The sequence below is a fragment of the Delphinapterus leucas genome, chromosome 1, assembly GCF_059928025.1.
Source record: "Delphinapterus leucas isolate spDelLeu-1000000601 "Yukka" chromosome 1, BTC_Dleu_Yukka2, whole genome shotgun sequence".
Lineage (NCBI taxonomy): Eukaryota > Metazoa > Chordata > Mammalia > Artiodactyla > Monodontidae > Delphinapterus > Delphinapterus leucas.
This window is the reverse complement of record NC_143129.1, coordinates 77,054,384-77,112,346: the sequence shown is the minus strand read 5'-3', so window position 1 is coordinate 77,112,346 and position 57,963 is coordinate 77,054,384. Positions and strand designations below refer to the sequence as shown.

The 57,963-nt window shown below is 52.1% G+C and overlaps 5 protein-coding genes across 19 annotated transcripts; 1 reads left to right on the top strand and 4 right to left on the bottom strand.

Moving 5' to 3' along the window:
- Positions 1 to 2,494: 2,494 nt before the first annotated feature.
- Positions 2,495 to 7,675, bottom strand: CRABP2 (cellular retinoic acid binding protein 2). 4 transcript variants are annotated; one of them, XM_089913550.1, is made up of 4 exons: positions 7,348 to 7,650; positions 3,763 to 3,941; positions 3,432 to 3,548; positions 2,495 to 2,974 (listed from the first exon to the last, which is right to left on the bottom strand). In XM_089913550.1, exons 1-4 carry the CDS (start codon positions 7,472 to 7,474, stop codon positions 2,924 to 2,926), a joined length of 474 nt encoding a protein of 157 aa, XP_089769676.1. In that variant the 5' UTR covers positions 7,475 to 7,650; the 3' UTR covers positions 2,495 to 2,923. The 4 variants fall into 4 exon arrangements, with proteins under 4 accessions (XP_089769676.1, XP_022415335.1, XP_022415334.1 ...); XM_022559627.3 differs by having other exon boundaries at positions 7,405 to 7,646; XM_022559626.3 differs by lacking the exon at positions 7,348 to 7,650 and adding an exon at positions 4,188 to 4,325.
- A 12,466-nt stretch (positions 7,676 to 20,141) lies between these two features.
- ISG20L2 (interferon stimulated exonuclease gene 20 like 2) lies at positions 20,142 to 28,550 on the bottom strand. Of its 3 annotated transcripts, XM_022559399.2 has the most exons (4): positions 27,070 to 27,789; positions 25,603 to 26,448; positions 23,301 to 23,501; positions 20,142 to 22,589 (listed from the first exon to the last, which is right to left on the bottom strand). In XM_022559399.2, the coding sequence occupies exons 2-4, from the start codon at positions 26,332 to 26,334 to the stop codon at positions 22,476 to 22,478; spliced, it is 1,047 nt and encodes a 348-aa protein (XP_022415107.1). In that variant the 5' UTR covers positions 26,335 to 26,448; positions 27,070 to 27,789; the 3' UTR covers positions 20,142 to 22,475. The 3 variants fall into 3 exon arrangements, with proteins under 3 accessions (XP_022415107.1, XP_089769616.1, XP_089769626.1); XM_089913490.1 differs by having other exon boundaries at positions 25,603 to 27,789; XM_089913500.1 differs by lacking the exon at positions 23,301 to 23,501 and having other exon boundaries at positions 25,603 to 28,550.
- METTL25B (methyltransferase like 25B) lies at positions 27,154 to 34,025 on the top strand. 7 transcript variants are annotated; one of them, XM_022559394.2, is made up of 9 exons: positions 27,154 to 27,327; positions 27,678 to 27,884; positions 30,324 to 30,448; positions 30,602 to 30,794; positions 31,258 to 31,320; positions 31,555 to 31,698; positions 32,171 to 32,652; positions 33,068 to 33,252; positions 33,666 to 33,777. In XM_022559394.2, exons 2-9 carry the CDS (start codon positions 27,774 to 27,776, stop codon positions 33,680 to 33,682), a joined length of 1,320 nt encoding a protein of 439 aa, XP_022415102.1. In that variant the 5' UTR covers positions 27,154 to 27,327; positions 27,678 to 27,773; the 3' UTR covers positions 33,683 to 33,777. The 7 variants fall into 7 exon arrangements, with proteins under 7 accessions (XP_022415102.1, XP_089769562.1, XP_022415100.1 ...); XM_022559392.2 differs by having other exon boundaries at positions 27,158 to 27,327; positions 33,683 to 34,025; XM_089913443.1 differs by lacking the exon at positions 27,154 to 27,327 and adding an exon at positions 28,350 to 28,740 and having other exon boundaries at positions 27,776 to 27,884; positions 30,642 to 30,794; positions 33,683 to 34,025.
- Positions 34,026 to 34,360: 335 nt separating this feature from the next.
- Positions 34,361 to 38,028, bottom strand: MRPL24 (mitochondrial ribosomal protein L24). The gene is made up of 6 exons (XM_022559400.2): positions 37,897 to 38,028; positions 35,573 to 35,816; positions 35,397 to 35,492; positions 35,086 to 35,189; positions 34,693 to 34,823; positions 34,361 to 34,589 (listed from the first exon to the last, which is right to left on the bottom strand). The coding sequence occupies exons 2-6, from the start codon at positions 35,753 to 35,755 to the stop codon at positions 34,453 to 34,455; spliced, it is 651 nt and encodes a 216-aa protein (XP_022415108.1). The 5' UTR covers positions 35,756 to 35,816; positions 37,897 to 38,028; the 3' UTR covers positions 34,361 to 34,452.
- Positions 38,029 to 39,138: 1,110 nt separating this feature from the next.
- HDGF (heparin binding growth factor) lies at positions 39,139 to 49,051 on the bottom strand. 4 transcript variants are annotated; one of them, XM_089913506.1, is made up of 6 exons: positions 48,664 to 49,051; positions 42,319 to 42,395; positions 42,037 to 42,193; positions 41,189 to 41,368; positions 40,690 to 40,913; positions 39,139 to 40,494 (listed from the first exon to the last, which is right to left on the bottom strand). In XM_089913506.1, exons 1-6 carry the CDS (start codon positions 48,748 to 48,750, stop codon positions 40,488 to 40,490), a joined length of 732 nt encoding a protein of 243 aa, XP_089769632.1. In that variant the 5' UTR covers positions 48,751 to 49,051; the 3' UTR covers positions 39,139 to 40,487. The 4 variants fall into 4 exon arrangements, with proteins under 4 accessions (XP_089769632.1, XP_022415189.1, XP_089769643.1 ...); XM_022559481.3 differs by having other exon boundaries at positions 42,037 to 42,175; positions 48,664 to 49,048; XM_089913517.1 differs by lacking the exon at positions 48,664 to 49,051 and adding an exon at positions 45,247 to 45,644.
- Between the last annotated feature and the right edge of the window lie 8,912 nt (positions 49,052 to 57,963).

Here is a 57,963-nt window from a genome sequence, read left to right as displayed (position 1 = left end):
GGCAGCACTGTGGAGGATAGATCAGAGATGCTAAGAGCTTACTATTGCTAAGTGCTATGTACGTAATGAGATTTATTTTATTTAACTATTACAACACCCTTGTGAGGTAGATGTTATATATAATTGCTGTTTTCTAGATTAGAAGCCTGAGACTCATAGCAGCCCTCTTCATTGGAAAAGTGCTGCTTCCCATCCCATGGGATTCTGATGCGATTGTTAATCACCAAACCAGACCTGTTCCTTGGCCATGGGTGTGGCATGAGGTCCAGGCCTGGCCAATCAGTGGGCCCCTTGCTTTGCCAACAGCAACTAGACCAAGGGTCCAAGGGATGGTCATGTGATATAAGCAGAACCAGACTGAGTCCTTCTGGGATGTTGAAGATATAGACCCTGGGAGAGAGTCCCACTTGTTTTTGGATCTCAAGCGGTAACCATGTAAGCTTGGGGCATATGAAGCCAATTTCCTATGACTTAGAGAACATTTCTGTGTGATAGGATTGAAGGCGACCAATGCACAAAGAAACAGAGGTGAGCAAGATGGATGCAAAGGGAGAGGCTGATGTACTTGTTTGGGTCCCTGGACTTAGCCATACCTGAAGCTAGACCCAGCTGAAAATTCCCAGTACATAAGCTATTGAATTACATTATTTTGTGTTTAGTTCAAAACTATACATGTACTCCCCCACCATGTTCAGAGCAGCACTATTTACAATAGCCAAGACATGGAAAATAATCCAAGTACCCATCAACGGACGATTGGCCTAAGAAGATATGGCATGTATATATATATGTGTATATATATATATATATATATATATATATACACATATATATATACTATGGAATATTACTCAGCCATAAAAAAGAATAAAATATTGTCATTTGCAGCAACATGGATGGACGTAGTGATTATTATACTAAGTGAAGTAAGTCAGACAGAGAAAGACAAATATTATATATCACTTATATGTGAAATCTAAAAAATAATACAGGGAATTCCCTGGTGGTTCAGTGGTTAGGACTCCACACTTCCACTGCAGGGGGCCAGGGCTCACTCCCTGGTCAGGGAACTAAGATCCTGAAAGCCGGGCAGTGTGGCCAAAAAAATAATAATACAAATGAACTTGTTTACAAAACAGAAACAGACTCACAGACATAGAAAACAAATTTATGGTTACCAAAGGGGAAAGGGGATGGGGGAGGGATAACTTAGGAGTATGGGAATAACAGATACACACTAACATATATAAAATAGGTGAACAACAAGGATTTACTGTATAGCACAGGGAACTGTATTCAGTATTTTGTAATAGCCTAAAATGGAAAAGAATTGAAAAAATATATATATATATATCCGAATCACTTTGCTGTACACCTGAAACTAACACAATATTGTAAACCAACTATACTTCAATTAAAAACAAAAACAAGGGGCTTCCCTTGTGGCGCAGTGGTTGAGAGTCCGCCTGCGGATGCAGGGGACACGGGCTCGTGCCCCGGTCCAGGAAGATCCCACATGCCGCGGAGTGGCTGGGCCCGTGAGCCATGGCCGCTGAGCCTGCGCGTCCGGAGCCTGTGCTCCGCAACGGGAGAGGCCACAACAGTGAGAGGCCCGCGTACCGCAAAAACAAAACGAAAACAAAAACAAAAAATCCAGACAACTGAAGCTCAGAGACACTAAGTAACTTGTCTGAGGTCACACAACTAGCAAGTGGCAGAACCAGGATTTGAGCCTCTCTTATTCTAACACTTGTGCTCATTTCGCCCTATCACAGCATGATAATGTAAAGAGCAAACAGGCAAACCAGTTAGGAGGTGAGCAGTGAGAAAGCATGGTCTAGGGCATTGGCCTGGGGAAGGAGGGCAGGCATTTGAGAGAGATGATGATGGAATTTGGGAAGACACGGGACAGACCTGAGTGTGGAGGCTCAGTGAGGTGAGTGGGAGGAGGACCCAAGGGGCCTGGAAGACCCAGGAGACAGGGCAGATGGGGCAGAGTGAGGGATCTCAAGGCAGAGATGGGTTTGTCTCAGACACAGGGGATACCTGGGTAAGAGCAAGGCCAGCCTGTGGGCGGTGACGAGCTCGTCTGGAACCAGGTGGGAAGCCAAGGCCAGGCCCAGGGTCGCCCACAGATTGGGGTTGGAGGAGAGAGAAGGAACAATTGGAGGAGGAGGAAGCTGTGTCACCATCATGGGAGAAGGTGGGAATCAGTTCCCCAGCGTGCCAGCTCAGAGTCAGGGGGGCCCTGGTGGCCTTGGAAGCCAGAGCAGGAGACAAAGGAGGCTGGAGGAGGGGAAGTGAAGGTGATGCTCATGGATTCAGCAGCAAATGAGGGGGTGGTGATGAGAAAGGTGAAGGGAAGGTGGTTCCCTCCCAGGTGTGTAAGTCGCACCGGTGCTGCTGAAACATCGACTCTCTCACACTGCAGTTTAGAGGCAAAGTTGAACTCAGGTGACTTACCCAACCCCTTCCCAATGAGCCAGAGACAGGCTTTATTTTCTAAAACATTTTAATAAAATTAACCAATAAATATTCTACACTGTATGGGCTACAGGGACAAAGAGTGGAAGACAGAGGGCCGGTCTTCCCAGTCGGGCCCTCAGGTCCCCTTGCAGAAAAAGAGAGAGACGGTGCTCTGGGCTGGTTGGGGCTGGGACTGCTGACTTGGGATGGGGGGAGTGATTCTGGAACGGATGATCTGGGGTCCTGCCATCCATCCCACTTTGTTGGTGTATGGGAGGAGAGGAGGGGCCAAAAAAAGCAGAGCCCCTGCAGGAGGCATCCTAGCACCCCCAGAAGTGACTGGGGTGAGGGGAGAGCTAGCCTAGAAGGAAGGAATGGGGGAGGGGCAGCCCATGAGGCAGTGAAGCAGGGAGCATGGGCTGGTGGCAGGCTCTGGCGGCTCTTGGGCCACAGCCACTCACTCTCGGACGTAGACCCTGGTGCACACGATGTCGTCCGCCGTCATGGTCTGAAAGGGGAGAAGTCATTGTTAGCCTGGGTCCTGTGCTTGGTTGCAGGAGGGTTGAGCGGAGGTACTCTGCTTGACCTCCAGGTCCAAACCTACTTCTTGGCTCAGGACTGACAGGTAAGAGCTGGTCACAAAATGCCTGGGCATCATGGGATGGAGGACAATACAGCCCCAGGGGTCCATCCTAAGTCTTTCTCCCCAAGCCAGGAAGATCCCCGCGGAGAACTGTTGGGACCTCTCAGCGCATGTCCTTTGTTCCAAATGGAAGGGACACCCTTTTACGTTTGCACAAGGACACTGTATGGGACAGGAACAGCCTAGTCCTGCCCCAGCAGCCTCATAGGAGACGGGGAGACCAGCCACAGTTGTTCTTAAATCTCCTGCACCCTGGAATGTCCCGGAAAATCTCTGAAGGTAGCGCTGGGCTTGCTCTGAGCTGAGAGGAGGCAGGCCTTACCAGGATCAGCTCTCCATCATTGGTCAGTTCTCTGGTCCAGGAGGTCTTGGGACCCTCTCCCTTCAAAAGCCTCTGCTCGCAGACCATTTTGTTCTCACTCTCCCATTTTACCAGGCTCTGCATGAGAGGGTGGTCAAGTGAGGTGGGCCCACAGCAGGGACAATGCTGTGAGAGGTATAGGGGATGCACCCCCTTCCTACCCACCACCACTATCTAGGGACTTTCTCCACTGGAACTGGAGGAAAGACTCTAGGAAAAGACTGGAAAATGTCATGTTGAGAGGCAGGGCAATAGATGCCATGAGCCTGAGGGACCCCGTCCCGGCACGCACCTTACAGGGTCTCCCGTCCACAGTCTGCTCCTCAAACTCTTCTCCAATATTGAAGTTGATCTCTGTGGTACGCACGGTGGTAGAGGTTTTGATGTAGAAAGTGTCTCCCTCCTGTTTGATCTCCACTGCTGGCTTGGATGCTGCAGCCACGGCGATCTTCCTCAGCATCACGTTCACCCCTGGAGGGAGAGGAGAGGCTCGACTCTTACGGGTGCTCCAGGTGCCTGGCTCACACTCTCCCCAGGGACAGCAGGAGCAGGCTGAACTGTGAGCGGCTGGGAAGAGGGGCAAGCTGCCTGGGTGTCCAAGAAAGCACCTTGAAGGGAGGGCAGGTGGTACAGCCCTGATGGCTGGTGGGTTCAGGGAGGAGGGACAGAGAGGCAGTGCCCCGCCCTTGGGAGTTCTGCTTCTAGCTACGGCCCCACCTGGATGAGTCAGCAGCCCTGGATCGGGATCCCCAAGTCTCAGCTCTTCACTCGGTTCTTGGGGGCAGCTTCCCCCTATTCCTCTCATCCTGCGACAGCTCGCCTTGGCTCAATTCACCTCACTTTTGGTCCTTTGTCCATCCTGCTGGAGACCATCTGCTGGGGTGAGCTCATCAGAGTCACTGCGTCTGCTCCCCCGCCCACGTGCAGGGCAGGCCTTCCCCGGCCAGGCCTCACTACTCACGTCCTGGAGTAGGGGCCACTTCCCTCTCTGCCCACTCACCTCCCCTGTCTTGTGGCCTTTATTTGCTGAGCCTCTGTCCCTCCCCGGGATGAGAAGGAGCAGGGATTCTCAGCAGGGGAAGAGGTGGGACAGCTGTTTCCCCCTACAGAATGGTCAGCAGCCTGGGGACACCACCGGCTGTGAAATAAGATCCATTAGGCCATGATTTCCACCTGGCTCACCCTCCCTTGCAGGCTGGGTGACCCTGGGCAAATGGCTTAACCTCTCTGAGCCTTAGATTCCACAACTGTAAAATGGAGACAGTAACTTCTTCAAGAGCCTATCACATGGGATGATGTGTGTTTAGGCCCTAGCACACGCAGTGCCAGGCACATCTATATGTTTTCGGGAAACAATAGCTACTCTTATTGTTATTGTTATTTTCACTGATAAAAGGAAGGCAAAGAAAAAGCCAGACAAAGTTCCCTGCATCGGATTCCTGCCCACCTGCCCTCCTGGAACAAGAAAGGGACACTCCCCTCCCCTCCCCTGATGTGGGCCCGACTCCAGGAACACCCACCCCACTTCAGGGGTCAGGTCTTCTCATCCAGCCTCTGTGGATTCAGAGTCCCTGTGCCTGTCCCCCTATCCTTTCCCAGATTGGACCCCTTCTCTCTATTCCCTAGTTATTTAAAAGGAGTGGAGGAGCCGGAGAGAGCAGCCCTCTGGCAGGAAGTCAAGCAGGCAGGGAGGCACCTCTAGTCAGGGCCCAGGTCCAAGCTCTACACCTTTCACCTGGCCTGGCCTCCTGCCCTGAACTGGAGCAGAACGCTTCAGGGAAGCAATGGGTGGGATGAGGGGCCAAGCTGGGCTGGGCCAGGCAAGTGGGATTCCCTATCTCCCAATGCGGTCCAGACCCCCTGGCCCTCCTCCAGACCTGGGTCCCTAGAGAAACAAATCCCCTTTCCCCTCGGCACCAGAGCAGACCCACTCTATTCCAGACAGAAGGGAGTGGGAGGAAGCCCTCTCCCTCAGGAGCCCCAGGAGCCTACTTCTTGGCTGCCAATCTCTTGGGTCCAGGGAGAAATGACTGAGGTTCCCAGGACTAATTGACTTGGTAAAAGAGACATATCCCACTCCACCTCCTTGGACAAAAAGACTACTTCGCTCTCTGGTGCTACCCGGGAAGTCCATCCGTTATCCATCTTTCCCGTTATAGGAACAGGAGCTGCTAGCTATGTGTCGTAACCATAATACTGGATGGGACGGGTATCCCCCAAATACCTGAGCATCCCTCCCCAGGAGAGAGACTCTTGCATAGGACAAAGAGGGGTGAGAAGGGACTGAGATTCCTGCGGAAGCAAGGCTAGGTCCAGAGGAGACACCCCTCCAGCCAGCTTCTGGTACCTGTGGTGCTGGGGCCAGGCTCAGCCAACGTTGGCTGATTCAGGACTGTGTTTGTCTAACGGGTCTGTTTTCAATCTGCCCCACAGCAAGCCCTGAGGAGGGCACGTGGCTCTGAGAGACCCCACAGGGAGGACAAACAGACTGAAGACAGACAGACAACAGGGTTGGGTTTGGGATCTTATCCTCCAGCTGGGGCCTGGGGGTGTGCCAGGCCACTGCCTCCTCCACTGGGGAGAGGGGCCAGAATCCAGAGAAGTTGGGGGATGGAATGGCATCTAGGCTTTCTGAAGGGAAAATTGTTATCCTTTGGCAGGATCTTGGTGGCACGCGGGATCTTGGTTGCAGCATGAGGCATGCATGCGGGATCTAGTTCTCCGACCAGGAATCAAACCCAGGCCCCCTGCACTGGAAGTGCGGGGTCCCCATTGGACCACCAGGGAAGTCCTGGATCTTTAATTTCAACAAGGGTAGGGCAAGAAAGGCTGACATGATTACAAGAAATACTGTGGTCAGACTGCAAGCAGAACTAATGGTAAGGAAGGATGGAAATCCCTGCTTTCCTCACTGCATTCCAGCCCCTTCCTAGTTCCTGGCTCATTTCTACAGCCCCCGGCCCCACACAGGGTGCCCTCTGCTCATTCCAGCTGGGGTCTCTCTGTTCAGTTCAGAAATTGATGGCTCCAGGGTTTCCAGGTGGCTTCCCAGTGGCTGGGTCCTTGACTAACCTCCATCTCTTTGCAGAGCCCTCTCCCCAGCCGGCCCAGGCTTTCCCCACCCCTCCTCCCCAGACACCAGAGGGCACACTGGAGTTGGGAAGGGCAGTCTGGGTAGATTCAACTTCCTCCACCTTTAACCAACAGACCTAGCTGGGCTGCAGCCCGTCTCCAGGGAGGCAGGGAGAAGAGAATTCGGATTTTCTCAAAGGGAGGGGATGGCTGGGGTTTCACACGAAGCCATTTGTTGAAATCTAAGAAAGTGATAATTATCCAGAGCGAGTTTAGGATTCTGGAGCTGCTCGCTGTAGGAAAATATTTGTCTCACAGATGGAGGGTGGGGGGAGCAGAGTGGAAAAGTTCTGAAAGGGGAAGAAAGGGGGATCTGGGGGCCCAGCGGTGACGGATCACCTGGTGGGTGGAGCCCCGCACAGAGAGATCTGGAATCTGGCCGGGGATTGGGTTACCTGCGGGGGGCAAGGGGAAGGAGGCAGGAATGCCTGGGGTGGGGGTGGGAGGCTCGGCTGGGTAGGGACCCAGGCTCCCAGCCTGGATGCAGGGTTTGCAGCTTCCGAACTGCGGAGAACCCCACTGCCTCACCCCAGGGAATACCGACCTCATGCTTCTGGTTTCTACTTGATTCAGAGGCTGAGTCGCCGCAGGAGTTGGCGTCCGTGGGCGCCCCGCCAGAGGAAGAAGGATTTAGGTGTTCGGGCTCAGCGCCCCGGGACCCAGGCGTCTGACCCCTATTCCTGGGAATGCAGGCGCCCAGCTTCCCACGCCCTGATTCCAACTTCCCTTTCTTTCTCGTACCCACCTCCGAGGCCTCGGCGGAGCCCCCTCTCCTCTCCCGGGCGCTCAAAAATCTCCTTACCCAGAACTTTGAGCAAATCCTCAAAGTTCTCCGATCGGATGATCTTCCAGTTGCCAGAGAAGTTGGGCATGGTGGCGGTGCTAGTGGCGGTCCCCTTAGATCCTTCGGCTGGAGCACTGGACGCTGAGTCCTTTAGTCGAAAGAGATGTCTCCGCCGCCTTCGCCGGATGGTAAGACTCAGGAACCAGGACTCGTCCGAGGACAACCCTAAAGCCGGCCTGGGCTCTCGCGCGGGCAGCTTTTATACCCTTTGTGGACCCGCCCTTGCCCAAGAATGAGGTGGTCCCGCCTCCCGCTCCGCCCCCCCCTCCACCCCACCTGGGGGGCCTTGAGCCCCGGCCCTGCATTACCACCCCACCCCCACTCCCACCCCATCCTCTGGATCTAGCCCAGTGGGCGGGTCCAGAATTCGCTGAGAGGGCCCGAGATTGCTGGCTCCCGCGCCAGTGGGTGGATGAGGAGGCGGACGGAGGGCTATAGCCCTCGGACTGGGCTCTCAACCGAGAGGAGAGGGCGCTAGGCCCGGGGCACAGATGCTGGGCTCTCATGCCCTGCAGTCCGAGGCACAGGGTCGCACCTCGCTTGTTCCCCATCCCTGCCCAACCTGACACGGTGCGCTCGACTCCTTGGCGCCGGACACCCGGCGACACCACCGGCGGGTGAACCCCTGCTTGCAAGCCAGAGCTGGGGAAGAGAATGGGCGGCCAAGCTCCGGCTCCACTGAAGCTTGAGTTGGATCCAGTGTGACCGCTCCGAACTCGAGATCGGCTGGGGAGCCCTGGGGTTTAGGGGCCAGGCACCTAAGTGAGGCAACGGCGCCCCCTACTGGAACAACTCGAAGAGGCTGGGAGGGGGCTTCACCCCCTACCCACCACCCTCGACTCCCCACCCGGTATCGGGCTCCAGTAGCGCCTGCAGACTCTGGAAGTTGAAGCAAAGAGACTCATTCTTCTTAAAGCGTTGGGCGGGCATCGAAGGGTTAACCAGGAGCCTGGAGCGCCAGGCTGGGGAGGGCAGAGGTCACAGCCAATCACTTGACACGAGCTCTTTATTACGGCGCTTTCTCTGTCACTCGGCTCCCCAGACCCCCGAGGGAATCGCAGTAGGCGGCAGGGAGGGGAGGCGGGGACTGAGGCGCGGAGCCCTCGGCGCGCCGCGCTGCCACCTAGGTTGGGGGGAGTCTGGGTGCCCCGGGGAAGGGGCGGAGCGGGGTCTCAGGTGTCACCATTCTGAGCCGTAAAACTGGCGGAAGGAGAGGCCGCCCCGCCGCGAGCAGCTTTGAAGTGGGAGATCAAAGGAAGGGGGTAGGGAACGGCTCCCCGCGGAGACCCAAGTGGGAGTGAGCGAGACCCCGGGGGAGAGGGCCAGGAGACAGAGAAACAAATGGAAGTCAGGCAGGGAACCTCGGAGACAGGCCGGGAGACTCGAGACCGCCGACCGCAGAGGATGCGGTACCCTGAGCGGGCGGAACCCGGGGGCCTGTCTAGCGTTGAGGGACACTGCAGCCCAGCTGCCCTCGGCGAATCCGTGCACGTGGCCCCGATGCCCGTACCGCACCCCACCCCCGCCACCCTGCCGGAGCTGTCCTCCCAGCTTCTTCCGAGACGGTGAAGAAAATCCCCTCATCTGGTCCCAGCCCTGGGTTCCTGCCCTGGCCCCTCCCTGCCAGCGTGGCCATGGGTGGAGCAGAGGACAGGCTCTCCGAGATTCTAAGCCCTTTCACTTAGAGTCCGGGAACGGTCTAAGGAGGTAGGGGCCTTAGTTGGGGAGGAGCCCGGAGGAGGAGAGCCAAGGGAGAGGGGCTGGAGGATTTACCAAAGACACACTGGAGGTCGAGACTCTGTGCTGTAAAGAGGAAAATCTCTGAATTACGGGTGTGTAGGAAAAAAATAATGCAACTAGGGTGACTCTGGAGCAGGAGGGATGGAGATTAGACTGTAGAAAGGACTTCTTGACAGGGTCCCACCCTGCAATAACCAATAAAATGTCAATTCTGAAGAAGGGAGTTGGATGCTCCAGCCTGGTTTTAGGGTTCCAGGTTTGGTGTGGGAGAGTTTATTTGGGGGTGCGGGTGGCCTGGTCTTCTAGAAGTGAGGGGGCAGCAGGTCGAAGGGCTCTCGGAGGATGGACAGACAAAAGCAGAGGTGGTGGAGGGAAGGGGGTGGTCCCTGGGGGGTGCTTAGGGCCTGGGGTTAAGGCACAGCCTGTGCTCCTCCCCCATCCACCCGGCTCCAGCAACGCTGTAGGTAAAGGGAGGGGATTAGGTTCTGACAGTGAAATCAGGCTCCCAGCCAAAGGGATGAGAGGCTGGGGGAGGGAACATGGCGGAAAGCAGACTCCTGCTGCCTCTCCTTCCCCCTCACTGCCCCCTACCTCTTCCACCCAGGTCCCATGTCCATCTCCACTCCAGCCCTCTTGAGACCCCAGCCAGAATAGTCCAGCCTCCTCCTCAATATGCATCCCTCCTGCTGCAAAAGAGAAGGGCCAGTGGTGGCCCTCTCCCCGACAAGCCTTGTGAGAAGGATGTAGAAACCTCGCTCAAAAGATGGTCAACCAGAATGAGGGAGCCTAGACCTGCAGGAGCACAGAGGAGGGATGTGGTCTGGCTGAGGAAACTGGAGAGGCTGGAGGTGGGGGCTCCCTGGGGTGGAGGAAGGAGGCCTGGGCCCACTCCCCTCCCTTCACTTCCTCACTCCCCCCACTGGCCAGGCAGCCAGAATTTCCAAAAAGACAGAAGTAAGACAAAGGAAGGTCGGGCTGGGAGGGGAATTTCTTCCAGATGTGCTTGTGGTTTGGCAGCTCTGGGCCTGAGTTTCAGCCCCCGCACCCCAACCCTGGCTGAAGGGGGTGGGCAGAGGGTCCAGAGCATGGTGCCGGGCAGCTAGGCTGGATGTCTCAGCCTCCAGCAGCCCTGTTACCCCACAGAAGCATGGAGGCTCATGTGTAAGGGGTGCTTAGGGGAGATTCAGGGGAAGGGGGTTGGGGGACTGGGGTTGGGAGCAGTGGGATGAGAGGGCTGGGGGTACCGGGAAAGGGGGCTAACAGAGGAGGCTGGGGGAGCCTAGGGGCAAGGGGCAGGGACTAGGGCCCTGGAACAAGGCGATGGGGAGGAGTTTAGCCAGCATCAGTCATTCAGTCACAACTGGCTTTAATTTCCCGCTGGGATCCATAAGGAGAAGGAATTTCCTAGTGTCGCTGGCCTTTTAATTATGACCAAATCTGCTGCAGATCTCCTGGGGCAACGCATTCCCCTTTCTAGGAGCCTTGGTCATACTCCTCTTGGGGTTCTCCCTAGGAATTTGGAGACTCAGGTGGGGGAGGGTGCTTAATTGGTGAGAAAAACTGGGGGAGCAGAGGCAGGACGGGGGTGGGGTGGGGAGGAAACCAACCGGCTTGAGAGAGTTAGGAAAGAAACACTCTGGGGATTTGTTCCCGTTGCAGTGTGGCTATGAGGAAAGTGGCTGGTTTTGCACAAGGAATGGAGATGGGCAGGCTCTGAATGGTTGCAAGAGTGTGGGTGTGAGTAGATGTAGATGCGTGCACGATTGAGGGGTCTGGGGGCTTGGGAAGAGGAGGCTCCCCCACTCCTCTCCATCATTCCCTTGAAGCTGAGTGGGGGAGGAGTGATGGGAAGAGTGGGAGTGTCATGAACCCCTCACCCTCACCCCCAACCGGGACCAAGGAGATTCTCTGGCCAAAGCCAGCACGTGTAGAAGGGCCTCACCCTGACCAGTGTTATTGCATCTGCTGGATCACAGAGTTTGTTGGCTGGGAGTCATGTAGAAATTAAACCCAGGTGGGGCTGGACACCTGGGTCTCTGCCACTCAGGGTAGGGGCAGCAAATAAAGCAGGACTTCTATAGAGGGTGGGGAAGTCGGAAAGTAGAAGAGGGGAGTTGGGAGTGCCTGGGGCAGGACAGCTGTGTCTCCTGGCCTTCCTGAGCCCTCAGGATTCCACTCAGCACCAAGTAGACTTAAGCATCCTGCCTCCTAGTCTGCTCTGATCCTCGGTACCGAAGGGGATGTTCCATTCGTGTGTCTCCCTGGGTTTAGGGACCAGCCTTTTTCAAATCTGGTAAGGCCGGCCCTGATTCTCCCCAAATGAAATTGCCATTGCAACAGGATGGATGGCAGTTAGACCAAAAAAGAGCTTCCAGCAAGCTACAGTGCAAGCTGGGAGGCAGAGAACTAGAAAGGAGGCAACTCATTTCCCAGGAACATCTGGGCACATGGGAGAGACCCTGAGAACTAAGGAAGACGTGAGCAGAGAATCCGAGTGACCGGGGGAAGGGGCAGCTGGACTCAGAGGTAGGGGATGACAAGTGGCCTCTGGGGCCAGCCCCAGGGCCCTGCAAAGAGGGAGGTAAGTATGGCCCAGTAGGGTCAGAGCCACAGGGTGTGAGGAGGGGACTGACTGTGATAGGAGGGATTACAGTTAGACAAGGGGAGGATCTGCACCGCACCCAGGCAGCCAGGCGGCTCCTCTGTTGTTTTTGGCTCTGCTACCTGGTTCCCAGCTCCTTCCGCCAACGCTTTCCTCAGGGCTGGGCCGGGCACACTGAGCCGCGGGTGGGCTGAGCAAGGGAGGGGAGAAGGAGGAGGTGGGGATGCACCGGCTGAAGACAGTGTTCGGATTGAATCTCTTTCGCCTGAGAGAGGCCCCTGGCTCTGCTCGCCTTTTCAGGGGGCAGGCGCAGAGATGTGGGCAGTCACTGAAGAGCCTGGAGACCCCCTGCGCAAGGCCTGGCCACCACTGCACGGATTCTATTCCTTGACCCTGGGCTCTTTGTTTCTCTGTCCCTCTACCGTGGCTCCACCACCTAGACTTTGCTTCTTGCCAGTCTGGCATGGGAGGTCATCCCTTTCTCCACGTAGGCCCCTGCTCAGTTTTCTCTCCTACTGCAGTGAAAGGCACCAAATCCGACTCCCCTTCCTCTGGAGCCTCCATGCTTCTCAGAGAACCTCCAGGCTGAGGTGGGGATTCAGTGTGGCCGGGACTGTTGGTGGCAGTTGCCAACATCTGAAGCTGGATGGGCCTGGACCTGACTCTGGCCAGCTGTGGCCCCTCCCCCCCTCCTGAAGGAATCCCCCCAGGGCAGCACTGCTGGATGAAGAAGTCAGTCAGCACCGAGACCTGCAGTTAAACTCCTTTTAGCTTTTATGATGCAGTGACTAGGGCCAGACCCCTCTGCCATTTCCACTCCCTGCCCTGCACTGGCCCCTTAACCCCTGGCAGCCCAAGGCAGGAGGGAGAAGGCTGTAGCTATGACAGGTTTGGCAGGCTGGACACCTGGGTTTGCATGGCACCTGGGGACAGTGGCTAACCCTGGAAAAGATGAATAGCCTGCAGTCTAGCCCCAAACTGGTTCTGGGGAGCCCGAGCCATCTCCCAGATGCCTCCTCTCCCACTCTCTGAGGATGGCAAATGGAAGAAGAGCCAGGTGTCTAAAGAACCCCCCTCTCCACTGAGATGGTCTGGAGTTTCTGGAGGAAGAAAGAAATCGGCAAGGCTGCAGATTGGATGGGTGCTATATCCCTCCTCTGGCCTGAACTGCAGAAGGTGGGCACTGGGCCAGATAATCAGACTCTGGGATTGAAGAGGAAAGAGGCAGGAGGGAGGCGAGAAGGGCGAGGTCCCAGAGGAGAAACTGAGGGGGCCCCAGGTCTGAGCTTTGAGGCTCTGGATGGAGACAGAAAGAGGGTGTTGGACTCACTGTCCCTGGCGGGGGGGGCGGGGGGGCGGTGGGCAGGGTAAGGGGGCTGATGGGTCAGACTCAGGAACGTCGGCCAGCTTGGGGAGAACACCACTTCAAAGCTCTTTAGCTCTCACATTCCCCTCCTGTCTCTAGCCCCCAAATGCAGCTACTGTCTTCAGGTAAGACCTAGTAGCTTGGGACTTCCCTGGTGGCACAGTGGTTAAGAATCTGCCTGCCAATTCAGGGGACATGGGTTCGAGCCCTGGTCCTGGAAGATCCCACATGCTGCGGAGCAACTAAGCCTGTGCACCACAACTACCGAGCCTGTGCTCTAGAGCCCGCGAGCCACAACTACTGAGCCCGCGCGCCTAGAGCCTGTGCTCCGCAACAAGAGAAGCCACCGCAATGAGAAGCCACCGCAATGAGAAGCCCGTGCACCGCGACGAAGGGTAGCCCCCGCTCTTTGCAACTAGAGAAAGCCGGCGTGCAGCAACGAAGACCCAACACAGCCAAAAATAAATTAAAAAAAAAAAAAAAAAAAAAGACCTAGTAGCTTGGCCCCCAGCCTGGCTCCTAGGGGCCTATGGAAACCAGCTGGCTCCAGGAAGGAGGCTGAAGCCCCAAGAGTCGGGTAATAAGGGCCAGCTTCCCCAACACCAGGGCCCTTCCTGCTGCAGACCAGGCCCAGGCCAGTGGGCCAGACTCCCTGGAGACAGAATCAGAGGTGCAGGGGGATTAGAGCAGAGTAAGGGAGGGCCCCAGGAGCCCAGATGCCTGGTCCCTGCCCCCATCCTCCCATTTTGAGCAGGCAGGGAATTAAGAAGGGATACAAGAGTTCAAAGTCGGGCCCCTTTGCCAGGCTAGGGCCTTGTCCTTCCAGTGACCCTGCCATTCCACCCCTCCTTATAGCAGGGCTGGAGACATGGGAGGGTGGGGGAGGCCCCAGACTGACCTAGCCCTAATGGCTTTCCCTGGGCAGCATGAACAAAATGGGAAAAAGATGTGTGAAGTGGGAAGCTCTGATTTCCTTTCCCCCGTAGGCTCCAGCTCTGGAAAATGTTAGCTGTCAAAGAGAGACTGTACAGTCTCCCTGCCTCCCCCAACCCAGTACCCCTTACCCCATCCCATCCACCAGGGCCCCCCAGCCTGCCTGGATTCCCAAAGGGCACTGGGCTAGTGTCTGTGAATTTCAGCTCGCCAGGCTGAGGACACACTGTTGTGACAACCACCCCCCCACGCCTGCGTCTTCTCCACCAACCTGGGAAAGACATCCAAGCGGGAGCTTTGGCACTTGGGATACTCAGGGACACGTCCCTGGGGGATCAAAGGAGCCAGCAGCTCCTGGATTTCACAGCTGCCAACCTCTCGCCACGGTCTCACGCCTCCTAAATCCCAGTGCCCTAGGACTGTCAGCCACACATTTCCAGGTTTCCAGATGATCTGGAGTTTTGGTTAGTCTTCCCACTGAGCTTGCAGTAGCTGGCCTAGAGAGGGAGCCATCCTGAGTCAAGGACACACAGTGTGTGCCTTTCTCCCTGCTTGGGGGCAGTGTGGTCTCATTGGGCCAAGTCTCCTCTGATGAGCTCCCTGACCCACGGGTGCTAGGTTCCTAGGAGCCCCAGGGAATTGATTCCAAAGCTGGGAGGAGGCAGTTCTTGCCTTGGAGTGGAGAGTGGGCATGGGGGTGGGTTCTAACCTAGCAGAAAGGCAACAGATCACTCTGCCCTTTCCCCAGCCTGGGGCCCCTTTGATCTGACCCCAGATCCACCCTCCCACCCTTCAGGAAAGCTTCCCAGACCTACCCACTCTGCCAGCTCAGCCCGGCGTCCAAGCCCCAGCCTTAGGTCTCTGGCTGTCAGGCTATATTATCTGCCTCTGCCTCCCTGTTGGTCCTGGGTGTGGGCTCCATCTCCCTCCCCAGCTCCCAGGGCGGGGGCAGTCTGCCTTCTTCCTCCTTTGGTTATGGTTTGGATCCGTCTCATGGAATCTTTCCAAGAAGCAACCGAGCAGGATTCCACAAGGTAGAAGGGAGTGAAGAACCTGCCCCTTGGGGAAGCTGCCTCTGGTCTAGGGATGCCAGACAATTTAGGTTCCTGGTGCTGCATTGGGACAGTGGGGTCAGGGTCACAGGCACAGGGCCCAATCCTCAGTGCCCAGGTCTGGGCAAGGAGTGGCTCTGACTCTGAACCCACCACTTTGCAACAGCTTTCCATGTACTGTCTTGGGTCTGTTTGATTCCAAAGCTTTGCTCTTAAACACTTCAGAGTGGAATTCAGTTGAGCCTGGAGGAAGATTAAGATGTACTTGTCTTTCCATGGCAAATTCTTAAAAATACCTTCTCTCTCTGCCTCTTCCCTCCACCCCCATCTCTCTCAAAATCCTATGCATTATATACACTCTTTCAAAGAAAGCACAGAGTTGATGGTATCCCTAAATAAGGCTAGAAGCCTTACATATTGAAGAAAGAAACAAAACCAGCAAGTCAGCACAGTTAAGCGGTGGGAGGGCAGAGAGGAGATTGGAGCAAAGACCTGTGCAGCAGTTCCCACAGGCCAGGGGCTGGGGTGGAAGGGACTCACCAGGACCCCTCCCCTAGCAGTGCCACTAGATGTTACTTACCCATTTAGTCACTGCGCGAAAGAGACAGTGCAACCCTGACTGTCTGCTCAGAGTCTGCAGCAAATCTCCACCCCTGACCATCCTTGGGTCCCCATCTTCTGAGGGTTGTATGTACTTCCTGAGCTCTCTTTTGTGGGCTAGTGTATACAGGGGCTTGGGTGGGAGTTGAAAAGCCAAAGATGTCGGTCTTGGCTTAAACATTTGTTCAGCATCAACCACACCAAAGATCATCCATGTGTATGTAAAATTAGTCTCAAGTGAGGCCACTTACCACATCCACTGCCCCAACTCCTACCCCCTTCCCCTTGGCTTCCCCTGTTCCAGCCATGCCAGCCTCCTTGCGGCTCCCTAAATACACCAAACATTCCTCCTGCCTTTGCACCTCCCTCTTTCTCTGGAATGTTCTTCCCCTAGATATCTACATGACTTGCTCCTTCACTTCTTTCAGGTCTGCTCAAGTGTCACTTCCTCAGCGAGGTCTTCTCTAAACAGCCCATCTAAAATCTTATGTACACATATCTGCCTTATCCCCTTACTTTTCCTCATGTCACTCATCACCCCACTACAAGGGAAGTTCGTGCAGACTTCGCTAGCCTACAACAGTACCTGGCACATTGTTTGTACTCGATAAATATTTCTTGAACAAGTGACTGAAAAGTGAATGACATCAACCAAAATCAATGACTACTAAGGCTGAAAGAAATACCTTTCATTAGTACTCTTGTTCCTGGCTTAATCATTTATTTAACTGTCCTTGATAGATGCATGAAAGAGGTACTCTGACAAAAATCAGGTCTGAAAACGAGAGTGATATAGCCCTGGCGGAGGCCATGACCGCTGCCTGGGAGGCCTCAGAACTCTGCATGCTTCTCCATGATGCCTCAGCCGCCCTCTTAGAAATCCCTGACCCAACTCTTTGAGGCTCACGCCATATGTTTATTGCATCTTCAACTCCTTGTTTGCTGCATCTATCTACCTCAGGTCCCTAAGGATCTAGCTCAGGCTCCCTATCCTCCTGTTTCTAATCCTGCTGCCGGGGAGTTCCCTGGAGGTCCTGTGGTTAGGACTCCACGCTTCCACCGTAGGGGGCACGGGTTTGATCCCTAGTTAGGGAACTAAGATCCCACGTGCCGTGCAGTGCAACCAAAAAGAAATCTATCTATCTATAGATATAGGTACAGATATATATATAGGTATGTAATCCTACGGCCAGCCACCTGGGGGCTTCCAGCGCTTACTCAACAGGTCAGCCTCTCAGGTCCTTGACTCCATGGACTCCAACAATCTTATCTCCATCTCAGTTCAGACACTCACCTCCAGGACCACACACTGTCCTCCCATTGCGGCCTATGCAGCCGCAAGCATTTAAACTCTCCACTTCTCTGTTTGGGCTGCCGAGTGATGCTAGAAAAAACTGTGACAAGCAGCTTGCAGTGCTCCTGCAAATTCAGGTTCTGACCTCAATCAGGAACTCTGCCGTTGCTCAGAGGCCCTTCCTTGTGTTCTCGGTCGGCTGGCTCTCCCGTCTTCTCAGTGGCTGCTGCAAACCGTCTTTATTCTTCCCAAGCTCCTGTCCCCTGACTTCCCCCTCATACTCAGCAGACCACTCTGCCTCCCATTTAATGAGCAATCGAGGTCACCAGGTGATAATCACTTTATTCCACCATCATCCCAAACCATCTCCATCTGCCCTACCCGTTCCTTTTTCCTTTCTGTCCCAGAAGACAAGGGATCCCTATTGCTGGCCAAGGCTAAGCTTGGCATCCCTTCCCCCTACTCTTTCAGGATCCCCTGTAGCTTACTTCACCTGCCCCCTCGTGAGCCACCTTATGCTCTACTGGCTTTGTCCATTGGTATCCTAAGACTTCTCACTCCTACAGCAACCTTCACCTGCTTTTCTTCAGAGCCAAGAAAGAGCAGTCCACACCCACTCATCTCCTTCCTCACCTCCAATTTATTCTCCAGCCCACCTCAGCTGAGCTTCTGCCGCCTTCCCCCCCACCACCACAGACATTGCTGAGATGAAGGGCACCAAATCGCTACAAAATAGACCCTTTTCTTTGCTCTCAGCTTACTGGCTCTCCGTGCTGTTAATTCTATCTCCTCCCTCCTGGGGATTCTCCTTAGCTGTCCTCTTACCCAATAGCCCTCTCTCAGACCTCTCTTCTTCCAGCAGCTTATAAGGATGGGTACTTCCTGAGACTTTGATTTTGACCTTCTGTTGCTCTTTATACCTTTATGTATAAAGGCTTCGTTCCAATCCAAGGCTTCCATCCCACTGCTACACTCTTGTCTCTAAGCCTTAGTTTCCGGCCCCAGATCTCTTTTACTCTGCTAAACTCCAGTCTGGTACATCCAGCTGCTGGCTGGACATCTCCATTTGGGTATCTTCAGGCAGCTCAAAGTCAAGTCAGTCAATACCCAAGTCATCCTCCTCAAAAACCTGCTCTTCTGCCCACCATATTCTCTGTCTTGGTGAACGGCACCACTGTTGTCTATTCACTGTAATTCAGAAATATCAAGGCAACCTTTAATCCTCTTGCCCTGATCTCTAAGTCTTACTGATTCTACCTCCTCAGTGATGATCATATGCATCTTCCCACTTCATTAATTCAGGACTCCATCACTGCTCATCGAATTAGTCAAACAGAAGAACTCAGCTCCTGGCCCTTCCCCAATCCTGCTTCCATTGGGCTGCCAGCATCGTCTTCCTAAAACCCAGATCTGACCACATCACTCCCCTGCTTTTAAATCCTTGCAGGATTTAAATTTAAATTGAAATTAGTTTACTGGTTTCTCTTCTTCAGGTTGCTGTAAGCAACTCGGGGTCACATGCCGTTTCTCTGTGCCTAGCACAATGCCTGGCACATAGCAGGTGTTTAATAAACACTTGAGTGGAAGGATTCCAAGCCTCAGCAGGTGCTGCCTGAATGTGTTAACAGCGAAGCAGGGCAGTGGTTAAGAGCAGAGGCTTCAGACAGGCAGACTTGGCAGGTCTGAATGCCAGCACCACCAACCTCCAGCTATTTGGCCTGGGGAATATCTCTTCCTTTTTGTCAGCCTCAGTTTCCTCAACTGTTAAATGGGAATACCTCCACCTACCTTACAGAGAATGGGACAATGCTCCTAAAGGACTCAGCACAGTGCCTGACACAGAGAAGAACTCAATAAATGGTTGCCATTATTATTATTAATGACAGCAACCATCAGTTAAACGTCAAGGTTAGAAGAGAACCCCAGAATTTTAATGCTAGAACCACTGGGGCTCCAAGAAACAAACTGACTGACCATCACAAATTTAGTAAGTGGCGAGATCAAACTTAAAACCTAGTATCAATACAACAATAAAATGCTGTTATGGGCTGTTTTGTGGACTTGCCCTTAATTACAGGGTAAATGAAAGAGCACTGTGAACAATAATACGTAGACTGTAGACGTAGGATATTCATAAATGCACTTGGCATATTGCATACATGGGAATTTGTGTCTCTAAACTTGGACTTGTGCTAATGTGCCTTGGGGTAAGTTCATAATTACAGTGCTGTTCATCTTTCCTATCGTCAGCTGTAACCATCTGTTAAACTAGGAATCAAATGATTCCTTTAGAGCCTTAGCTCGATCAGTGGTTCTTTTTTTTTCTTTTGGCCACACCGTGTGACTTGTGGGATCTTAGTTCTCCAACCAGGGATTGAACCCACGACCTCGACAGTGAGAGTGCAGAGTCCAGTGGTTAACAGGACGGCCAGGGAATTCCCTCAATCAGTGGTTCTTAAGGGTGGAGAGAATGGCAGTGCTATCACCTGAAATTTCAAAATACATCCCCCCTTACCCTTCTGAGAATCACTTTGTTACATGGAATTTTAAGATCAGTAATGTGTTTGGCATGATAACACTTCTCACACTCTTTTCCCTTTATCATTCTCATCTGCGGAAGGGGGTCTTGGCATTAGAAAACATTATTATGCTATGAAAAGAAAGCTATTGGAAGAGCATGTGTTTTGTTATACGTATGCTCCACTCTGAAGAGCCTTAATACCCAAGACAAAACAGGACTTGCTGATTGCTATTTCCATAGTAATCTGCAATGGGGCTTATCTGTCATCAGTTGGATGAAGGCTGGGAACAGAGGGGCAGAGAAAGAGGGGATTAAAATACAGGGATCCCCAGGACTTCCCTGGTGGTGCAGTGGTTAAGAATCTACCTGCGAATGCAGGGGACATGGGTTTAAGCCCTGGTCCAGGAAGATCCCACATGCCGCGGAGCAACTAAGTCTGTGATCTACAGCCCACGGGCCACAACTACTGAAGCCTGCACGCCTAGAGCCCGTGCTCCGCAACGAGAAGCCACCCCAACGAGAAGCCCGTGCACCACAATGAAGAGTAGCCCCTGCTTGCAGCAACAAAGACCCAACGCAGCCATAAATAAATAAATAAATAAATAAATTTATTAAAAATATAATAATAAAGTACAGGGATCCCCAGGCACCTTGCAGGGTGAGCTGGGCTCTGACCAGGAAGTGTGATAAGAGAAGAGTAAGAAAATGTCTGCAAGGTCCTCTGGTCTCCAGGTTCTTCCTGGTGAGCTAAAGTGAGACTGAGCTCTTCCCAATGCTGGACTGAGGGCACCTGAGTGGGGGGTGAAGTGGAGCATAGAAGCCAGTTGCTACTCACATGGATGGACCTAGAGATTATCACACTAAGTGAAGTAAGCCAGAAAGAGAAAGACGAATACCATATGCTATCACTTACATGTGGAATCTAAACTATGACACAAATGAACTTATCTATGAAAAAGAAACAGACTCAGAATAGAGAACAGACTTGTGGTTGCCAAGGGGAAGCGGGGTGGGGAAGGGATGGATTGGGAGTTTGGATTAGCAAATGCAAACTGTTATATATAGTATGGATAAACAAGGTCCTACTGTATAGCACAGGGAACTATATTCAATATCCTGCGATAAATTACAATATGGAAAAGAATATGAAAAAGAATGTATATATACATGTATAACTGAATCACTTTGCTGTACATCAGAAATTAACACAACATTGTAAATCAACTATACTTCAGTGGAATAAATTACAAAGCCAGGTACCCTAAAACTTGAACTCGAATGAGAATTTTCCACATATATTCTAGTTTACTGATCACAATGTAAGTAAGACTCCCCTTCATTTCAATTAAGACTTGTATCCCCACTTTTTGGTGTAGGCTTCCTTGATTAATCCCGCTTAGAGGTGTGTAAGGATGCCTAGCACCTCTTTGTGAAGTGTCATGGACACTACATATGTTGGGTTCAACAGGAACCAACTTGCTCAGAGCTCAACAGCTGCCTGTGCAAGCAGATCCTGTAGCGCAGGACACACAACAGCAAGACCACATCTGGGGTCCAGTTTGGCTGCAGGAAATTCCCTTCTATAGGCAGCCATGACTGTGACTCTGGACCCTGGAGCCAAACTAGCCACTCAAGAGGGCACAAGCCTTGTACATGGAGTCTGCATTCTCTCAAGACAGAGTGCAGTGATCCCAGATACAAAGTCAGACCTGTGATTCACCTTCCCAACATGAGGGTGTATACCACCGAGGAAGAGCTGGCAGGAGCGACCAGGCCGGCGTCATGAAGCACCCTTCTTCCCCGGCTCCATCCCTCCTGCCCGCCCGCTCTCTGAGTCACTCTCCTGGTCACATACCCTCTGTGTGAGGGTGTTCGCATGGCTTGGGGTGTCACTTTAGGTGTGCTCGTTGACTTGTGGTAGGGACGAGGACAAGGCAGCAGAGCACATGGGCTACACACAAAGGCTTGGTCAGCGCTTCTTGATGACTTCCAGCAAACCAGGGCCCAGTTAGTGTCATTCACACAGACCCTGGACCCCCTATCAGAATTATAGCTCTACAGGATCCTGTGACAAAGCTATTTAATGTGAAGTTATAAAGAAAACATCACACAATTGTTTTTCCTTTATAAAAATTTATCAAGGGAATAATTTGAGTTTTAAAAGGCTTGGTTTAGCAAAGTAAAAGACTAAAAACCATTAAAACACTTTGAATTCTTCTTTAACCTTCCAAGTGGGGTCTAAATTAAATAAATCCTCTATCACTTTAGGAAAGAGGCTGCTTTCCTAAATCCGAAAAATTGATTTCCAAGTCACACTCTCTTACCTCTACTGCCTTGTAACCCTAAGAACTAAACCTCACCAGGGATGGCTCCTCTGGAAGTCAAGGTGGAAAGAACAGGTGAAATCCCAACACAGACTGGATGTAGACTCTGAGCCAAAAAAAGTCTGAGAGAAACTGTGATCATACAAGTTATCATCCAGCAGGATACTTTTGGAAAGTTCAACACGGTGCTGCTAATTATTTGAGAACAAAAGGCATAAAATGAGACCCTAGTGATAATGGTCACCCTAGTGATAAGGCAGTTTGGGAAACTACACTTCCCAGTATGCCCTGCCCCTTGAAAGTCAAAAGGCTTTCCCAGGAGCAAAGCACCCTGGAACCCATGGTTAGCACCATTTAAGAGGTAAACAGCCTACAGGGCTGGGTTCTGACATGGAGCCTTCCTCCTTCCATGGAACACTTAACAACACCTGAGGTGAAATTTTAATGGATTTTAAGTCTGGGGTGGAGCCTCAGTCTCCCCAACAACTCTAGTTTCCAAAGGTGTAGAGCTGGTAGAGCTGTCCACTGGTCCACTGCCCTGTTCTCCTGGGTGTGGTGCTGCCTCTGCCTCCCCACATTACCAGTGTCCCCATGGAACTAGTCTTTTGGGGGATTCTGGGCCAGGTGCTGTTCCCACTCAACTTCAACCAACTTGTACAGCTCCATGGTGGCCTGAGCATCTTCCACAGAGGAATGCCCGCTCTTCCCAACCTGAGAGAAGGAAGAAAAGGGAGGAAGAGAAGGACATGAAGCTACAAGAGACTGTTTCTTCCCTTCCCAACTGGCTCCCTCCAACCCACTGATGCTGCTGCTTCTGCAGTTAGCGGGCTACAAAGGTGGACCTCTGGTGAGGCCCTACTCCTTATCTAATTTCAGGGGTTCAACTCCTATGCTACTGTCTGCGTCAATCCTTTCTGTAGCAACATGTACATACCCTATTGTTCTACATTCTTCTGTAGAGGCAGAACAAACCAGATCATAGACAGGCCTTCTGAGTCTTCCACCTTCCCCAGTTCCTTAACTGATCTGTATATGACATGTGTCTACAGCCTCATGCCAGGCAGGCCATCCCCTCTTTGACTGCCAAACATATGAAATACATAAGAGCCTCTTGCATCCACTACGTGGTCTTTTAGACCACCACAACTACCTGCTTTCTACTTTTCTTAGTTAGGGTTTTATCCCCACTTTCAGGCTTTTTTCCTTTTCCAAGTATCCTTTGGAACACTCTGGGAGGTAGAGAACAGGAATAGTTATCCCTATGTAGAGATGGACCCCTTTGCCCAAAGCTCTTCCCATCAGAGCATCCCACCCAGATCTCTCTACAGCCAGAGGAATTTGAGGGTCAGAGCCTGGAGAAAGGCAGCAGGAGAGCCTTCAGTGTCCAGGCCAGAGGTCTGGCAGCATTTGGGAAGACGCTACCTGGATGTCCCGGCTCAGCAGCTTCTTGGTGAGATGCTTCAGAGACATGGTTGCATTCTCTGGGCAGTCGGCCTTACGGTTGAGGAGGGGGATATGGGAGGTATCTCGGGTTAGGGACTTAGGGTGAAAATACTGAAGGGCTTTGAAGTCATTGTGGATGGCATGCCCCACCACTATCTTCCCTGTGAGAATCTTCAAGATCTGAAACAGGCATGGGAGAAGAGGTGGTGAGGAACAGCACTCAAAGATGTAGCCCCTGCATCTTCAAAGCCCAACATGGCTGTTTAAGTCCTTCTAGGTTCTTTTCACCAATTGCCCACCTGCCTCATCCTTGAAATGCCCTCTTCCACAAGTTTTCTTTCACCTGAAATCTATCTCCTCTCCCCAAGGTAAAAGTAGGTATTTTCTATGGTGTAACCCTGTTTGGATTTACATCACCAGTGGCACCTTATCTTCACATTAATTTCTACCCCAATGTGATGTTCATGTAACTACCTAGTTCAGTCCTGGCTTGATACCTGAAGTTCTTTAACCATGATCATTATGTTGGCCTTAGACATAGGCTGGGACAAATGTTGTTAAAGATGGGCTCCAGGAAGGTACTGGAAGCCCCAAATTATATGCAAATAGATATGCATATGTTTGCCCTCTTTTTGGGGGGGGGTCCATGGCTTTCATCAGATCCTCAAAGAGCCTACAAGCCATAAAAGATTAAGAATTGGGAGTTCCTTGGCAGTCTAGTGGTTAGGACTCGGCACGCTCACTGCCTGGGGCCGGGGTTCGATCCCTGGTTAGGGAACTAAGATCCTGCAAGCTGTGAGGCACAGCGCCCCACCTCAAAAAAGAAAAAGATTAAGAATCATTTATAGACCAAGGCTGCAGAGGGAAGTGATCAAGAGCCCATGCTTATGCTGCTTTAACAAGAAATCAGTCCCGGCGCTTCATAGCTCCTCCTGCTCATAACCACAGGGTATTTACCAGCTGGTCAGGAACCTTATTCACACCATTCTTGGAACCAAATAATTTCTCACCATTTCAGAATCTTAAAGCATAAGGACACACTGCCAATGAGGATAACTAAAGAATATGTCATGAGCTCTGAAGGCCATTACCAAAATGGGGTTCCAAACAGATTGTGAACAAGAGCAACAGGGCTGGAATCAATGCCTGGCCTCCCAATGGGACCCCTTGGAAGGGAAAAGACTCATTTGAATGTACCTTAGTCTCATACCCCAGCTTGGGCACTGGTTTTTATGATGAAAGCCAGATATAGTCCAATCAACTTGGTATTTAGTTGCTCCTAACTGCACCTGCAGTTTACTGACCACTAACACCTTTACTTCGCATTAATTTCAACATATGGCCTGCCTTAAAGCTAAGTGGATTTGCTGTTTCAGGCCCACCCCATCTTCTGCCTCTCCCAAGCCTTTGCTCAGCTATGCCCCTGGTGCACAGGATGTTCTTCAACTCTTCAAGTTCTTTCTAAAATCCAGCTATTCCACCTCTGATGGAATTCCTCCAACTGACTGCTCTGGCATATGAGGAATTATTGGAACAGTGTGCGTCTAGAGAAGGCAAAGAATGTGGAGCTGAAATTACAAAGAAGTGGACCGAAGGCGCCCTCTGGAGGCCTTCCAAGACCAGCAGGCTCCCTTCCCCTTCACGTTTACCAGCTCACCCTCCTTTCCTGTTCATTTGTTGTGGCTCCAGTATTCAGCATAGGACTTACAGTGGCTAGGTTTGCTCAGTGAGTGAGATGAGAACCCCAACATACCAGCCCGGTGTCTTTTATCCCCTCCACTGCAGGCTACCTGTTCCAGTTATATAAATATGCCCCAGCTCCTTCTGTCAATGTTCTGCCTTCTCCTACCACCAACTTTCCACATTGCCACAGGCTACTTCTTGCTTGGGAAGCCCTCTCTACCTCTCTATTCTCAACCCTAGACCCCACCTCTACAAGGCATTCTCAAACTGAGCCCTTTCCCCCTGGCACTCATGCCTGTTGCTCTGTCCATCACTGGCTGTTATTTCTCTAGCAGATTCCCAGTTCTCCAGATGAGGATTCCACTTGGGACCTAAAAGATCTTAACTAATAAAGTTCGTTACACCCGCTAATTGTAACTTTCCAGACTCTCACCACTCCTTATCCCAACAGAAAGCCTTCTTCATCTGCTACTCCACCCACTCCATCCCTCCCTCCACAATCCTTCGGCGCCTCCCCAGGGTGATATTCTTTGCAGAAAAATGATTTGGGCCTCTCCCCACCCACCCCGCTGCTACCACCATCTCCCATGCCTCTCACCTGGCTCCGAGCAATCTTGAAGGGTGTGGCATTCACCATGTGCTGCTTCCGGATACCGCTCCATCTGGTCCGGTAGTCCACAATGTGGCAGGGGGGAAGGATGTACTCATCATAAAGCACATCTCCGCTGTAGCTGACAATGCTACATCGAGCCAAGGAACTGACATGCCCCTTGGGTCCTGTGCCCACCATCTCACAGTCAATTGCCACCATCTTCGTTGGCATCTTCTGGGATGCTCCAGGGTATTTATTCTCTGAGTGAGCTTGGGTGGAGATCTGTGGGGCAGTCTTCTGAGGAGGGCTCTTCTGGGAGCCCTTCTTCTGGGGGCGAATTGGGAGGCTCTTGATCTTTGGTAGGGCACTCTGGAACTCCCCCAGCAAATCTACTTTAGCCACAACAGAACCAGCTTTCTGTGAAGGAGCAGGGGTCAGCCAAGGCACTGCAGATTTCTTGTCCAGGGACTGCTCTGACCCACTGCTGGAAGCAGCAGTCTTCTTTTTTGGAAGGGGAGGGGCCTTCCAAGTGCCATCCACCTTGGGAGTGTCCCCTTTCTTTGAAGGTTCTGAGTGCAACTTAGGGACCTTGCTAGGGGGCTGCTGCTTCTTATTCAGAAAGCCTTTCCGTTCCAAGAGCCGCCGCTTCTTGACAAATTTTTGGTGCTTGGCATTGCCTTCTAATGCCCTTCTGGGGGGAGGTTCGCCAAAATCCAGATTGAGGAGTAAGGTAGACATGATGACGGTGGATGGTGGGAGAACAGTTGGGAAAAACAGCTTACCAATGAGAGGATGGACAAGTCATCCTCTGCTGAATCCCATAGGCCAAGACCTGGAGGTTTGTAGTATACCCTGGGGAAGAAAATGATCCTGATAACGGAGTCCATAGGCCTGGGAACCAGTAAGATAAGACCCATCTCCGTAGGACTTAAAGGAGAGAGGAAAGACATCAGAGTAACCTCTCAGATAACGTGAAATGTGAAATGATGGAAGGAGGACTTCCTTCTGAACCAGGAAGCCTGGGTTCCAGGGAAGCCCCACAATTCTCCAGCAGTACGGTATTAGGAAGGCCATTTCCCCTCTCTAGATCTCAGTCTCATTTGTAAACTGAGGGGGGTGCAGGGCCAACCAGCTGAAACTCTTGTGATCTGGAACGCCAGAATAGGTGAGCTCTATCATTTGCCCAGGGAAGGAACGTCTAAGTATGCTCGAAGGCAGTCACAGGTTTGGCATAGTTGACCTCTGAATTACCCAGGCATCCCCAGCGCGGGTCCCAAGGACAGAGACAGAAATTCAGGCACCCATTTCCCTCATCTCCACGTGAGGGAAATCCCCACATGCAGCTCACTCAAGTCCTTCTCCCAAGAAAGGACCTTTGACAACACATATTAGCGGAGGGGAAAACCGAGGCTGGGGACAGCACACTCTGGCCGTCCACGCCACGGAGCCAGCTTCCCACCCTCACACACCTACCTCCCAGATGGGCCCAGCTAAGACCGGAAGCGCCAGGAGCCGGATGCGGAAATTGGCGCGCGTAGGCGAGGCCCGAGCCGGCAGGCTAGCGGATGGGAACGCGCCGGAGGCCGGGCCCGCGTACCCACAGCGCACCTGCCTCCGGGAGCGAGGCCAGGGATTCCTAGTGTGTGAGAAGCGGCAGCGGCAGCGGCGGCGGCGGCGGCGTGGGTGGAGGCGGGGGCGGATGCGCTGCCCGGCCCCTCTAGCCCAGTGGAGGTACAATTCGAAGGTGTGGGGAGACCGCTACAAACTGGCACTGCAGCGTGCCGGAGGCCCCAGGCCTCACTTCCGTTGGAAGAGGGAAGAATATGGGAAGGGGCGGGATCTGGAGGCCGGACCTGGAACTTGGCCCGCCCCACTCCGTGAGGTGGGCGCCGCGGCACGCCTCTGTGGCGTCACTGCGCTGGCACCGCCTCCCGGTTTGCGTCCAATGCTGACAGCTTCGGTCTGTGGGACGTCGCGGCCTGTGACGTCAGGAGGGCGCCTCAAGTCTTCAACCCCAACCTCGAAGCCCGGAAAGGCAGTGTCTGGGACCGGGCTCTGAGCGCTTTCTTCTGGTTCTGCAGGGCTGAGCCAAGCCCGGGTCCCGGACCCGCGTAGTCCTGACCCAGGTTCCCGCCTCACTGCATCCTCCTTCCCCGCGCCACCGGCTGGGCCCCGGAATGCCGGGGGTCTCCGCCCGGGGCCTCTCTCACGAAGCGAGGAGGCAGCTAGCTGTGAACCTCACCCGGGTCGTGACGCTCTACCGTTCCATCCTGGACGCCTACATCATTGTGAGGCCACAGGGTTGTGGGTGGGGTGCTCCTGGTTATGTGGGTGGCTCCCTAGCCACGACAGGGGAAGAATGTAGAGTTAGCTTCTGATCTCTTTTCTAATATGTTTCTTCAGTCTTTTGTCTGTACGAGAAAGGGTTAAAGCTGGGGCAGCCCCCCCTTCTTTTTCTTTCAGATGACCTAAATATTAATAGTTTTAGCATCTAGGTTGTTTTTCTAACCCTCTCAAGTCCAAAGTAATAAAACGCATGGACATTTGAGCCATGCTGCTGCAGCTACGTTAAACTCTCCCAGGAACGTGTGAGGTGTTTCGAGAACACACATGTTCATTCATTCAAGCTTTGAATAAATTCCTGGCTTTGCAGTGTAATGGACAATTCCAACTTTGGAGTTGACAGACTTGGACTAGAATCCTGCCTCCCCTACTGTGTTAACCTTAGGCATAAAAAAATACATTCCTCCTAGCCTCAGTTCCTGAGCGGTAAAATGGATCTCTTTTTGAAGGATCATTGTGAAGAATAAATGAGATGATGTATAAATGGCAGCAACATCTACCGAATTGTTCAGCTCCCAAACCCAGAAGCCATCCTCGATTCAGCTCTTTTCTTCATTGATCTACGATCCAGCCCTTCAACAAGTCCTATTGGCTCATCTTCCAGAATAGATCCAAATTCACCCATTTGTCTCCATTGCCATTGCTACCACCCTAGGACAAGCCAACATCATCTCTCTCCTGGACTACTTCCTAACTGATCTCTGTGTTTGCTTCCTCTCCTCCATACCCAGTTCTTCACAAAACAGCCAGATTAATCTTTTAAAAATGTAAATCTCACCAGGACACTTCCTTGCTTCTTAGGTACTTTGATGAAATCGTAATTCTTTACCATTACCTATAAAACCCTACATGATCTGTCCCCTGCTCTCTTTTAAACCCCGTCACATTTCATTCTCTCCCACATTCACTGTACTACACTGGGCCTTTGCACTTACTGATCTGCCTGGAATGTTCTTCCTCCACAGAAAGGCAATTGAGTAGGGTGGTTAAGAGCAAGAACTCCAGAGTCAAATTGGTTTCAAATCCCAGCTGTGCCACTTACCAGCTTTTTGACTTAGACAGAATACTTAATTGCTGTACTTTGGTTTCCTTATCTGTAAAATGGGGGATAAAAATAGTACTATCTCATAGGGTAATTGTGAGGGTTAAATGCATTAATATACGTAAAATGTTTCAGACAGTGCCTGGCATATTATAGTATTCTGTAAGTGTTTGCTATTACCTGAATTTTTAAAAATTGAGATAGAATTGACATTTTAGTTTCAGGTGTATAATATAGTGATTTGTATATATTATGAAATGATTACAGTAACTCTAGTTAATATCCATCACCATACATAGCTACATTTTTTTCTTGTGATGAGAACTTTTAAGATCTTCTCTCATCAACTTTCAAGTATACAATACTTTCAAGTATACAATACAGTATTATTTACTATAGTCACTATGGTGTACATTACATCTCCATGACATTTATTTTGTAACTGGAAGTTTGTACCTTTTGACCCTCCTCACCCATTTTACCCACCCCCACCCCCTGACTCTGGCAACCACTGCCTGAATTTTTTTACATGTGCTGTTTCCTGTTCATCATTCAAGTCTCAGCTCAAGTGTCACCTTCTCAGACAAGTCTTCCCTCATTGCTCTATCTAAAATAGTACTCTCTCAAACTCTCCATTGTTACTGTTTCATTAGTGTTTTATTGTCTATGTGGCATTTGATGTTATCTGAAATAATTTTTTAAAATGTAAGCTCTGTAAGAGCAAGGGTCTTGTCTGTCTGCTTCATTGTTTGTATCCCCTGAGCCTAGGATAGAACTTGGTGCCTAACCAAAGCTCCAGAATTTGTGTTGAATAAATGAATGAATAAAAATACATTCTGGCAGGGAATTCCCTGGTGGTCCAGTGGTTAGGACTCGGCGCTTTCACTGCCGAGGGCCTGGGTTCAATCCCTGGTCGGGGAACTAAGATCCCACAAACCACGCAGTTCAGCCAAAAAAAAAAAAAAAAAAAAAAAAACCCAACATTCTGACATATATAATGTCTGGCACATCTAATGGTAGGTTACTAGATGGTAACGCTAATACTGGGTGTCAGTCACTGTGGTGTTGAGGATGCAAATGTGAAGCCACCATCCTTGCCCTTTAGTTGAGTGGAGGAAACAGACACATAAATAAGTGGGGACACTGCTAAAAGGAGAGGTGTGTCCAGAATGCAATTTGGGCTCAGAGGAAGGAGGGGGAGGCTAGAGCAGGCTTCAGAGAAGAGATGACAGCCAATGAGTAGAGGTGCCTGTTAGTTGCAGCCAGTGGCCATGTGTTGAGCGGGGTGGGGAAGAATGGAAAGAGTAGTAGCCTGTTGATTGCTTCTCGCTTTCCCCTACAGGAATTTTTCACAGACAACCTATGGGGCACACTCCCTTGCTCATGGCAGGAAGCCCTGGATGGACTGAACCCGCCACAGCTGGCCACACTGCTGCTGGGGATGCCTGGGGAAGGGGAAGTGGCCAGGTATGGGCAAGAGGGCACCTGTGTTGGGGGACTTGGTGCTGAGCCCTGCAGGGAGCCATTGCTCAGAGTCTCACAAGGGCTTCCTGGGTTGTAAACTTGCACACTCAGGATGCAATGGCACTATTCACTGGGGGCCTGGGTGGGCTATCTCAGGTACAGGTCGGTGTGGCCACTCACCCTGCTGGCCCTGAAGTCCACAGCCTATGCCCTGGCTTTTACCCGGACGCCTGGGTTTCAGACCCCCTCAGAGTTCCTGGAGAACCCCAGCCAGAGTTCCCGACTGACAGCTCCATTCCGGAAACATGTCAGGCCCAAGAAGCAGCATGAGATTCGGAGGCTGGGAGAGGTGAGGAGATGGCTGGGGTATAGGTGGTATCTGGGAGCCTGGGGACTCCTTAAGCCTATGGGTTACAAAGGTGTGGGCACCTTATATTACCTGCAGGACCAGAGGCCCTAGAAAGTCCCTTCCTTGTCAGATACACTATAATCATATCTTCATCCTTTTGCTGGGTTGTTTGGTGGCTGTATTTGAATCACTGGCTTAATCTTGTTCTGATAACCTTCACAATCTGCTCATGGCTTCACAGCAGGGCTCTTGTTCTGTGGAGGAGACTGAATCACTAGCCTGAGAGGAGCAAAGACAGTAGCCTGAGCCTGGGGTCAGCACACCCCATTTTGGTTTCCATGTCTCTTGTCTCTTCCCTCTACCCATCTTTCTCTGCCATCTTCAGCTCCTCCACCCTCATTATGGGTGTTTGCCCTGGGAGCCAACACCAATGGCAGGAGACCTTTGTTCCCTCCTCTTTCAGTTGGTGAAGAAGCTGAGTGACCTCACAGGCTGCACCCAAGTTGTGGATGTAGGCTCAGGCCAGGTGAGCCAGACCCCTAATGTTCTGGTTTTTTGTCGTGGGGATAGAACAGCTGGAAGACAGGTTATCGGGCCACAGGCCCAGGGAGGCACGTGCTAAGGAGTGGTAGAAGCAAGCTGGGCAGAATTTAAGCCTTCTGGGGGCCTAGGACCCAGGCGTCCAAACCACAGATAGGGAGGGGGACAGTGGAGAGGACACTGAACGGGGCTGTCTCCACCCTCCCTCTCGGGACTCCAGGGCCATCTCTCCCGCTTCATGTCCCTGGGGCTGGGGCTGATGGTGAAGAGCATTGAAGGGGATCAGAGACTGGTGGAGAGAGCCCAGCGCCTAGACCAGGAGCTCCTGCAGGCTCTGCAGAAAGAGGAGAAGAGGAACCCACAGGTAGACCAGCCCTTCCTGCAGCCAGGACCGTGAGAGCAGGGTCTGCTTGGCTGGAATTGGGCACCAAGGCTAATTCCCTCTTTTAAGTTTCTCAGCTTGACATGGCGTGTCTCTATTTCTGCTACCCCTTTCCCAAGGTCCCTCCTTCACCAAAGCCTCCTCATATCTGAAAGGCACCTTCTAGTTAAAAAGTGCTTTCCACACCGATACGTCCTTCTCACAGCCACCTGTAAAAAGTGGCCAATCAAATGAGAAAGCTCAGACGAAAAGACCTGCAGTTACTAATAACAGACCCAGAATCTATCCCATCTCCTGATTTAAAGTTCCACTTTCTCCTCTGCCCCAGTTTCTCCCCCACCTTCCTCCTTGGGAAGGAACTCAGAGGACAGATCCATTCCCGTGGCTTGAGGTGGCACGGGGACGGGAAGCCGGCTTCCCATCTGCCTCTCTCTGTTCTGTCCTGCCTCCACAGGTGGTCCACACTGGCCCTCGCCACCGCCCCCACCATGTGGTTAGGTGGGTAGACCCCACGGCCCTGTGTGAGGAGCTTCTGCTTCCACTGGAGAACTCACCTCAGAGTGAGGCCCGCTTGCTGCTGACAGGCCTCCACGCCTGTGGGGATCTGAGTGTTGCCTTGCTGAGGCACTTCTGCCGCCCTGAGGTGGCGGCCCTGGCCTCAGTGGGCTGCTGTTACATGAAGCTGAGTGACCCCGGTGGCTACCCACTGAGTCAGTGGGTGGCTGGGCTGCCCGGCCGTGAACTGCCCTACAGGCTACGAGAGGGGGCCTGCCACGCCCTGGAGGAATACGCTGAGCGGCTGCAGAAAGCAGGCCCTGGCCTCCGAACCCACTGCTACCGGGCAGCACTGGAGACGGTCATCCGGCGTGCCCGGCCCGAGCTCCGTCGGCCAGGCGTGCAGGGGATCCCCAGGGTCCACGAGCTCAAGATTGAAGAGTGAGGCTGGGGAGTTGGGGGGGCGTGAGGAGGGGGGCATCACCTACTGGAGGTATGATTCCCCTCCCACCCTCAACTGTTTAGCATGTCCTGAAGAAAATCTAAATGTGCTGGGAGGAGGGGAGTGATTTTGAGTTCTGAAGCAGCTTCAAACTTTCTTTAAAAGGCAGTTGTCACTCTTTTATCAACTTTTTGAAATGCTAAAAATATGGCTAAATAATTGGACAGATTAGGCTGAAAATAAATTTTTGGATTGATTTGCTATTGGACAGACAGCTCACAGCCAGAAAAACATTTAAAAATGCCTTAGGGTGGCAAATCTATTACAGCTGGAATTGAATTAGGAATGGACAGTTTGAATGGGGGAGGAGGGTTCTAAAACCAAACTGAGTGCTGTCTGTGGCTGACCCCACAGATACGTGCAGCGGGGGCTCCAGCGGGTGGGGCTTGACCCCCACCTGCCGCTGAATCTGGCTGCCCTTCGGGCCCACCAGGCCCAGGAGAACCGTGTGGTGGCCTTCTTCAGCCTGGCCCTGCTGCTGGCCCCGCTGGTGGAGACACTGATTCTACTGGACCGGCTGCTCTACCTTCAGGAGCAGGGTGAGGGTGGCCAAAGCAGGGACCCAGGGCAAGAGGGGCTGGAGTTCTAGGGCTCTCCTTCAGGTCCTGGCCCCTGCACCTGCCAGGACTAGGTTCCTTGCTGTGGTGATTCTCAGACCAGCTGCTTCAGAGTCAGATGGGGGAAGGGGAACTTGTTAATGCAAATTCCTACTGAATCTGCCTGTGGTGGTACCTCCCTGAGGTGCATTTTAAGCCAGCATCCCAGGCACTGAGAACCTACGATGTGCTGCAGACTGCCTCCTCCCAAGTCAGTGTCTCGGGCACTCATGTCCCTGGAGAGAGCTGGGTCTCCTTAGACCCCCTGGAGCCTCCCCCATGGGGAAAAGGGGCTATGCCTACAGGCTAAGCAGGAAGTGGCTAAGAGTCTGTTTCATTTCTCCCCTTCTGAGTAGCCCTGCCTTTCTCATAGGCTTCCATGCTGAGCTCCTGCCCATCTTCAGCCCCGAACTCTCTCCGAGAAACCTGGTTCTGGTGGCCACCAAAAGGCCTCTGGGTGAGACCTTCTCTGTTCTGGAGACTGAAGACAGCTGACACAGCCTGAGGAAGGGCATATCTCAGACCCCATCTGAAACTGCCAGGTACCACACTGGGTGGCGGAGTCTTCACCCACCTCCTCAGCCAGAGAACCAGCATCCTCCGTGGAATCCTGGTTCCCTACAAACCTTCAGCTTCATACCCTTTCTCTCCCTCTGTGTGTTATGTAACATTATGCAAAAAGTTATTTTTAATTTATTAAAAAATTGAAATCTTTACTTTTCTGTCTTTTCTATTAAGTACAGAAAAGGACAGACACGCACCCTCCCTACCGAATCCTGCAGAGGTGCTAAATTAGGTCTCACATCCCCAACCCCCACTGTCTTCCCTAACAGGTAGCACCTTGTTACTCAGAGGTCTCCATGGAGGGAAGCTGTCTCTCCCTTAGATCTCCATCCCAGAATCCGCAGGCCCTGCCCTTTGGGAGGACCACCTTAAGGCTGGCTAACTTCTATCCAGGTTTTGTCATAACATCAGGACAGATGCTCCCTCCCTCAGTCCTTGAAACAGGCGTTAGGGGTGCCAGTCTACCAAAAGACAGCAGCTGCACACGGAGGACCCAAGGCTCTTTATTAGAGTCTGAAGAAGAGGTGGCCCCAATCTTCAAGGTTAAGGCAAGGAGGGGAGAAGCAGCTCTCCCCAGACTCAATACCAATAGACTTTCTTATGTCTCCGAGTCTCCTGGATCCCCATCGCCTCCATCACCTCCTCCTCCAGTGTCTTTAGACGGGGCACATAGGTTTTTTCTAGAGCATCTTCCACTGATGTGTCTTTGGGGCCACCTATTGAGCCAGAGAAAAGAAGATGGGTGGGAGGGCTTCTTAACATCCCTTACTCCCACTCCTCCCACCCCCCCCCACTTCTTGCCGCCTCACCCAGCCTCACCAATCCATGTTTCAGGGACGATGCCATCAGCTCTGGGAAATTCAGGTTTAGGGATAATTCTTCCTGATCTTCTGGAGACTCGTACCCGCTCTCCTGCCTCAGTGAATCTCCACTCCACCTCAGTGGGTTTCCTAGGGGATAGAAGAAGTGAGGCCAGCCAGGGAGTTAGGTCTCCCTCCTATGTTCCAACCCGAAAGTCAATGACTAAGGACACTAAGGTCACCATCTTGTTTCTCTGCTACCCCTGCACTGGGGTTTCCTATGGGGGGTCATGGATGGCCCCTCTCAATTTTCAGCACATCCAACCCACCATTCCCCTTTGGATAAACATGGTCAACAGCTGTGTGGACTCAGAGGGCAAGAAACCCTCTGACCAGAGCCCCATGTGCTTGCCTGTCCACAGGATCCACAAGTTTGACCTGGTTGTGGAGCAAGGGTGCTTCGCTGGGGATCATGGTTCCCCGGTAATCCACGGTCTTGCCAACATAACGATAATGCTGTCCAAAAGAGGAGGGGGCTATCAGAACCCAGGAGGTGAGAAGGGGGCTTGTCTACCACAACTCAGAGCATTCAAGTTGAAAAGCAGAAGGTTCAGTTGTCTCACCATCCCCTCAGCCAGTCTCTGGCCTCCCTGTGCTGCTCTTAGTGGACAGGGACGGATGGCACAGGCTTCCTGAGCATCGCCATCCTCACTCTTCACTTACTGTATTCAGCCCCTCCACGACCACCCAGTTTCGCTGCCGGATAACTTGAACCACTTTGCCTTGCTTCCCAGCGTCCTTGCCTTCTAGGATCTCTACCTGTGGGAAGAGATGACCGTCAGGGAAGGAGATCCTTGCCCAGGAGCACCCCGCCACCCTACCCCATCTGAGATTCTCACCCTGTCCCCACAGAACAGATGCCAGTCTTCATCAGAGATAGGTTCCACAGCCACCGGGCGCCGCCTAGTCCCTGGAGGATTCTTCTTCTTGTCTGACAAGGAGCCTGGGCGGCTCATCCCATAGCGGTAATTGGGAGGCAGAGTGACCTTGGATGCCAAGGCCAGCAGAGCAGAGAGCCGCATGGCTGGAGACTGTGAGAAATCCCCTGGCCGGTGAAAGACCCAGAAATCTTCCTAGTCGGCTCTGGGGTAGGACAGAAAGAAAGGGGCAAAGAAACAAGGGAAGCAACATTTTCTTAAGCACTTACTTCATGGCTCAATGGACTTGATCTTACTGAATCCTCACAAGATATTATCTTCGCTTTACAGATGACGATAGAGACTCAGAGAAGTTAAGTGACTTGTCAATGGTCATAAAGCTACTACGTGGGAGAATCAGCATTCAAAGCCACATATATCTGACTTCAAAGTCCAAAAATTCATTGAGGCCAGGGACCATGTTATCTAGATCACCCTTGAATCCAGCAGATCCCAGCAGGGCCTGGCATGTAGTAGGTACTCAATAAAAAGTTATTTAATAAATGCACCAACAGCAAGATGGAAAGAAAACAAGTAATGGACAAAACACTGGCGTAAAGCCAGAAAGCAGGCAGTTATAAGGTAAAACAATCAAACAGGTGGCAGAGATAAAAACTGGGATTAAAATGTCCCTACAAAATGTCCAATTCCTAATCTCAATCAAGGAAATAACCACTTCTCCCTAAGATAGTTGCTTTTCTAAAGGAAAAGGACCCAGAGCCAGACTCTAGGATTATAGAGTCCTACATTTCCAAACTAAGTATGTACTCTAAGCCTCCCAATTTTGGATAATGGACTAAACCAATGGGGCGGTGGGACAACTGAGGGCAAAAATAATAAGTGCTTCAGTTTGCTGAGCACTTGCTACCTTCCAGTTGCCATGCTAAGTGCTTTCCTGTATCATCTCATTTAAGCCCAAGGACAACTGATGAAGGAGGTACCATTAACCTTGTTTCATAGCTAAGAATAAAGCCTAACTTCAAAGTACAATTAAAGTGCACTCTAATGACATTAAAAGCTCTGGACTGGGAATCAGACGACCTGGGTTCTAGTCCCCGCTCCACCATCAACTTATTCTGTGACCCTAGGCAACTTCTGAGCTTCAGTTTCATCATCCATAAAACTTTACAGGGTTGTTTCTGTCATTCGAGTTATTTTTAACATTTTAACAAAGCAAGGTACAGAATCATGTGGATAGTATCCTTTTTTGGGTAAATTAAAAAATATATATTCTATCACAGACATAAATATTTACAAGAAGGCAACAGGGAACAAATAAAGTACTTGTTTTGGAGATAAGGAAGTTTGGGAGGGCTATTACTTTTCATCTTGTTCCTTTCCATAACGTTTGCATTTTCTAACCACGTACCTTTAAAATAATACATCAGCTGGTTTATCTGAACAGTGAGATATCAGGTCATTTCTCTTCTCTATACTTCTCAATATGGAAAAAACCTAATATTATTTTTAATTAATGCTGGATGAATGTTAAGGGCCTTGGTGTTCCCATTCAGAATCAAAAAATGCTTAGGGAGCACTACTATGTGACAGGTCTAATGCTGGGAACTTCACTATTCCCAGCATTTGATCTTCACACTGCTCTCCGCGGGAGGTTGACAGGAGACGAGGAAACCAAGGCCCTGAGAGCTGGAGACTTGCCCTAGTTCATGACTTGATAGAAGCAGAATTCTCTGGCGGTCCAGTGCTTAAGACTTTGCGCTTCCACTGAAGGACTGTAGGGGGCACGGGTTCCAACCCTGGTGGGGGAACTAAGATTCCGCAGGCCGCGCAGTGCGGCCCTCAAAAAAGACAATCTTAAGACCCGAGACTCCTGCGTGATTGCTGCAAGACGTCCCTTAACCTCAGCTATTCAAGATCTGAAGCTCTGGGAGGAGATCCCAGAAGCCAGCCCCCTAGATGTTTTCCTTTTTTCCCTCCAAACCCTGGAGAGGCTGGTGCCCTTCCGCAGCAGGGCTTTCATGGCGCGCTCTGGGGCGCCGTGCTAGGTAGTGAGGTAGAGCGTCTGCTCCCTCAGACCCCGGCTCCAAAGGCCCCGCCGGCCCCATCTTAGGTACGGGTGATGTCCATCCCCCAGCAGTCTTCAGCAACCACCCGCTCCGAGCTTCCGAAGCAGGGAGACCTCGGACGAAGCGACTGAGCCATGCCAGGGTCAAAGAAGGCTCTTCCCGCTCCCGCTCCCGGACCAGCCCAGAGTTGCCAAAACGTCCGGGCCACGCTGTTCTCACCTCCGCTTCCCGCTGAGCCCCGGAGCCTCCGCCAGTCCCTTCTGCACGTGGGACCTAAGCCCCGCCCCACCGCGTCCCCCGGCTTTCTGGGAAAAGTAGTCTAATGGTACAGTGGACGCGCAACGATAATCTAGCCTCTCTGCATGCTGGGAGTTGTAGTCCGCTGCTGCAAAGCAAGCGAGAAACAGGAAATTTGGCCTTGTAGGAAATCTAGGAAGCCTAAGAGCACCGTGAAGCACGTCGGGAATTGAAGGCAAAGCGGAATATGCTATCGCGCCTGGCACATTCCTGCACGTGCTCTGCGTGGAGGCCGCTGGGAATTGTAGTTACTAGAGACGACGGCTCCATTTTCTAGGTGATTGCGGCTTCTTCAAAGCAGAGAGCCTTGCTTTCTAGTGAGGCTACAGTCAATACTCTCCCCGCCCGCCCTCTGCTGGAGGGAGCCAAGGCAGTGAAGAAAGTGTCATAGGCTTTCTAAACTAAGGGATAGAAACGTGGGCCCTTCCAATGCCAGTCGATGATCTAGTCACAAAATGTCAGACTGAAAGAAACCTGAGAGGATCTAATCCAGCCATTCCACTTAATTCAGGAGTATTGGGAGGATTCCATGCTATCAACCTCCCCGACCCTCAACACCGTTATCAGTAGCGGGCATCCCTGGCTTTGCCCTTGAGGGTCAAAGTTGTTTCTACAACCAGCCCCAACACCCTAACTTCCCTGGCCATCGTGAGCTGTGACTGGTACTGTCACCTCTCACAACCTACCTCTTCTTTTTTTAAATATTTATTTATTTTGGCTGCACCGTGTCTCAGTTGCAGCACGTGGGATCTTCGTTGTGGCATGTGGAGTTCTTAGTTGTGGCATGCATGTGGGATCTAGTTCCCTGACCAGGTATCGAACCCAGGTCCCCTGCACTGGAAGCGGGGAGTCTTTCCCATTGGACCACCAGGGAAGTCCCACACCCTACTTCTTGTGCAAACTTTTAAAAAAACTCTCCCAGGTGCTTATGGGGGAAACTGTGTTAAACAGTGGCTGGGCAGAAGTAGAATACTGGGCACCGTATTCTGTGACTTTGCCCTCATGTAGAATTTTAGATATCTCTAACAGACTGAGAATGGAGAAGGCTGGCACACCTTACCTCAATCTGAAAAGTGGATTTGGAAATCATTTGCATTCCCTTTCCCATTCCCCTGCACCATCAGTTAACCAATACACCCCCAAAGAATCAGTCAAAATCCAATGTAGTAATCAATGGGTTTTATTTTCCTAGAACTGAAATGATCTACGGTTCTCAGAGCTAAACTTCCAAAGCTACAGTCAGCAATTTTTCATCAGAGCCCAAGGGAGGGGGGCAAGGGTGAAAGAGACGAGAGACGGAAGAGCCAAATAGACCACTAGAAAGAGGTTGGGAGAGGGCGCTTATTTCCCTCTGGCCTCTCAGTGGGTTACAAATTGGATCTGGTGACAACACTGAGGGGACCAGGTGAGGATATGTGGATGGGAAATGACACCAGAAGGAACACCAAAGCCCCAACTACAACAAGAAAAGTCATCAGCCCCAAACAGAAGGGGAGCCTCCAAGTGCACCTCAGAAATGGGGGCAACAGTGGGGAAGAAAGGAGCAGAGTGGGGGGCACACAAAGGGATGGGGGGGGTCTTTAAAATTTTTTTTTTTGTAATTTTCTTTTATTAAAAACATTTCCTAAAAAATGTGTCTTTTCCTTTATATCTGGGTGACGTATGTGACTGTAGGCTGGCCTTGAGCACTGTGGGGAGAGGGAAAAGGGCAGCTAAGGGTCTCCCCAGGGCATCCCATCTCTGGCCTGAGGTCTAAAGGTGGATGGATACTCCTCAACACTCCCATAGGAGCTGGGTGAAGTTAACCCTTCAGATCTCAGGTCCTTGACCCAAAGAACTTGGAAGACCCCAAATCTTTTGATGATAAACTGTAACTCCCATAACACCTAGGGTTGGCGTAAGAGAAGGGGCATTGTCAACCATCAAGGATTTATTGAAGGGAGCCCCTCTCCCACAAGCTGTCCCACTTTCCCTGAATCCAGGTAGCTGGGAGAACAGGTGTGGGAGGAAGGGACAGGATGCCATCCTCTTGCCCACTCCCCCACCCCAACTTGAAGATTGCCCCTCCCAGGCCCCAGAAGCCCACCGTGCTACTTATACTCCATCCCTTCCACTCATAGCCCTGATCCCAACCAACCCAGAGGTCTAGAATGCCCGGGGAAGGGCGAGAGGGGTGTCAGAAGATGGAAATAGCCAGTCCAGGCCCTAACAAATACACTGGGAAACAGCTCCAGGCAGGGAGGGACACAGTGGCCTCATCTCATCCCACAGAGCAGAAGACATGGACCTGACTCAGGTCACAGGGGTGTGGGGACATGGAGGTGAGGGCCAGGTGGCCTGCCCCATCCGGGTCAATCTCCAGGGTCTGAGCTCAGAAGGGGGAGAGTGAGTGGAAGAGGAGAGTGGGTTGGGGTGGGGAAGGGGTTCCCAGTTTGCAGGCCATGGCCAGTTTCCCCAGTAGCACCCAGACAGCAGCAGGAACGGGGCGGGGGCTCCTCTTGAAACATTGGTGGCTACAGGCTGCGGGGGAGGGTTGGAGGGGAGAAGGGTTAATGGTGTGGCCTTGGCCTGGCCGGGCCCCAGCCAGTGCCGGCCTCCTGGGAGAGCCCACCCTGCCTCCCTGGAGGCTGACTGCTACAGGCCCTCCTCCTCCTCCTCTCAGCAGGTGGCTGGGCCCTCCCAGCCCAGCTGCCGAGGGGCAGGGGGCTCACTCACCTCTCATGATCTCTGATGCCCGGGGCCTCAGCATCTTCCTTGGCAGCCTCTTCCTCTTCTTCCTCCTCTTCTTCCTCCTGAGGAGGCCCCCGGCCAGAGCCCGGCTCCGAGGGGGTGCTGTTCTTCTCCGCCTCCACTGGAACGGGCCTCTCACCCTCCAAGGTGGCCCCTTCCTTCTCCTCCCCTTCGGGGTCTTCTGTCTCCTTGGGACGTTTGGGGGAGTCCTGGGCACGGTTAGCAGAGATGAGGTGGGTTGAGGCTAGAGAGGGAGGACACCAGCCTCCCCCTCCTTTCCCCAGAGGCTCTCCTTCCTAGGCAGACCCACAGTCCTCCAGCCCTCTGCTAGCGGAGAGGTCTCCTGTGTCCCATCTTCTCAGCAAGGGACTCCCCAAAACTAGGGGCTGAGTCTGTCTCTCAGGCGGGCACTCCCTGAAAAAGTCGTAACTTCCCTCCTCAGACTAGGAGCCTTGCTCCGAGGCCCCAGGTAGGGGGCAGTTACCTCCAGCAGGTCTCCCGCTCTCCTCTTCAGCGCCCCCTTCTCATTCTTCTCCTTGGTCGGCTCATCAATGACCAGCTTCCCTTCCTCATCACTGCTACCTTCGGCATTCCCCTTCTTATCGCCATCACCCTCGGTGGCTTCGGGCTCGGGCTCTTCCACACAGCTCTTTTTCTGGGAGGACTGCGGCGGAGACAGCAAAGGCTGAGTGGCACCAGCGACTGCCACGCTGGGCCCCCTCCCCAGACCCCTCCCTCGGCCACTCACTCCTTCCTTCTCCCACCTCTCCCCCGCCCCCACCCAGGTGCCCAGTCTCACAAGTGATTTGAGACCCACCTCTGTCGGATTAGCCCCGGGGTAAACCCACTGGCCGGGCAGGCAGGGCTCTGTGCAGGAGGGGGGAGGGCTGGAGCAGGAGGCAAAACCTCGGGTCAACTTCTCCCAGAGGGAGCTGGGACCCTTTCCCCGCCAACCCCCGCCCCCCACCCTCCCGCCTCATCCTGCCCGGCTCACGAGCACCTCCTCCTGGAAGCCTTTGTGGAAAGAGTTAAGGCCACATCCTATACTCACACTGGGCCTGCCAAAGGCCTGTCCCCACTTACCGCCTCCATCCTGTTCCTGCCCCCCCAGGCGCTGTCTAACAGGTGGCCCCTGACCACAGCTACATCACACACCCGGAACCCCTTCCCCTCTGCAAGAAGCCTCCCCCAACCCCCCACCCCACGAGCTCCTACTCTGAAAGCCCTGGTGTTGGTGTCTGTTCCTGAAGCATCACATGTGGGCCCAGGGGCTCCCGGCACCTATGGCCACACCCGCTTTCCAGGAGGTCTCTGGGGCGGATGGCAGCTCACCTGGTAGCCAGAAGCCTTGACAGTAGGGTTGTTCTCGATCTCCCACAGCCCCTCGCTGAACCCTTTCCGTTTGTTGGGCTTGCCAAACTTCTCCTTGGACTCCTCGTAAGGGAAGAGGTCTTTGGGGCCCAGGAATGCCCTGGTGAGAGATGGGAGACTGTGCTCTCGAGTCCCTCACCGCATCTGAGCTGCGCAGCCCCATAGGGAAGGCGTGCCGTCACCACTGCTCTTTCCCCAAAGTGGTCCCCCCGTGGCCCTCCCCGCCTCTGCCCCCTCACTCACGTCTCGTGGGTCCCGAAAAAAAAGACTTGGTATTTGTTGGCTGTTGATTTCACGGCAGCCTCAGGCATCTCGTCAATCTGAGAGCAAGATGAGTAAAGTGAGCGTGAGCTGGAGTCTTGAGGTCACGAATTTGGGGCCGGAGGGTAGGGGTTAAGGGGCTGATCTCTAAGGCACATCTGTGAAAAATCAGACTGAGAGGGACCCAGGAGTTCACCAAAGGGGTTTCTGAACCATTTTTAGCAGTGTGACTTTGTCCAAAAGAAGTCAGGCATAAAAGCCCAGCAGAATCCCCGCCTCTCTTTCACAAACCAAACAGCGTCCATAAACAGATCCTGCCCATAAAGCTCCACGTCTTTGCCATCACCCTGGTCCAACCACTGTCCCCTCTTGCCCGGACTGAAACCACAGCCTCCCTCTCTTCTCTCAGTCTCCATTCTTGCCCCACTACAACTCATTCTCCACACTGCAGCCAGAGGGGGCCTTTCCAAGTGTGGGTCTGAGCATTTCATTTCCCCTGCTAGGAACCTTCGGGTGGCTTTTCAGGACTCTAGGGCCCACCTGTTCACCATTGTCCGTAATGTCAAGGTCTGAATTCCAATGCTGCCAACAGTATTTGTATGAGCTTGGGCAACTGACAGAACCTCAATTTTCTCAACTGTAAAATGGAGATGGTCACAGTACTTAAACCATAGCGTTGTAAGGATTAAATGACCATAATGTAGTACGTCCCGCATATGTGCTCGATATCATCATTCTCTCCCCAGTACGCTGCCCCTCTGCTCTCTGCTCCAGCCACACTGACCTTTCAGTCTCCTATAGTAACTCCTGATCAGCCTTCCCACCTCAGCCCCATCATCACTTCCTCCAGAAAGCTTCCCCATCTCTCCCAACCTGGTTGCCTTCCCAGATAAAACTCTCAGCACCTCTCCTTCACAGTGTGCTTTTCACAAGTCTAGTTTTACAGTTCTTCATGTTACCATTTGCTTGACGTCTACGTGGACTATACCTGCCCCGAGAACAGAGGTCTGTTTATAAGTCCAACACAGTGCCTAGCACCCACTGAGTGCACAGTGAAGATACGCTGAATGACTCTATGAAACAGACAGAAGCAGCCTGCTCTGACTGAAGTGGAGAGGTGAGGCCAAGGGGCTGCCTATTCAAAATCCCCCATCAGTAGCAGCTCCAGGACTTCTGGGGAACTCTCTGAAAGTCATGTCATGTAGTCAGACTCTCTTATTTTACAGACAAGGAAACTGAGGCCCAGAAAAGAAAAGTGATTTACCCAAGATGACAGGACAAGTTAGTGAGGGCCAGATTTCAGAACTAGAGCTCCTGACTTGATCCTCTGCCTCAAATGTCCTGGGGGCATAAGGGATGCTGTGGTGGAGAAGGTGCAGCGGTCTGAGGTCAGGGAAATGGTGAGAGGCAGTGGTCCAGATAGCCTCTCCCAGATCAGGCCCTGGAAGCCCAGGCCAAGCTGAGCTGCCGGGGGGGGGGGGGGGGGGGGAGGGGGTGTGGGGGACGGGGGAAGAGGACTACAACTCCCAGCAACACTTGCAGCAGCCCTAGCGGCCGGGCTTCCCACCGGACAGAGGCCAGGTGGCCATGTTGGCTGGGGCCCGGGGTGCAGATAGGAAAGAGACAGACAGGCCAAGGCAGTGATTAAACACACAGAGACTAGGACAGAGTGCCTGACTGGGGGCCTGGGGAGACAGGGAGCCTAGCTGGATGGAAATAAGCTGAGACACACCCAGGAGATGGGGTGAAACCTGAGCAAGAATCTGAGGGGCATCTTGCTCCAGACATGGAGTCTTCAAGCTCCTGAGCACCTCCCCCCTTGCCCTGTGGCCTCTGGGGACAGAGGTCCAGCCCCTCCCCCCCAGGAAGGCTCAGCACAAACTGGGCCCTCCCCACAATCGGGAAGACACTGGGGTGTGAGAGCTGGGGGTGGAAAGGCACGCTGTCCCCCACCCCAGCTCAATCCCCATCGCCATGACAACCCAACCCCGCCCCCGGGGCCACTCAGCAACCAGGAATGTGACTGCCCCTCCCCCCCAGGCCCTCTCTCCAGATTGGGGAGGAGGGGACACCAACACACACCCCACCCCCAAGCCCGGAGTCTGGCACCTGGGTCCCTGGCTGTGCCTGAAACCACAGCTAGGGCTGAGGGCTGAGGGCCCTTCTCAGGAAGGCAGAGCTGGGGTGTGGGCAAAGGAGGAGCCAGTCCTCTGCTAGGATACCTGGGTCCTGTTGCTAGCTCCCCACCCTCCTCTCACAGGGGGAAGCAAAAAATAAAATGAGGGCCTCCAGGGCTTAGAGATCCCAGGAGACAGGCATAGGACAATAATAGCAAAAGCTCTTTCCTAGGCCTCTTCTTGGTGGATCTTTGTGCACCAGGAAAGAGGACGGGGGGGGGGGGGGTGGTGGTGGTGGGGAATATCTAAGGGTCCCAGCTGGGAACTACTTTGGGCTCTGCATTTTCAGTGCCACACTTGAGCCAGGACGTTAACAGGCTTGTAGGAAACATGTGATGAAAAGGGAGAAACTGAGGCTCAGGAAAGGGGGGATGGTGAGTGAAGGGGTCAGAAACAGGAGACATGAGGTCCTCTCAAGGAGCTCAGACCAGGCAAAGCAGCGCTCTGCCCGTCAGTCTCTTTCCCGTGGGAAGCAAACTCAAAGAGAGGTAGCTGAACGCTGTGACAGGGGATCCAGGAGGCCACCAGCTGCCCAGCCTCAGGGGCGGGGGAGAAACCAAAGAATGGATGGGAATTAAAAATAGACAGAACGGGACACACCAGATATACCCGCCCTGCTGACTTCTAGCCAGATAAAGGGTAGGTCGAGAGGAAAGAGGAAAGAGGGAGGCCAGGGGCCTGGGCAGATGGGCATCTACCCCCAAAGCATAAAGCCACCCCAATCCCACCTCACCTCGAGTGTAGGCAACCGTGGGGGAAGGACCAGGAGAGGCGTGCTCCTTTTACTTAATGGAATTCCCAACCCCTTACCCCAAAAAGGGGAGACATTCCTTCCCTAGTGGACCCTTCATCCTTCAAGCCACAAAGGAAATGTCTTTCTGCAATTGGAAGTGAAGGGAGGTTCTTCGTCGACGACATAGAGGATATGAGTCTCAGGGGAGGCCTGTACTCCCAATACAGACATGTGTCTCCCAGGTGGTGCCTTTATATCCAGGTTGTGACTCAGAACAAGTGAGTCAAAGCTAAGTGGGTCAGGGTGGGGCCAGATGAGTGCTGGGTACCCCACTGCACCTCCTCCACTGGCCAACAGGGGAGGGGGCTCTGCTACTTCTCAGCCATTCCAGGAATCCTGGCAAGTTACTTCCCCACCCCCACCCCCACCCCCCCCCCCCCCCACCTGGGGCTCATCCACTCCCACCCTCTGCCCACTGCACGTGCCTCATTCCATCACACAGGCCTGAGCACAAGTCCCATCCTGCCAGAGCCCAGGGCACCTTCTAAGGCCTGAAGTACCCAGGTGAGGAGTGGGGAGAGAGGACTGAACACCTCTCCCCCAGCCTCATGCCAAATCCAGGCCCAGGGGTGCCAGCTCAGCACATAGAAAGGCAGCAGAGAAGGCTAAGCCCACCGTGACTGCCAGCCAGGGTTCTGACCACCACACCCAAGACCCAGGCCCAACCTGACCCATGAACCGTAAAATGTGGGGCAGGAGACAGTTGGGGGTCAGGAAAGTGTGGCAAGCCCAAGAGGCAGAAAAGAGAAGGTGGTGCCTGGATGTGGGGGAAGGGCAGAGGGAGGACAGATGGGCGAGGCCCTCTGGCTGCTCAGGTTTCCTGGGACTGTGAAACAGGAAGTGGAGAAAGGAGGAAGGAACCTCAGGGGGAAAATCCCTGAGTCTTGGAGGTTAACTGTTAAGTGCTTGGAGATCCCCCAGGAAGTCTGGCAGGAGGAAGAGGAAAAGAGAAGGTTAAGATGGAGTCACACCATCCTTCCAGGCAGGTCTTGCCTACCACGTGGTCCCTCTGGCTGAACTCTCCAAGCACTGGGCTGTTCCAGTCTCGCCCAGAGTCAGCCATCCTCCCCAGAAGCAGGGGCTGAGGAAGGAAAGCCCACACAGTGGCCTTCACCATGGCTGAGGACTCTGGTTGCCTATTAGATGGAGCAGTCAGCGAGGCCCCCCTACTCCTCCTCCATCTCAGCAGAAGCCAGGCCCCCCTTCAGGCTCTGCCACTCACAAGACTTAGACAGCACCCAAGGATGGTGAGGTATTTGGAAGATAACAACCTTGGGTGTACCACTCTCTCCAATTTTCAGAATCAAGACCCAGAGCACAGGCAAAGGGTGGGGTCCTATCTCTTTGGGATCCAGTCTGATCTCCCTCCCCCAACCCGAACTTTATCTAAAGGGCCCAGGCCTCAACAGAGCAAGAGACTGCCTCCCTGTCCCGCCCTCCTGTCCTGGAGGCCTAGGGTGAACAGAGGAAATGGACAGCACCCCCAGTCCCAGGCACTGCCCTCACTCCAAAGGCTACCAGAAACCTGAAGGCCTTCTTCACAGGGGCCAGTGTGGGTCTGCATGGGCCCCCCTTTCTCTCTTCCCTGCAGCCTGAAGGGGTTCCCTACAACCCCCATTCCAGCTGAGCCCCCTCCCCAGTCTCTGGACTTTGTCCCACCCCCAGGAGGTAGAAGCAGTAGAGACCTGTGTTCAGTTCTTGCCCTGCCCACCAGGACCTTGGCATCTGGACCAAGAAGCCAGATGGATCAAAGGTGCAGGGTAAAGTACATGAGTGTTCACACACCACACACATACATGCACACACAAGGCTGTCTGTGGCTGCTTCCTCACACTGCCCCCCACCCCCCAAAACCAAGTCCCCTAGGAGGCCCTGGAGGCTGGGAGAGCCCTGCTTCACTCTGTACTTCACTCCCATTCCAGAGGCCAGACATCTAGAAGTTTCAGGGAACAAGGAGCTCAAGGCATATGGGATTAGGTATATTCCTCAGGAGAGGGTACTGAGTGAGGAAGGGTCTCCTGGATTTTCTCGGAGTGGCCCCAAAGTTGGTCTGGACACTGAACAGGACCCAAGGGAGCCTGGGGCAACTTCCCAAGCTCAGAGCAGGGTCTGGCCCAGATGAAGACACAGACTCATGTGGAAAACAGCAACCCACAGCCATAAGGCAGTTCTGCACTTGGTCCCCTTGCCCAGAAGACTCCCTCCCTCTACTCCTCTCTGCCCTTGGATTACACTCTACAGGAGTCCTATACTCTAGGGCCGATACCAAAGGCCTCTCTCTACACCAACGTTGAAATAAGGTGCCAGAGACACTGTGCCCTGTGACACCCCCAACCTCCTCCAGCACCCTCTGGCAACCTCCCTTACTCCTTACTTCACCTGTCTCAGTTCTTAGGCGAAACATGATGAATGCGCCAGGCTGGGCATTTGGGCCCCACCCTCCCACCTGGCCAGGTGCTGGGGTGGGGGGAGGGTGGGCGCCTCACATTGGCGGGCTGAATAAACCACATGGCAGACTGGGCCGTTCTGGCGGGAGAGGCTCAGAAATGGGGAGGAGAAGCAACTCGGGTTCCCCCCACCTCCACTAAGAGGCAGGGCAGTCTGGACTGGACTTCCCAATCCCAACAAGGGCTCTGCCACCTTCAGCCCCCAATCTGAGTCGGCAGCACACGGAGAAATATTTTTGTGGAGCTGAGGAGTGAAGGGTACTAGCCGGTGATTTCCAAGCTAGACGGATCCCCTCTTCTGCCGCCCCCCAACGATTCCTCGACCCTCCCAACTTCAGACCTCTTACGGATGCCCCAAACCAAAGTTTTCTAGAAGCGAACTCCGCCTCCATCTAGTCTTTCAGGGCTGAGATCCTTCTTAACCATCTAATGTAGGAAGAGGAGAGTTTGAACTGGGGGTAACAATCAGTGAAGAAACTGGGGGTCTCTAAGGGGGTCCCTGAAGGGGGTAGCGGTGGCGCCTGGGGGGGTGGGTGGGAGGAGTTACACTGCTGGCCCAAACCCAGGCAGCGCGCCCGAAACCGCTGGGAGTATGGGGGCTGGGGGCGGAACTGAGCACGCGGAGCCGGGGGCCGGGAAGTGACCGGCGCCCTCAGATCCCCACGCCGCGCACACGCCACCACGCGCGGACGCCGTGTGGCCAGGTGTTCGCCGCTGCCGCCACCACCACCCCCACCACCCCGCCTCCACCATTATATAACCGGCGGGTGGGCTTGAGTCGCTCGGGAAAGATTCGGGGACTCAGACGCCCCCCACCGCCACCCCCTCCGCGCGGAGCGCTCTTGCCCTCCCGGGTGTTATGCAACCCAAGTCTGGAGGTGGATAGGGGGCGGCGGGCCGCCCTGCTCACCCGGGCCGGCCAGTGTGGGTAGCCCTTCATCTTGGCGAACACCAGGTCCCCGCATTTGTACTCCTTCTGCCGGTTGGATCGCGACATGGCGGGGCTCCGGGCGCCCCGGGCTCCGCGCCGGGCAGGAAAGCGCGAGCCCAAGTTTGCGCGTGCGGCGGTGGCGGCGCCGCTCCGCTCCGGCCCTCGCGCGGCCCCCGCCTCGATGGTGGCCCCCGGCCCGGGCTCCGGCGCGGCCACGGCGTCTCCGCCCGCGCGCCGCACGGACGGGGCGGGCGCGGATCGGGGGCAACGCTCCGGCGCGATGGGTGCGCGCTCGTGCAGTTGTTTGTGTTTGAAATTCAATTGCTCCCTCCGCTGCGCGAGGCCTCTTCCTCCACCCCCCTCCCGGTCCCCACTCCTCCTCCTCCCTCCTCCCTTTCTCACTCCTCCTCCTCCCTCCTCCGCGCTCCCTCCCGCGGCGGTTTGATGAGTGCGGCTTCTTGACGCCCTGTGCCTGCCACTGCCCGACGCCCAACCTGGAGCCGCCTGGCGGTGCGCGGCGACACAGGCGTGAGCAGCCGATTGCCGAGCAAGCCGAGTAGGCTTTGTGTGCCCGCTGTCGGTGGGTGCCCGCCCGCCCGGGAGGAGCTGGCGCCCGGCAGGACGGAGCGGCCTGGCGCCCCTCCCCCGGCCCCTCGGGTCGCTCCCAACTGCGGCTTCGGCGCTGCCAACTGTCGACGTCTAGGCGCAGTGTCTCCCTGCCCTCGGCTCCATCCCTATCCACGAATGTTTGCTGGGCGCCCAGTGCATGGCAGCGTGCTGGGCGCCGGGGCGAGAGCTGGGCACCGCGCCCCTGAGCGCACAGAGGTTTGGCCTGGACCTCGACGTGCTTACAGTCTGTGGGGCGGCTCCCGAAACGTCGGGGATTGCGCCCTACGACGGCCTTTGTGGAATTCGATATCGAGGAAGCTTCGGAGGGGTTGTGGCACAAAGTGGCCACGCTCCATGTGCATTAGACAGGTCTCGGTTCTCTGCTACTTCCCGGCAAAAGAGATCTGGGCTTTACCACCAGTTAAGCCCTCAAAGATGAGCTCTGTTCTAGTGGGAAGAGACAGTAGAATGCCAGTAAATCCCAAACCATCGATAAAACGTGAAGTCACTAGCTCTCTCGGGGCGGTGAGAGTGGGGAAAAATCTGGGAAGGCTTCACAAAGTGGTGACTTTTGAGTTGGGCCTTAAAGGATGAATGTGAGCTTGCCGGATTCCAGAGACAACATTTTAGACTAGGTTATATGTTAAGAACTGATAGAGCCAGAACTTGAATTCACGTCGCTTACCATTAAGCCAAACAAGACTTTGCCGTAATTACATCTTTGATTTGCTGTCACTCTGTTGATCTTGGATTTGCCGAAATTCCAGACACCTATGGTAACTTAGAAATAAGCTCTTTGGATCTTACGTTATAGTATGTCCAGATCCTTAAAATTTTGCAACAAAATATTCTAGGTTTGAAGAGAGAAAATATATGTGTTTTTCTTCCCACAAGTTTCCTGATCCTACTTCAAAGCATATGCAAAGTCTCCCTGAAAAAGAAGCGCAGGATGAAGCCAAAAGGCCCAGATCCACATCCTACCCTGCTGTTCACTAGTCATGAGAACTTGGGCTACCCCCTGAACTTCTCCCTGAGCCTCAGTTTCTTCAACTGTAAGATGGGATCACATTACTTTCCTGCCAACATCACAGACATGGAAGGGCTGCTTATCATTAGCTGAGGCCTGACCTTGCTCCCTGCAGACCTTCATATCAGTTGGTTGTCCTTATGTCCATGGCAATGCATTTCACAATTGTTGCCTTTGTAAAATGTGGCCTCTCAGCATAATCCCACCTTGTGATAGGAGGTGGCTGGCCCTGTCCACAGGCACTCCAGGCCCCAGGCTGCTGGCACAGCGGGGCACTCTGCAAGGTCCTCATGCATGCCCTCAGCCACAGACTTGTCGATTTGTTTCAATAGCAAATCCAAACTTGTTGCAACAGAGCAGCTAGATCCAGTTGGTGTTTACTCTACCATGCATTCCAGTTTGAAATGCAGTCAGTGTGATAGTCCAGATTCTGTCAGGCTCATACCCTTCTTTGTTGTTCTTATTGTTGTTAGGAGAGAATCTTGTCACAAGTTCTTAGAAATGTTTCAGTAAATCCAGTGTCACAATTGGTTTCCTTTTATTTAGTGTTCAGGCCAGTATTATAAATATGCCGTTTCAGTGCAACAAACATGTTTTTTAAACTACTTTCCAATTTAGCACACCCCAATTTAGTTTAAACCAAAGACTCCTATCCATTTCTCCACTTTGTTGCATGGAGATGGCAATAAGCCTTCTTAAATTCTTTTTGCAACAAAGCTCTTGGGCCTGTCATTCAGTCTGCCATGCAGATGCTGGTTGCAATAAAACAACCAAGGTTCCCTTTGTTGCAATAATCTCCCAGGCCTTGGTTGCAATTTAATATCCAAGTTCTCCTTACAATAACATCATCAACCAATTCACAGCTGCCCCTAACAACCAAGCCAAGAGCCACAGAGGGTCAGTTACAGGGGCGGGCATAAACCTGCTTCCCCTGGGATTCAGGTCTAATTCAGCGCTTTGCAGACTTTAATGTGCAAATGAATCACCTGGGCATCCTCCTAAAAAGCAGATTCTAACTCAGTAGGTGTGGGGTGCCCACATTTCTATTTCATCACCCAAGGTGCTGCTGCTTTGGACCTCCATTTGATTAGTAAGGTCTAAAACACTCGGTCACAGGCCCCCGACTGCTAGTCCAGCTTGGAACCAATTCACAGATGTCTCAGTGAGATGATTCCCTTGATGCTGGTGCTTGATTCTACATTTGTGTGTGGGGGAGCTCAAGACAGACAGTGGACTTGGGGCCCTAGAGCAGAGAAGGCTTGAGGGTGCAGATCTGGCTCTAGGGTTGTGAAGCGAGTCTGGAGGAGCTAGGTCAGGGAAGATGGTGGCAGACTTCTTTCTGTCCATGTCAGGAAGGAGGAACTGGCACAGCAGTAGGGTTGTGGAATTTAGAGTACTAGAGGAAGGGGCAATGTAGTCTAGTGGAAACAATCTGTGTTTGTTTGTAACTTGCTTTTAGCAAATGACTTAACTAGAATTTCTAAACAAAATTTTCTTCCACTGCAAAAATACTAATACAAATAGCTACCCTTATGGTGTGATTGTAAAGTGAAAAGGAGATCATCTGAGTGAAAACCTTACCTGCTCATTAGTTTCAAAGGAAATGTCAGCTTCCTTCCCTTTAACTCCTAAGAGAGAGTCGAGGGGCTTGGCTCCGGTCCCAGCCCTCAACGCTGTGTGACCTGCTCCCATTACTACTTCTTGGGCCTGGTTACCCCTTCTGGAAAATGAAGGAGAGAAGGATGGGAAGTTTAGAACAGTGGTTTTCAAAACCGCCTCCATTGGCCCCTCCCACTGGTGCCTCCCAAAATAAAAAAGCATTCATGGGCTTCCCTGGTAGCTCAGTGGTTGAGAGTCTGCCTGCCGATGCAGGGGACATGGGTTCATGCCCTGGTCTGGGAAGATCCCATATGCCGCGGAGCGGCTGGTCCCATGAGCCATGGCCTCTGAGCCTGTGCGTCCAGAGCCTGTGCTCTGCAACGGGAGAGGCCACAACAGTGGGAGGCCCGTGAACCGCAAAAAAAAAAAAAAAAAATCATTCATGGTTTTATGCATTTTACAAGGAGTCAGAGTGGTTAAGAGTCAGAGATAACAGGGTCTAAGTACCTGCTCCACCACTGTGACACACTGTATTGCTTTAGGAAACCTACTTCACTGCTCCCAGTCTCAGTTTGCATGTCTGTGAAATGGGTGAGTTTCACTTTCCATGTCTGTAAAAAGGGTTGTGATGAGGATTGAATGAATTTAATGTATTTTAAAGTGCTTTGAATAGAGCCAGGAACATGGTAAATGCTTGATAAAATCAGTGATCACTGTATTTATCAGATTCGATTGAGTAATACTTAGTTAAAGAAAATGGGTTACTTTGCAGTGAGCTTCTAGGTACTAGCCTTATGCGCTGGTAAAGCTGGCACTACTACAATGAATGTGGGTGTTCACATGGGCTTGGGAACCCATTTACCTGCGTTTGAGTCCCACTCCACCACTTACCAACCGTGTGACCAGCCACAAGTTACTCAACCTTTCTGTGCCTCAGTTTTCCATCTGTAAAGGGGGATGTTGAGAACAGGCTTAGAACAGACTTGTGGGATCTTAGTTCCTGGACCAGGGATTGAACCCAGGCCCTTGGTGGTGAGAATGAGGTGTCCTAACCAGTGGACCACCAGGGAATTCCCTTAGCTAGTTTTCTTAAAAATGCTTATGTTTTATAACTCTTCTGTATGTATAATATCCTGTATAAGAAAAATATATTTTTTAAAGAGGATTCTATTTTTATTTATTATTTAATTTTTTTGGCCACCATGCAGCTTGCGGGATCTCAGTTCCCCAAGCAGGGACTGAACCTGGGCCACAGCAGTGAAGGCCTGGAATCCTAACCACTAGACCACCAGGGAACTCCTGGATTCTGGTTTTTTTTTTGTTTTTTTTTTTGCAGTACACGGGCCTCTCACTGTTGTGGCCTCTCCCGTTGCGGAGCACAGGCTCCGGACACGCAGGCTCAGTGGCCATGGCTCACGGGCCCAGCCGCTCCGCGGCATGTGGTATCTTCCCGGACCAGGGCACGAACCCGCATCCCCTGCATCGGCAGGCGGACTCCCAACCACTGCACCACCAGGGAAGCCCCTCTGTTTTTTAAAAAGTGAGAATCATTGGATTCATTCTCTAAAGCTATTCTTTTAACATATCTATTTAAATGTAAGTTAATTAAAACGAAATATTCCCTTCTTCAGTCATATGAGCCACTCTTTAAGTATTCAGTGGTCTCATGTGGCTATTGGCTACTGTATTGGACAGAGCAGATACAGAACATTTCCATTAGCTCAGAAAGTTCTATTGGACAGCAGTGTTCCAAGGCCATGGCTTTCCATTTGAGCTGTACATTAGAGTCACTTGAAGAATTATAAAATACTAATGCCTGGGCCAGACTCCCCAGAGTTTAGATTTAATTGGTTGACAGTGGAAGCTGTTAAAGTGTTTAGGCAAGAGCAGAGGTGAACTTCTAGAAGATTCATTTGGAGGCAGCACGGGTGTGGAGTGGCTTGGAGTTGCCAGGTCATGGAGAGGGTACAGCGATGGTCTCTGCTGAGGGACGTGTGACCTCACATGTGGAAGGGGCTATGAAAGCTCCCGGGGAGCTGTATTCCTGGGTTCTCTTCTCCGCTCTTCCAAGAATTATGGTGGCAACGGCTCCTTGGCTCCTTAGCCCTCAGGGGAGAGAACTTCAGCCTTCATAGACCAGGAAAGAGTCAGGAGCATCTCAAGATCCCCATGAGTTGTAGATGTCATTTAAAAAAATTCAGCTTACTTTTTGGATATGTAATGAATATGTGTATATGATACAAAATTTAGAAAGTCAAGAAGATAATTTAGTGAAAAGTCATCTCATGTTACCCCTCCCTATCCCTTGCCACCCCAATTTTCTTCTTAGAGGCAAAAATTTACCAATTTATATGTATTTTTCTAGTAATATTCTCTCTATATAATTTTCAAGCAAATGCAGAGCTATCTATTTCCTTTACACAAATTGTAGCATCTCATTTCCACCGTTCTGTACTTTACTACCTTTTACTTAACAATATATCTTGGGACTCCTTCCATTTCAGTACACAAGGATTGGCCCCATTCATTTTAATGATTGCATAATAGTTCACAACATTTCTGTGTCATAAATGATATAATCAGCCCCCTGTAGATGGATGTTCAGGTTTTTTCCTTTCTTTTGATAATACCCATAATGCTGTAGTGAATAAAACTGTACCATTTCATCTCTTTCACGGGTGAGGATCCTCACCATTTTTCTCTCCTATTTGCAAGATGAAAAAGGTCATTCACAGCAACATTATTTGCAGGAGTTTGCTGACAAGTAGTGCTGGAAGTAACCTTGCTAATTATAGACAGGGGCATCTAAGGTTGAATGAGAAGCCTCCATTGTGTACAGCCACAAACCCCAGGTCTGTCTGCTTTCCCCTTGGTCCCTGAGACTTAAAGGAATGAGGTCTGGGACCAGAGTCAGGCTGACAGAATTGCTGTGGCTCTGATCGTGTCTGACCACACTTTTCAGCCCTCTCCCACCAAGGGCATTGCTCTGAGACACCAGGGACAGAGGCCTAGGGAGGAGAGGAGCCTGGGAGGTGCCTGGGTGAGGAGGGGCCGAGGGCCCTTTTCTGGAATGATAAGATTGAGCCCCAGTGGGTTCTCTGCCCCTCTCCCCACCTCTCCAGCACCGAGGGAGAGAGAGCAGCAGTTTTCGCTCTGCTGGAGGAAGCTGATTATGGCTTCTGTGGGCACAGATGGCAATGGAGGTACTGAAAGGCCACCATTTCTGCCACGGGCTTGAAGCTTCATTCATTCACCCCCACATATATTCCTAGGGCATTGGTAGGTGCTGTGCCAGGCCCTGAGGGAGTGTTGGGGGCAAGATGTAGGTCTGAAGGTGGATAGGAGGTTGGCAGTGAGTAGTCTGGTCTACAGCTTTCCTCCTGGACTCTCCCTTCCCAAGCCTCCTGGGGATTCCCTTCATCCCTCTCCTGTAGTTTCTAAATCCTAGGTGTTTCTTTTTCATGGTTAATCTCCCCTCCCCCCCTTTTTTGTTTTGATAGAGCACATCCTCTGGTAGCTTCCTGAGTAAAGGTGCTTAGAATGGAAAATTTTGGAGAACTTCTATGTCTGAAAATGTCTTTATTCTACCCTCCCACTTGATTGATGGTTTGGCTTGGAGTTGAATTCTAGGTTGGAGATATTTTTCCTCTGCATTTTTGAAGGCCTTGCGCATTCTGTCCTGACCCATTTTTTTGTTGTTGTTGTTTTGGGTTTTTTTGCAGCATATTTATTTATTTATTATTTTTGGCTGTGTTGGGTCCTCACTGCTGCGCGCAGGCTTTCTCTAGTTGCGGTGAACAGGGGCTACTCTCCGTTGGGGTGCGCAGGCTTCTCATTGCGGTGGCTTCTCTTGTTGCGGAGCACAGGCTCTAGGCGCGCAGGCTTCAGTAGTTGTGGCATGTGGGCTCAGTAGTTGTGGCTCATGGGTCCTAGAGCACAAGCTCAGTAGTTGCGGTGCACAGGCTTAGTTGCTCCGTGGCACGTGGGATCTTCCTGGACCAGGGCTCGAACCCGTGTCCCCTGCATTGGCAGGCAGATTCTTAACCACTGCACCACCAGGGAAGTCCCTGTCCTGATCCATTTTAAGAGATCTGTTTCTTTTCTTTGGGAACTTTCAGGATCTTCTCTTTGTCTTCAGTGTTCTGAAATTTCATATTGGTGTGAATCCATTTTTATCCATTATGCTGAGCAGTGGGTAGGCCCTTTCAATCTGAAAACAAACTCTTGTCCTTCAGTTCTGGGAAGTTTCCTGTAATTATTCCTTCGATGATTTCCTTCCCTCTGTGTTTCTTCTGTTGTCTCTCTTTTTTTTTTGGAACTCTTATTATTCAGATATTAGACTTTCTGGGCTGGTTCTCTGATTTTCTGAACTTTTCTCTTCCAACTCTTCTAGTGAGAATTTTATTTGTGTGCTTATATTTTGATTTCTCAAGAGCTCTATTTTATTTTCTGCTTGTTACTTTTTTATGGCATTCTGTTCTTGTTTCATGTATACAGTATTTTCTCTTACTTATTTGAGAAAATTGTTAGGTTTTGGAAGTTTTCTTCTCCCTGCACTTTCTCTATTTTTACTTGTTTGTTTTGTCTCTATCATTCATGTCAGAGTGCCTGCTCATGTTTAAGAGTCAGGGACTTAAAAAAAAGAGTGAAGGACTAAAAAGACATCTTGTACCTATGGGCATGTGGTTGGGGCTTCTCAATTGAGAACTTGATGTGAGGGTTATCTGGCTGGGAAATTTGTACGGGAAATCTCTGATGTGGGATTCCATAGATCTTTCCTCTTGGGCTGAACACATTTTCCTGTGGAGATTTTTCCCAGCATCTAGCCTTTAGGGTAAAGGCCGTGGCCAGTCTTCTGGAGAATTAGGTCTGGGGTCTCAGTATTCCATGTGCGTGTTGCTTTAATTCCTTTGATTTCTGTAAAATACCTCTGCCCTTGACTGTGCCTGGTTTTCCCCATAGCAGAAACCCTCTTGTTTTGTTCCCTCTGGAAAAAAACAAAAACAAAAACCCTTTATTTTTTCTGGGATTGGGGAGAGGCAGTCTTCCACTAGCATGAAGTGGGGGAGGGGATTTAGGGATCTAACTGTTTGTTAACCATCTTGTAACCAGCCCTCACTTTTGCTCCCTTCCCTTCTCATTCACTTCCGGAGGTACTTGATGCCACCACTCCTGAGCCCTTTGAGGTTTCCACAGATACTTCAGATTCATTCTCACCATTCCCCAAGGCCAGCTTGCTTCTCGGCTCTCTTGGATATGCCAAGTCAGTACCATTGATGCATCTTGCTCTCCACCTTCCAAATGTTGTTTCTGTGATCTCCTTTTCTCATGTCTCCATCTTTGTGGGTTTAAATCTTTTCAAAATGATCTTTAATGCCTTAAAAAAATTCCTTTAATTGAAGTTTTAGTAGAATTTCAGGAGGGAACAAAATTAGATATGTCTATTCTATTCTCTATCTTTAATGGAAGACTTTATAACTGTTATTACTACTTTTGAATAGGTAATACATGCACAAGTTACAAATTTCTAAAGGTATAAAGGAGTAAGCAGTAAGAAATAAATCCCCTTCCCATCCCTGTCCTAAAGTTTCTATTATCAATTTCTTGCACGAAAACAATCTTTCAAGGGCAGGGTATCTACCTATTAAGGTAAATCATTAATCTTTACAGTAAGAGGACCCTGCTTAGAAAATGTTTGTCAAAAAGATCTCTGCCCTTTTGGGGTGTCTCTTCACTGCAGGGCAGGAAGATATGTTGACCGGGAACAAGGATAGTCATTTCCCTTTGAAAGTTTCCCATTCTCTTACGGTTCTGAATCATTTCACTGTGTGTTAATATCACATGTCTCTCACAGAAGTAGGGTAGGGCTCCTTCATACTCTATCCATTTTTCAAAGGAGGAAAGTGAGACTCAGAGAAGAGAAGTGACTGTCTAAAGTCACCAGAAAGTAGGTTGGGGAACCTAGATTCGAAAAGGTGGTATTAGAAGTCAGTACTGTGCAAAGCATACCAGCTGCGAGGTAGGACTGGAAGGTCTAGTTTCTC

Excerpts from the sequence above, each read along its gene's own strand:
- CRABP2 (XM_089913550.1), bottom strand. The coding sequence starts at position 7,474 with ATGCCCAACTTCTCTGGCAACTGGAAGATCATCCGATCGGAGAACTTT. Across the intron at positions 3,549-3,762 it reads TGGACGGGAGACCCTGTAAG|AGCCTGGTAAAATGGGAGAG; the intron begins GTGCGTGCCGGG and ends CCTCTCATGCAG. Across the intron at positions 2,975-3,431 it reads ATGATGGAGAGCTGATCCTG|ACCATGACGGCGGACGACAT; the intron begins GTAAGGCCTGCC and ends CTCCCCTTTCAG.
- HDGF (XM_089913506.1), bottom strand. The coding sequence starts at position 48,750 with ATGTCGCGATCCAACCGGCAGAAGGAGTACAAATGCGGGGACCTGGTG. Across the intron at positions 42,194-42,318 it reads TTTTTCGGGACCCACGAGAC|TCTCCCATCTCTCACCAGGG; the intron begins GTGAGTGAGGGG and ends TCGAGAGCACAG. Across the intron at positions 40,914-41,188 it reads GAGCGGGAGACCTGCTGGAG|GACTCCCCCAAACGTCCCAA; the intron begins GTAACTGCCCCC and ends AACCGTGCCCAG.
- METTL25B (XM_022559392.2), top strand. The coding sequence starts at position 27,774 with ATGCCGGGGGTCTCCGCCCGGGGCCTCTCTCACGAAGCGAGGAGGCAG. Across the intron at positions 31,321-31,554 it reads TGGATGTAGGCTCAGGCCAG|GGCCATCTCTCCCGCTTCAT; the intron begins GTGAGCCAGACC and ends TCGGGACTCCAG. Across the intron at positions 33,253-33,682 it reads GCTCTACCTTCAGGAGCAGG|GCTTCCATGCTGAGCTCCTG; the intron begins GTGAGGGTGGCC and ends CCTTTCTCATAG.
- ISG20L2 (XM_089913490.1), bottom strand. The coding sequence starts at position 26,334 with ATGTCTACCTTACTCCTCAATCTGGATTTTGGCGAACCTCCCCCCAGA. Across the intron at positions 23,502-25,602 it reads TCAAGATTGCTCGGAGCCAG|ATCTTGAAGATTCTCACAGG; the intron begins GTGAGAGGCATG and ends TGCCTGTTTCAG. Across the intron at positions 22,590-23,300 it reads TGCTGAGCCGGGACATCCAG|GTTGGGAAGAGCGGGCATTC; the intron begins GTAGCGTCTTCC and ends TCCTTCTCTCAG.
- MRPL24 (XM_022559400.2), bottom strand. The coding sequence starts at position 35,755 with ATGCGGCTCTCTGCTCTGCTGGCCTTGGCATCCAAGGTCACTCTGCCT. Across the intron at positions 35,190-35,396 it reads TCGTGGAGGGGCTGAATACA|CATTATCGTTATGTTGGCAA; the intron begins GTAAGTGAAGAG and ends TCTTTTGGACAG. Across the intron at positions 34,824-35,085 it reads CTTGTGGATCCTGTGGACAG|GAAACCCACTGAGGTGGAGT; the intron begins GCAAGCACATGG and ends TCTATCCCCTAG.